Genomic DNA, 72,089 nt, shown 5'->3' with positions numbered 1-72,089 from the left:
TCTCTTGGAGATTGAGAAATGAATATTTTCCTGAGACATCTGTTATCTCTGCCATTTTACTAATGACATCTCATTTAGTAACAACTTCCCTAAAACCGTTACTCCCTATATGAAAATGTTTTAACACTCAAGTTCTGCTTCCTCATTGAAAACAGACATATTGTGTCTTAGTACTTCAGGAAGCCCTTTTTATGCTCTTTTCAAAAAGGGCAGAATTCAAATAAAACTTTCAGACTGCAAAACTGCTTACATAGCCAATATGCATAGATTGATGCTAGAAATGCTAATGTGGGATTTATTTTCATTTTATAAACGTATGTAAAAATTAATGTATACAGATGGATTTAAATGGATTCCTCGGCCCCCAGAGTAATTTGTTTTCTACCTAACCTATTTCAGATCCAGGAGTGTTCTGTGCTAATTTGAATTCACTGACTAATATAAAGGAAGAAGGAACCTGGAGTATGATCGTCTCATGAATTCGGTATTAATGCAAGAAAAAGACCTGGATGTCAGAGGTATGGGGAAAAGGAATCTTTTACTGATCCATCATTTGCTGTTGCCTGACTGCTGCAGGAACATCTACAACCCCAGGACTAGGGTGCACCCACTGAAACAATAATAATAATAATAATAATAGTGGTATTTGTTAAGCACTTACTATGTGCCAAGCACTGTTCTAAGTGCTGGGGTAGATACAAGCTAATCAGATTGGACACGTTCCCTGTCCCACATGGGGCTCACAGTCTTAATCCCCATTTTGCAGATGAGAGGATTGAGGCCCAGAGAAGTTAAGTGATTTACCCAAGGTCACCCCGCAGACAAGTGGCGGAGCTGAGATTGGAACCCAGGTCCTTCTGACTCCCAGGGCTGTCCTCTATGCACTAGGCCATGCTGCTTGAAGATAACACTTCAAAACAAACAGAAGCATATATTACTTCAATCTGTGAGGGGGTAAAACTATGGAATTGGTTACTGCAGTTTACAGGCAGAAAATAGCCATAGATTCAAGAAGGGCTTGGATAATTTCATGGTTGAGAGGGCCATAACAGGTAATAATAATACAGTTACTTGTTAAACACTTACCATGTGGCAAGCACTTTGCTAAGCGCTGGAATAGATACAAATTCATCAGATTGGACACAGTCCCTGTCTCACATGGGGCTCATGGTCTTAATCCCCATTTTACAGATGAAGCAACTGAGGCACCGAGAAGTGAAGTGACCTTCCCAAGGTCACACAGCAGACAAGTGGCGGAGCCGGGATTGAAACCCAGGTTCTTCTGACTCCCAGGCCCGTGCTCTATCCATTAGGCCAAACAGGTCAATGGAGAATGTTGTAGAAGGCTTTAATATGAGTTCAATCGATTCACAGACTCTATATGTCTGGAGTGGGTTATTAGTGGGAGAAATCAGTGAGATGCTAGAAGATACAGGCTTAGCCTTGCAGCTGGATTTCAAGGAGGGCAACCATCACATTGCTATTCCCAGCATCCTTTGCTCCCACTACCAGAAACAGAATGAATAGACCATTGGCCTGACTCAATATTGACATTTCTTGTGCTCTTCTCCTAGAAGTCATCCGCTATCTTGATATGGTGAGATGGGGAACAGCTCTGGGTTCATCGATCAATCGATCAATCAATCAATCCATGGAATTTATTGAGTGCTTGTTATATGCAGAGCACTGTACTAAGCGTTTGAGAGAGTATATCAGAGCCAAATGATGCTGCAGTACCTTAGCCCCAGTGCCCCACTAGAATCTTTGCAGATAGAGGCCGGTTTCTCCAGATCTCAATCGCTAGGACCATCCACTCTGTCCTGAATCTTGTCCAATGGCAAGAATACCTTCATCCCCATCGTGTCCAACTAAGTTCATAAAATCTTGAGCTGTTGGCTTAAATTTACTTTGGCTATATGTGAATTTAGTCTGGATTACTGGGCCACCAATACCTATAAGGGCATTCCAACGGACTCTGGGATGCTGATCATTAGGGAAATACACGCATATAGCTCAGTTCCCATCATTTTTTGATAATTAGCAATAATGGCAACAATAATAATTGTGGCATTTATTAAGTACTTAGTTTGTGCCGAGCACACAGAACAATCACTCAGTCAATAGAATTTATTGAGCCCTTACTTTTTGCAGAGAAGCAGCATGGCCTAGTGAACAATAATAATAATAATAATAATAATAATTATGGTACTTGTTAAGCACTTACTATGTGCAAAGCACTGTTCTAAGTACTGGGGTTGATACAAGGTAATCAGGTTGTCCCACGTGGGGCTCACAATTCTAATCCCCATTTTACAGATGAGATAACTGAGGCACAGAAAAGTTAAGTGAATTGCCCAAAGTAACATAGCTGATACGTGGTGGAGCCGGGATTAGAACCCACGACCTCTGACTCCCAAGCCCGGGCTCTTTCCACTAAGCCATTCTGAATAGAGCAGCCTAGTGAATAGAGCACAGGCCTGGGAGTCAGAAGGACCTGGGTTCTAGTCTTGGGTCTGCCACTTGTCTGCTGTGTGACCTTGGGCAAATCACTTCACTTTTCTGGGCCTCTGTTACCTCAACTTTAAAATGGGGCTTAAATACTGGTACAGTACAAGGTACTGTGTCCAATCTGATTATCCTGTATCTACCCCAACATTTAAAACAGTGCCCGACACAAAGTAAGTGCTTAACAAATACCACAATTAATAATAATAATAATAATAATAATAATAATAATAATAATGGTATTTGTTAAGCACTTAACTATGTGCCAGGCACTGCACTAAGCACTGGGGTGGATACAAGCTGATCAGGTTGGACTCAGTCCCTGTCCCTCATAGGGCTCACAGTCGCAGTCCCCATTTTACAGTTGAGGTAATTGAGGCCCAGAGAAGTGAAGTGACTTGCCCAATGTCACACAGAAGACAAGTGGTGGAGCCAGGATTAGTCACTTCACTTCTCTGGAATGCCCTCCCTCCCAACATCCACCAAGCTAGCTCTCTTCCTCCCTTCAAGGCCCTACTGAGAGCTCACCTCCTCCAGGAGGCCTTCCCAGACTGAGCCCCCTCCTTCCTCTCCCCCTCCTTCCTCTCCCCCTCCTCCCCCTCTATTTATTTATTTTACTTGTACATATCTATTCTATTTATTTTATTTTGTTAATATGTTTGGTTTTGTTCTCTGTCTCCCCCTTCTAGACTTTGAGCCCACTGTTGGGTAGGGACCATCTCTATATGTTGCCAACTTGTACTTCCCAAGCGCTTAGTACAGTGCTCTGCACACAGTAAGCGCTCAATAAATACGATTGATTCTCTGGGCCTCAGTTACCTCATTTGTAAAATGGGGATTGAGACTGTGAACCCTGGGTGGGATAGGGACAGTCTCCAATCTGATTAAACTACCCCAGTGTTTAGAACAGTGCTTGGCACATAGAAAGCACTTAACAAGTACCATAATTATTATCATTATTATTATTATTACAGTGCTTTGCACACAGTAACCGCCCAATAAATTTGATTGATCGATTGATTTAATCAGATGAGGAAAGTGAGGCACAAGAATTTGAATGGTTTGCTTAGGCCCACACAGCAGGCAAAGTGTGGCAAACTCAGGCTTCCTGACACTCAGGCCTATGCTCTCTCCATTTGGCCACACTGCTTCTCTATGTATTTTCTATTTACCTATTACCTATATATTTATGATATTTATTAAGCTCTTATTAGGTGCCCAAGGTTTATGATGAATGATGAGGTAAGTACAAGATAATCGTTTAGGACACAGTCCTGTCCCACCCAAGATTCACAATCTAAGAGGTAGGGAGAGAAGCAAGTATAATAATAATAATAATTAATAATATGATGGTATGTGTTAAGCACTTACTATGTGCCTGGCACTGTACTAAGTGCTGGGATGGATACAAGCAAATCATGTTGGATACAGTCCCTTGTCCCACGTGGGGCTCACAGTCTCAATCCCCATTTTACAGATGAGGCAACTGAGGCCCAGAGAAGTGAAGTGACTTGCCCAAGGTCACACAGCAGACAAATGGCAGAGCCGGAATTAGAACCCATGACCTTCTGGCTCCCAGCCCCTTTCCACTACACCATGCCGCTTATCTCCAAATGTGTTGTGTAGGCATTTGCTCAGACTATGACTTGCACCTGGAAATGACGCTTTCTGTTGTAAATCAGGAGACAGGTCAGGAAGAGGTGGCAAGTCATCATCATCATCATCATCAATCGTATTTATTGAGCACTTACTATGTGCAGAGCACTGTACTAAGCGCTTGGGAAGTACAAATTGGCAACACATAGAGACAGTCCCTACCCAACAGTGGGCTCACAGTCTAAAATGGGGAGACAGAGAACAAAACCAAACATACTAACAAGATAAAATAAATAGAATAGATATGTACAAGTAAAATAAATAAATAAATAAATAGAGTGATAAATATGTACAAACATATATACATATATACAGGTGCTGTGGGGAAGGGAAAGAGGTAAGATGGGGGGATGGAGAGGGGGACGAGGGGGAGAGGAAGGAAGGGGCTCAGTCTGGGAAGGCCTCCTGGAGGAGGTGAGCTCTCAGTAGGGCCTTGAATGGAGGAAGAGAGCTCGCTTGGCGGATGGGCAGAGGGAGGGCATTCCAGGCCCGGGGGGATGACGTGGGCCGGGGGTCGATGGCGGGACAGGCGAGAACGAGGTACGGTGAGGAGATTAGCGGCAGAGGAGCGGAGGGTGTGGGCTGGGCTGTAGAAGGAGAGAAGGGAGGTGAGGTAGGAGGGGGGCGAGGTGATGGAGAGCCTTGAAGCCCAGGGTGAGGAGTTTCTGCCTGATGCGCAGATTGATTGGTAGCCACTGGAGATTTTTGAGGAGGGGAGTAATATGCCCAGAGCGTTTCTGGACAAAGATAATCCGGGCAGCAGCATGAAGTATGGATTGAAGTGGAGAGAGACACGAGGATGGGAGATCAGAGAGAAGGCAAGTGCATCCCAGAACTTCATGCACTCAGCCACAAGAGACCAGGGTTTGTCTTGTTACTGCCTCTTCTACCACCCCCATCTGGGCTGAATCAACATGTGGGAACCAACTTCTTCTTCTACTTTTTACTGACAAGGTACTTCAGGTGGGAACCAGACTGCTTTTTCTGCACCCCAGACCAACCAGGAGAAGCAGCATGGCCTAGCAGAAAGAGCATGGGCCTGGGAGTCAGAAGGACCTGGGTTCTAATCCTGGATCTGCTGCTTCCCTGCTGTGTGACCTAGGGCAAGTCACTTCACTTCTCTGTGCTTCAGTTGCTTCATCTGTAAAATGAGGATTAAGACTGTAAGCCACATGTGGGACAGGGACTGTGTCCATCCTGATTAACTTGTAAATACTCCAGTGCATAATACAGTGCCTGGAGAATAGAAGGGCTCAACAAATACCATAAAAAAACCCCAAAACCCAATTGGGTTATTTGAGCATGTCTTAATTCCTGTATTGGAATTAAATAAATAAAATAAATCCTCTGGCCAAAGGCCAGTATCAGCTCAAGCATTCCTGTTCTCGGTGTATTGGAAGTTTCTAGCCTGAACTGTATTTCTTATTAATATATGTTAAGTAAACCAAAAAGAGAAACAGAAAACCTTTGTTTTCCCATTGAGAATCTGAGATCACTACCCCTGAGCTAGGACTTTCAAATGAATACAACAATATAATGATTATCTATGACAGAAATGAATAAATGCTAAAGGCAATTATAATTTCAGCAGTACTCTCTTTCAAAAATGCTTTGTATTTAAAGAATAACTTGTACTTCGTGTTATACCTGAATGCTTGGATCATTTGTGTTCCACCCTTAATCTGCCTCTTCCTCTGACACCTAGGTCTTTTGATACCCAAGCCTGTATTTCTTCTGTAACCTCCTTCTCTATACTGTAAGTTCCTTGCTGGCAGGGAACATGTCTACCAACCCTTTGTATTTTTCCAAAGTACTTACTATAGTGCTCTGCTCCTAGTACATGCTCAATTAATACCACTGGTTGATTGATAGCCGTGATGCCTGTCATATTCTTTATTACTATTATTATCTCCTCCAAGAAGCCTTCCCTAAATAAACCCTCCTTTCCTCTTCTCCCACTCCCTGCTGTGTCTCCCTGACCTGCTCCCTTCATTTATTCCCCATCCCAGCCCCATGACACGTATATATCATTAATTAATTAATTATCTTATGTATATTAATGTCTGCCTCCCCATCTAGACTGTGAGCTCGTTTGTGGGCAGGGAATGTGTCTATTCATTGTTATAGTGAACTCTCCCGAGCACTTAGTACGGTTTTTTTTGCACACAGACAGCTCAATAAATACGATTGAATGAATGAATGAATGAATATTACCATTCATCTGTACCTGCATTTCAATAAAACAGAAAACCCCAGTATACACAGTATGTACATAGACAGACAAGCCTCAATAACATTGCTTCTGGAAAATTGATTTTTCCTTCAGTCATCAAACATCTAGTATTCTGGAGCAGTCATTTTCCTTGGCCTGCTGAATGCAGTAACGGTGGTCAGAAATGGCGGTTTGTCTACCCTTTTGAAGTTTTAAACCCAACATTGGTCCATTCATTTGCACATAAATATTTGTCTTGGAATTCATCACAGAATAGCCTAGTTCAGCTCTGAACTCCGCTCTGTTCCTAAAGGCAAATACCATCCAGGATTCCCAGACACCCCTGCTCCGCTCAATAACGCCATTCCTGAGTCACTTCCTGTCTGGCTCAGCCTCGGCAGTCTTCCCTTCAGCCACTAGCTGGAGCTAAAATGTAAACAAAATATTCAAGGACATTTTGGTCTCTTGAAATTCCTGAGTCCAGGGTACAAAAATTTTGATCAGAGTGTGTTGGCCGAGTTCATCTCATTTACGAGTTAGCTTGCATGAAAAATATTTGTATTTTCTTGGAAAGTGAAATATTTCTTTGATGTTGCACTTTTCTAATGATCTTTCCTCCTTCCAATCACTGTTTTCCCGCCATTCATATCTGCACTGTCCTTCTAATGATCCCAGTAAAAGAACTCTGCCTCTCTGCAGCTGGATTGGGAAGACCACGTAGGCAGACAGACATGCACATCCCGAATCCCTCCATACATATGCTGTTCCTGGCTGGGCACCGATCAGTATGCTAAAAAAACAAAAAACAAAAAAACTTCGAGGGAAAGTTTCCCCTTCCCTGGTGCTCTGTACCCATTAAGGGCTCAATAAATAGGATCGATCGATTGATCGATCGCAATCTCCTGTTAGCTGAGATGTGTGCAAGACCTCAGCCATTTTATTTTTTTACTGGATACCCCAAAATACGTCTCCTATAGTTCCTATTATTGCCAGTCATAAGGATGGGTGAAGTTATCATAAGGATGGGTGAAATTACGAGCTGCCAAAGGCACTGAAGGTAAGGAGTCAAATTGATTTTACCATATGGGGGCACCTCTGATCTCCCTTTTATCTTCAGCATGATCACTATTGGTCCTGTCCCCCGTCAGGGGATGAATGAAGTGATTCCTGCTGAGAAAAGCACTGTGGCAACCACCGCTTTCTCTCCCATCATAGAGGGTCCCCGCTCCATGCTCCAGGTGCACCAGGCCAGGGATTAAAGCCACTCCCCCGGGCTCTCCAACTCCTCCAGTGCCACCAAAAAAAGCACTATAGTAACGGCCTCCTTCCTTCCCACCAGCAAGACTCCCGGCTCCTGGCTTGCTCCCACACGCTCATGGACTCCTCCATTCCCGACCGAGACTTTTGAGCCTAGTGGGTGTATCTATCTGGGTTGTATTTTAATGTTTCATCACTCCTGATGCATCTGTCTCCAATCCCTTCTCCCCACTTAAAACTCTTAGCTTGCGATCCCCCGAGAGACAGGGACCATGGCTAATTCTGAACTGTGTATTCTCTCTCAGTGTTTAGGGCAGTGCCCTGCCCAGAGTAAGCACTTGATAGATACTATTACTACGGCTACTTCAGTAATACCAGAAACACTTAGGCACACCAGCCTCTCTTCCTGGTTTTCCCATCAAGCTAGCTCTCTTCTTCCCTTCAAAGCCCTACTGAGAGCTCACCTCCTCCAAGAGGCCTTCCCTGACTGAGCCCCCTTTTTCCTCTCCTCCTCCCCATCCCCCCCGTCCTACCTCCTTCCGCTCCCCACAGCACCTGTATATATGTTTGTACAGATTTATTACTCTATTTATTTTACTTGTACATATTTACTATTTTATTTATTTTGTTAATGATGTGCATTTAGCTTTAATTCTATTTGTTCTGATGACTTGACACCTGTCCACATGTTTCGTTTTGTTGTCTGTCTCCCCCTTCTAGACTGTGAGCCCGTTGTTGAGTAGGGACCATCTCTATATGCTGTCAAGTTGTACTTCCCAAGCGCTTAGTACAGTTCTCTGCACACAGTAAGAGCTCAATAAATACGATTGAATGAATGAATGAATGAATCCGGCATCTGACAGGAGGTGAAGACGAAGGAGGAGGAGGAGAGGTGGCAAGGAAGAGTCTCAGAGCTTCCCCAAGTACCCCCTTCATTCTCTCAGCCATTTGTCCTCCTCGAGGCCCTCCCCTTTCCTCAGCCACCACCACCTGCTCTCCCACAGCTTACTTCAGAGCTCAGCAGAACAATATAAGGACACTCTTTAAGCACAACCTCAGGCACTGTAGTGGCTTACTGGAGAGAGCATGGGCCTGGGAGTCAGAAGGTCCTGGGTTCTAATCCCAGCTCCACCACATAACTGCTATGTGACCTTGGGTAAATCACTTAACTTCTCAGTGCCTCAGCAACTTCATTTGTAAAATGGGGATTAAGAGTGTGAGTCCCAGTGTGGGATAGGGACTGTGTTCATTCATTCAATTGTATCTATTGAGCACTTACTGTGCACAGAGCACCATACTAAGCACTTGGAAAGTACAATACAGCAATAAAGAGAGATAATCCCTTCCCACAATGGACTCACAGTCTAGAGGGGGAGAGACAGACATCAATACAAGTAAACAGGCATCAATATAAATAAATAGAATTATAGATAAATACATACATACATAGATCCATAAGTGCTGTGGGGTGGGGAGAGGGGGGAAGAGCAAAGGGAGCGAGTCGAGGGAAAGCGGAGCTTATTCTGGGAAGGCTCTCGGAGGAGGAACGCCTTCAGTAGGGCTTTGAAGAGGGGAAGAGTGATTTCCTGGAGGATTTGAGGAGGAAGGGCGTTCCAGGCCAGAGGTAGAATGTGGGCTAGGGGTCGGTCATGAGCCTTAGGCGAGATCGAGGCACGTTGAGAAGGTTAGCACCAGAGGAGCGGAGTGTGTGGGCTGGGCTGTAGAAGGAGAGAAGGGAGGTGGAAGGTAGGAAGGCTGTAGAAGGTAGGAAGGCTGTAGAAGGTAGGAAGGAGCAAGGCGAGGAGAGCTTTAAAGCCAATAGTGAGGAGTTTTTCTTTGATACGGAGGTTGATGGGCAATCACTGGAGATTTTGGAGGAGGAGGGTGAGATGCCCTGAATGTTTCTGTATAAAGATAATCTGGGCAGCAGAGTGAAGTATGGACTGGAGAGGGGAGAGGCAGGAGATTGGGAGGTCAGAAACGAGGCTGATGTAGTAATCCAGTCGTGTTAGGATGAGTGATTGTACTAATTCATTCATTCAATCGTATTTATTGAGAGCTTAATGTGTGCAGAGCAATGTACTAAGCGCTTGAAAAGTACAATTTGGCAACAGATAGAGACAGTCCCTACCCAACAATGGGCTCACAGTCTAGAAGGGGGAGACAGACAACAAAATAAAACAAGTAGACAGGTGTCAATACCATCAAAATAAATGGAATTATAGATATATACACATCATTAATAAAATAGAGTGATAAATATATACAAATATACACAAGTGCTGTGGGGAGGGGAGGGGGGGAAGGGCAGAGGGAGGGAGTTGGGGGTGGGGAGGGAAGGAGAAGCAGAGGAAAAGGGGAAGCCTCAGTCTGGGGAGGCCTCCTGGAGGAGGTGAGCTCTCAATAGGGCTTTGACGGGAGGAAGTGTGCTAGTTTGGTGGATGTAGGGAGGGAGGGCATTCCAGGCCAGAGGTAGGATGTGGGCAAGGGGTCGATGGCGGGACAGGCAAGAACAAGGCTCAGTGAGGAGGTTAGCGCCAGAGGAGCAGAGTGTGCAGGCTGGGCTGTAGAAGGAGAGAAGGGAGGTGAGGTAGGAAGGGGCAAGGTGATGGAGAGTTTTGAAGCCAATAGTGAGGAGTTTTTGCTTCATGTGAAGCTTGATAGGCAACCATTGGAGATTTTTGAGGAGGGGAGTGACATGCCCAGAGCGTTTCTGTAGGAAGATAATCCAGGCAGCAGAGTGAAGTATAGACTGAAGGGGGGAGAGACAGGAGGATGGGAGATAAGAAAGGAGGCTCATGCAGTAATCCAGTCGGGATAGGATGAGAGATTGAACCAACAAAGTGGCAGTTTGGATGGTGAGGAAAGGGCGGATCTTGGCAATGTTGTGAAGGTGAGAATGGCAGGTTTTGGTGACGGATTGGATGTGTGGGGTGAATGAGAGACTGGAGTTAAGGATGACACTAAGGTTGCAGTCTTGTGAGACACGAAGGATGTTAGTGCTATCCACAGTGACGGGAAAGTAGGGGTTTCTCAAGGGTCAGTTCTCGGTCCCCTTCTCTTCTCCATCTATATTCACTCCCTTGGTGAACTCATTCACTCCCACGGCTTCAACTATCATCTCTACGCAGATGACACCTAAATCTACATCTCCTCCCCTGTTCTCTCTCCCTCCCTCCAAGCTCGTATCTCCTCCTGCCTTCAGGACATCTCCACCTGGATGTCCACCTGCCACCTAAAACTCATGTCCAAGACTGAGCTCCTTATCTTCCCTCCCAAACCCTGTCCTCTCCCTGACTTTCCTGTCACTGTAGATACTAATGTGGTAGTGGTTTGGATGGAGAAGAAAGGTGGATCTTGGCGATGTTGTGAAGGTGAGACCGGCAGGATTTGGTGATGAATTGGATATGTGGGTTGAATGAGAGTGCGGAGTCAAGGATGACACCAAGGTTATGGGCTTGTGAGACAGGGAGGATGGTTGTGCCATCTATACTGTTGGGAAAGTTCGGGAGAGGACAGGGTTTGGGAGGAAATATAAGGAGCTCTGTCTTGGACATGTTGAGTTTGAGATGGCGGGAGGACATCCAAGTAGAGGTGTCCTGAAGACAGGAGGAGATGCGAGTCTGGAGGGAGGGAAAGAGAACAGAGATGAGATGTAGATTTGGGTGTCATCTGCGTAGAGAAGCAGTGTGGCTCAGTGGAAAGAGCACGGGCTTTGTAGTCAGAGGCCAAGTGTTCAAATCCTGGCTTCGCCATTGTCAGCTGTGTGACTTTGGGCAAGTCACTTAACTTCTCTGTGCCTCAGTTACCTCATCTGTAAAATGGGGATGAAGACTGTGAGCCCCCCTTGGGACAACCTGATCACCTTGTAACCTCCCAAGCTCTTTGAACAGTGCTTTGCACATAGTAAGCACTTAAATGCCATCACCATCATCACCGAGATGATAGTCGAAGCCGTGGGAGCGAATGAGTTCTCCAAGGGAGTGAATTTAGGTGGAGGATAGAAGGGTATCGAGAACTGAACCTTGAGGGACCCCTACAGTTATGGGATGGGAGGGGAAGGAGGAGCCCGTGAAGGAGACTGAGAATGAACAGCCAGAGAGGTAAGAGGAGAGCCAGGAGAGGACGGAGTAAGTGAAGCCAAGGTTGGATAATGTATCGAGGTGAAGGGGATGGTCCACAGTGTCAAAGGCAACTGAGAGGTCGAGGAGGATTAGGATGGAGTAGGAGCCATTGGATTTGGCAAGAAGGAGGTCATTGGTGACCTTTGAGAGGGTCCTTTGACTGTCAAACCTGAATAACCTGCATCCACCCCAAAGTTTAAAACAAAGCTTGGTACACAGTGAGCGCTTAGAAAGTACCTTAATTATTACTAAATTGAAAGAAAACTGCAGAATAGCTCAACCTAGTCCACTTAAATCACAAATCATTTTTTCTAACTGGAGCTTTGAAAGAATCGTGAGACTAAGAGGTTAAAGTGAAAATAGTGTGAGGGGCTGCAAACAATTAATGCAACAATGCAAGAGACAATATTTGAGAAGCAGTATGGTCAAGTAGGAAGAGTTTGGGCTTGGGAGCCAGAGGACCTGGGTTCTAATCCCAGCTCTGCCACTTGTGTGCGGTGTGGCCTTGGTCGAGTCACTTAATTTCTCCGTGCCACACTTTCCTCATCTGTAAAATGGGGATTCAATTACTGTTCTCCTTCCTAGTTAATGGTAATAATAATGATGGTATTTGTTAAGCACTTACTATGTGCAAAACACTGTTCTACGTGCTGGGGGATATACAATCAATCAATCAATCAATCGTATTTATTGAGCGCTTACTGTGTGCAGAGCACTGTACTAAGCACTTGGGAAGTACAAGTTGGCAACATATAGAGATGGTCCCTACCCAACAGTGGGCTCACAGTCTAGAAGGGGGAGACAGAGAACAAAACAAAACATATTAACAAAATAAAATAAAATAAAATAGCAGATAAGTGGTGGAGCGTAATTAGAACCCAGGTCCTTCTGACTCCCAGGCCCATGCTCTATCCACTGGGCCATGCTGCTTCTCAACCTATAGTAACTCTATCTAGTGGTCCTTAATATTCTAAGATGATTCCACTGATGGTGAAATTTGCCTATAAGTTTTAGTGGGACTGAAAGGCTAATGAGGTACTGACAGTCCCAAGCACCGTGCCCCACCGCGCCAAAGAAATGGATTTTTTAAGCACTTACAACGTGTCAAGGACTGTTTTAAGTGCTGGGGTAGATACAAAATAATCAGGTTGAAAACTGTCCCTGTCCCACACAGGGCTCTCATTATTAATCTTCTAGACTGTGAGCCCGTTGTTGGGTAGGGACCGTCTCTATATGTTGCCGACTTGTACTTCCCAAGCGCTTAGTACAGTGCTCTGCACACAGTAAGCGCTCAATAAATATGATTGAATGAATGCTCTGCACACAGTAAGTGCTCAATAAATACGATTGAATGAATGAATTATAAGAAGCAGCATGGCTCAGTGGAAAGAGCCCAGGCTTGGGAGTCAGAGGTCATGGGTTCTAATCCTGGCTCCACCACTTGTCTGCTGTGTGACTTTGGGCAAGTCACTTAACTTCTCTGGGCCTCAGTTACCTCATCTGTAAAATGGGGATTAAGACTGTGAGCCCTACATGGGACAACCTGATTCAAGGCTCTCCATCACCTCGCCCCCTCCTACCTCACCTCCCTTCTCTCCTTCTACAGCCCACCCCGTACCCTCCGCTCCTCTGCCGCTAATCTCCTCACCGTGCCTCGTTCTCGCCTGTCCCTCCATCGACCCCCGGCCCACGTCCTCCCCCGGGCCTGGAATGCCCTCCCTCTGCCCATCCGCGAAGTTAGCTCTCTTCCTCCCTTCAAGGCCCTACTGAGAGCTCACCTCCTCCAGGAGGCCTTCCCAGACTGAGCCCCTTCCTTCCTCTCCCCCTCATCCCCCTCTCCACCCCCCTCATCTTACCTCCTTCCCTTCCCCACAGCACCTGTATATATGTATATATGTTTGTACATATTTATTACTCTATTTATTTATTTATTTTACTTGTACATATCTATTCTATTTTATTTTGTTAGTATGTTTGGTTTTGTTCTCTGTCTCCCCCTTTTAGACCGTGAGCCCACTGTTGGGTAGGTACTGTCTCTATATGTTGCCAACCTGTACTTCCCAAGCGCTTAGTACAGTGCTCTGCACACAGTAAGCGCTCAATAAATACGATTGATTGATTGATTGACTGATTGACCCGAACCGTCACGCGAAGGAAGCCAGAGGCCGCCAGCCCCGTCGGGCTGGGCCCGATGGAAACGACTTCAGGGCGCAGGCGCAGAGCCTCGGCGGACGGCCTGGCTGTCCCAGCAGGGGGCGCTGCAGGAGGCGTGGCCGGCAGGGCCGGACCAGCCCGGGGCACTCTTGTCATAGGAGAAGCGGAGGAGGCGACCGAGTCATATGAGCGTGTTGCTGGCTTCCTCGCTCTGGCCGCCGCCGCAGTTGCCGTCGTCTGTGTGCTACCGGGGGCTGGGAGGAGCCTTTGGGGTCTCCATCGCTCCCGCTCGTGCGAAGAAGGAGCCGCCGCCGCCCGCTCGCCGCCGCCATGCTGGCGCTTATCTCCCGGCTCCTGGACTGGTTCCGCTCGCTCTTCTGGAAGGAGGAGATGGAGCTGACCCTGGTGGGGCTGCAGTACTCGGGCAAGACCACCTTCGTCAATGTCATCGCGGTGAGGCTCCCCTACTCGGCCCAAACTCAGACTCGGAGGAGGGGGCAGCCCCGGCCTTCCCACCCGGGCCCCGCCAAGGGGGTCGACGAAGGGACTTTTCCTCCCCCGGACACTCACGGATCCGGGGCGCGGTGGCGTTGCCCTTCCCTCCGCTCTCCCCCTTTAGGGATGGGGGTCGTCTGCCCCCCACCCCGTCCCCCTTTAACAGCTTTCACACACACGCTCCCCCCCACATTGTGGGGGGACTCGGTGTATTGCTGCCGGGGCCGGCGGACTGAGTTTCATCGATCGGTGATGTTTTCTTGAGCGCCGACTATGTACCTAGTACTGGACTAAGCGCTTGGGAGGGTATCCGACAACAGTGTTGGCAGACACGTTCCTTGATTGGAATTGTACCCTCCCAAGCGCTTAGTCCAGTGCTTTGCGCACAGTAAGCGCTCAATAAATACGATCGAATTGAACTGGATTGCCCAGAACGAGTGCACAGTCTAGAGGGGGAGACAGGGACGTTAACCGTCTACTAATCTCTCCCACCCCCAGTGCCCTTTTTGGGGGGAGCCCGAGGAACAGTAGGGAAGGAGGGGAAGGAACCTTCTGGCCAGGAAGTGAGTTTGGCTCTGCCACTCGTCACGCTGAGAATTTGAGTAGTGTGGGCGAGTAGCCAGCAAAGCCAGGCCTTATCCCAGGGCTCGGAGGGGAATATTTGGGGGTGAAACTGCTCCAGGGAACAAGGCAAGCGTCTTCAGCAGAGGTTCTTCCTTTCCGTCCTGCATCATTGTGAGCTTTATTTTCTGAAGGAAGGGAGAAGAGAATGGGGTGAATGATTTCGGCCTTTTTTTTCCTCCCCTTCCTTATGGTTTTTGGTTTAGCTAGGGGAGTTGCTGTGATTAGATGTTAGCTGCTTGGCATTAAGGAGCTCTCGGCAAGCTCTTAAAGGGAAGCAGACGGTTGACACCATTTAAATTGCGGTACACATCCATTTGACTGAACATCAGCCGCCCAACTGGTTTGGCTACAATGATTCAGTTGTTTGCTATAGTGATTCAGTCACCCTGTCTCCAAGTTGGAACTTGTGACTCTTATGGATAACATATGACCCCTTGCGATATCCTAGCACGATCCTCTAGCAGTGGGGCTTTTTGAAGGAGATAATCCTGCCCCCAAATAAGGGGGTGTTCTGGTATCTTCAGATTCCCACCTGAAATTCCTGCCAAACCTTTCGGCCTGGAAAAATAGTTAACTCTAGAAATTTTCTAGGGGACTTTTGTTGCAATTATAAATGGTTTGCTTTCTTATTTGTTTTATAAATGTGTTTCTCTCCCTCCCATCCCCCTTTATTTGGAATGCTTTTGCTCTTGCTGATTCAGCTTCATGTGTACCTCTAATTCCATTCAAATTACTAGGGGTAAATACTCAATCCATTTAGGAAAGCCACTTTATATAGAAGTTCCCCAAAGGTAAATTCTTTTTATTAGCTATAACCATTGGGAATGTAAAGGTGGTTATTTAGTGAAATAAAACCATCCGGTCTTTGGATTGCCCACTTTTAATGGGGAGGGAGGGAGACTGGGCCATTTTTCCATCAGATAAGGGAGTTCACCTCCATGTCTTCTGTCTCTCTCTACTCCAGTCCATACTTCACGCTGCCATTTTTCTACCAAAACGTTCAGGCCACGTTTCCCCACTCCTCAAGAACCTGCAGTTGTTGTCCATCCACCTCCACTTCCAACAGAAACGCCTTACCATCGGCTGTAATAATAATAATGATGATGATAATGGTATTTATTAAGCACTTACTATGTGCAAAGCACTGTTCTAAGCGCTGGGGAGGTTACAAGGTGATCAGATTGTCCCACAGGGGGCTCACAGTCTTAATCCCCATTTTACAGATGAGGGAACTGAGGCCCAGAGAAGTGAAGTGACTTGCCTAAAGTCACACAGCTGACAGTTGGCAGAGCCGGGATTTGAACCTGTGACCTCTGACTCCAAAGCCCGGGCTCTTTCCACAGAGCCATGCTACTTATCTCACCTTGCCCCCTCCCACCTTACCTCCCTGAATTCCTAGTACAGCCCAGCATGCGCACTTCACTCCTCCATTGCCATCCTATCTTACCCCCCACCCCTCTCCCACATCCTGCCTCTATCCTGGAACTCTCGTCCACTCTGCCCCACCTTCAAAGGTGTGTTAAAAACGCATCTCCTCCAAGAGGCCTTCCCCAACTACACCCTCATTTCCTCTTCTCCCACACCCTTCTGCACCACCCTTGCACTCTGATTTGCACCCTTTATTCACCCCTCCCTCAGCCCAGCCTGCACACTCTGCTGTTCTAGCACTAGATTACTCACTGTGCCCCAATCTCATATATCTCGCCGCTGACACCTTTCCCACTGGAACTCCCTCCCACTCTACATACGCCAGACCACCACTCTCCCCACCTTCAAAGAATTAATAAGGTCACATCTCCTCTAAGAGGCCTTCCCTGTTTATGCCCTCTTTTCCCTGGCTCCCTCGCCCTTCTGTATCAATCAATCAATCGTATTTATTGAGCGCTTACTGTGTGCAGAGCACTGTACTAAGTGCTTGGGAAGTACAAGTTGGCAACATATAGAGACGGTCCCTACCCAACAGTGGGCTCACAGTCTAGAAGGGGGAGACAGAGAACAAAACCAAACATATTAACAAAATAAAATAAATAGAATAGATATGTACAAGTAAAATAAATAAAAAGAGTAATAAATATGTACAATCATATATACATATATACAGGTCATTTATACATATATATATATATATATATGTCGTATATACACTTAGATCTGTGACCTCTGGGCATTTGATATTCTCCCCATCCTCAACCCCACAGCACTTCTGTATATACCTTTAAATTTTATTTAAAACGAGAGTTCCAGGATAGAGGCAGGATGTGGGCGAGGGGTGGGGGGTAAGATAGGATGGCAGTGGAGGAGTGAAGTGCGCATGCTGGGTTGACACTTTTTATTACTGTATTTAACATTTGATTACTAATGATGTACAAAATCTGAGCATAGCATACCAATTAAAACTTGAGTTAAGATGGAGCAGATATTTATGACTTTAAAATGCTAGGAAACCATGTAGCTTGACAAATGATTAAATTTATTAAACTATCTTAACATTTTTGGAACATTCTTTAAAACTACCAAAGAAATTTATCCTGTAGTCAGTCAATCACATTTATTGAGCTCTTATTGTGTGCAGAGCACTGTACTAAGTGTTTGGAAGAGTACAATTTCACAATAAACAAACACATTCCCTGTCCACAGTTACATGTACCCATCAACTTAAATCAGGACTTTCAGACTGATAAAATGCAATTTGTTTTAATTCTACCTGACTTTTTTTAAACAATGTTAGCTCCTGAAAATAATTTTATTTTTGTGCATAAAATCAAACTCAGCAATATAGATTTATGCTTGAGCTTAGTGTGCTAGTTTTTTAACCTTGAAAGATTGGTAAGTCTTCCTTCCCTGGCCAGTAATAGGTTTTAAAAACTTTAAGGTGAAGCCAGTTTTTAACAGCTTTCAAATGAATGCAAATTTAATTATGCCCCACCCTTGACCTTGAAGAGACATTGAGTAAGAATTGTTCACTTTAAAAATGAAGAGTTGAGCCCACTTATGAAAGCCAACCTAGCTCAGTCAGTGCTGATTTAGACTTAGAAATGTCATTTTGGTATTATTATTGTATCCGTCAAGCACTTGCTCTGGGTCAAGCACTGTTCTAAGCACTGGGGTAGAACCAACTTAATCGGCCTGGACAACATTTTTCTCTAGAATAGTTTCTCAGTTGTCAGTTTGATTTTCCCTTTATGAAGATCTGCCTTCTTTTGTGCTTTGCTCTGATTGTCTGTCTAGTACAAATGAATGCAATTTGTGAAGACTTTAACTGGTCTTAATTGCCTTGAGAAAGTATAAATGAAACAAACACTCAAATTTTAAGAGGCAGCTAGTCTTGCTCTGTTCTGGTGGTTATTGCTTAATAAGTCATGTGCCTAGAATGTAACATATATTGAGTAATTTTTCTTTTTAACTGGAGTACTTGAGACATGTTGTGGCTTAGGCCCCTGTGCAGTGCTGAGAAATTCACCGACTTGGAATGTACATGCTGACATTTACTATATAATGCCTGTGCATTTGGAACACAACAGACTAGTCTGTGGAAAAGTCAACTGCTAAGGGGATGGGAATCGGAGCCGTGAAATTCTGTAACCCTGAAGCACGAAAATTTCTCTACCATCCTTGGGCTACCTTTTCCGACAGTTTGAATCTGTCCATTAATTTGGGATTGTGACCTCCTAGCAGTTTCTTGCCTCTTACAGGTGTGCTGCTTTAGCTCAAAAGCAGTACAAAATACATAGGCATTCTGTAAACAGAGAGCCTCATCTGCATACTTTATGCTTTTTGAACTGTTCCATGTATAAATGTACCACTCGGTAGAAGCTATGTGGCAACTCGAGCAACTCAGACCCATCTGCTGTAATAGTGACTGGGAATATCATGGCCCTGGCCCAGTTTACATTTCTTAGGAAAAGGACTGGTTGAGGGTATGGTACATGGGATTCACCCAAGCCCGGTTTTATTATTATGGTTTTTAAGTGTCACTGAATCAAAAACAAGTCTCTAGATTTGATAGTGATCTTGAAGTGGTACAGAATACGTTATTAAGTAAAATCTGGTGTAAATAGCCTTCCAGGGTCAAGATAGTATTTCAGCTGATTCGCACGAAGCATTACCACCACATTTCAGCAGATAGAAGTCTGTGTTCTTCCTTCTGTGTTCCTTCATTGTCCTTTCCACATTTCTGTCCCTTATTACTGATATTAGTTTTACTGCCCTCTCTGTTCCTTTCTTCTCTCCTCCTTTGAGACTCACTGTCTCATTTTGCTTCTCTTTATCTTCCCTCATTTTCCATTCTGCTTGTTCTTTTTTTCTGCTCCACTGACCATTTTCTTCCCATCCACCTCCTGGGTCCTTTCCCCCTTGTTCCTGGTGGCCCGTGCATTCCCCCCCGCCACTGCATCCCCACCCCTGTTCTCCTAGTTCCCTTCCCGCTGGTCATTCAAACCCCTTTCCTCCAGGTTTCCACTCCTGGGCCTCCCTCGCTCTTCTGGCCTTCTTCCTTTTAGTCCGTCACCTCCATCCTCTTCCTCTGAATCACTCTCCCTGTGGCCACTAGGCTACTTTGCTCTACAACCACCTCATGCAATTCAGCTCTCTCCCTCTTACTTATCCTCACTCCTCTTCCACTACAACCCAGCCCACATACTTTGCTCCTATAGTGCCAACCTACCCACTGTCCTTTATTCTTGCTTTACCTGCCATAGACCCCTTGTTCATGCCCTCCCTCCTGCCAAGAACTCCCTCCCTCCCTTCCTCCACATATTTGGCAGACCAGCACTCTCCCCATCCTCAGAGGCCTAATAATAATGGCATTTATTAAGCACTTACTATGTGCAAAGCACTGTTCTAAGCGCTGGGGAGGTTACAAGGTGATCAGGTTGTCCCAAGGGGGGCTCTCAGTCTTCATCCCCATTTTACAGATGAGGTAACTAAGGCACAGAGAAGTTGACTTGCCCAAAGTCACACAGCTGACAATTGGCGGAGCCAGGATTTGAACCCATGACCTCTGATTCCAAAGCCCACGCTCTTTCCACTGAGCCATGCTGCTTCTCTATTAAATAAAATCATAGCTCCTCCAGAAAGCCTTCCCTGACTAATCTCTCCTCTTTCCACCCTATTCCCCCCTCCTTCTGCATCGTCTGTGCACTTGGTTCTCCACCCCCTAAGCACTTTGATACTTACCCCACCCCCATCACACTTATGTACATATCCTTATACTTCAGTTCCTTCCCTAACTTCAAATTTATTTTAATGTCTGTCTCCCCCTCCGTTAGACTGTAAGCTCCTGGAGGGCGGGGTTCTGATCTACCAACTGTGCTGTCTGCTCCCAGATGCTCTCAATAATGCCATTGGTAAGTGCTTAGTACAGTGCTCTGCATACAGTAAGCTCTCAATAAATACAATTGAATGATTGATTTTTCCTTCAGCCCCTCCCATGTTTCAGCAAGGTGGCTGCAGGGTCTGCCATATGCTACTTGTGCATTGCATTATGCCTAGCTCCCTTCCACAACAGTGCTATCTCTGCATCATCCAAGCTGCTTTTCTTCTGCCTCTAATGTGCTCTACTCCGTTGGCTGGATTTGCAGGACCATCCTGCCCTCTTTCACAATGGAGCCGGGGGCAGGGAGGGGACTGTTTCTCCCTACACCCAACCTGCCTCCCTAATGTCTCCACGATTCTCTCACCACCAACCCACTCTCTCTTATTCTCCCCGATCTAGTCTGACCTCTTACCCCCAGACTGACCTGGACCCATATGTTCAGGCTGAAGCACCTGAACACATTGATACAGCATATTTATAAATGTAGCCCTGAGACTGAGCTCTGAGAACAGTGCAGTCAGTGGGAAAGGTATCCATGTTCTCTAGGCCTTTCACTTGGGACCAGCACTCTCCTTCCGTGCAGGCAAGACAGCCCTAATTGTCTGGGCAATCCCCTGTAGAAATGTAAAATTCCATGTAGATTACTTCATCCAAACTGCCACCACACTGATCCAAGCATTTGTTTGCCACCTTGACTACTGCATCTGCCTCTTCGTTGGCCTCCCTGCTTCCTGTCTTTCCCCACTCCAGTCCTTGCTTCACTCTGCTGTCCAGATCAAACCGTTCAGTCCGTGTCTTCCCCCACTCCTCAAGAACCTCTACTGGTTGTCCGTCCAGCTCTGCATCAAACAGGAACACCTTACCAGCAGCTTTAAGAAACTCAATCAGCTTTCTCCCTCCTACTTTACCTCACAGATTTCCTATAACAGTCCAATCCATACACTCTGCTCCTCTAACACTAAGCTATTTTCTGTATCACGATCTTGTCTGTCCTGCCCCCGACCCCTTGCCCACGTCCTCCCTTGGGCCTGGAACTCCCTTCCCCATCATATTCTGCAGTCCACCACTCCTCCCACCTTTAAAACCCTCCTAAAATCACATCTCCAAGAGGGCTTCTCTGACTAAGCCCTTATGTCCCATATCCGTCCTCCCCTCTGCAACAGGTGTCCAGTTGGCTGTGTACCCCTTAGGCATTTTGATACTCACCCCAGCCCCACAACACTTATGTACATAACCTTATACTCTCCTATTTCCTGTAGCTGTAATTTATTTGAATATCTCTCTCCCCCTTTGGACTGTAAGCTCCTCGTGGGCAGGAATCGCATCTCCCAACTTGGATTGTACTTTCCCGAGCACTTCATACAGTGCTCTTCATACACTAGGTGCTCAGCAAGTACAGCCGATTATAAAGCTAGACATACCCAATTGTAGAAGGAAAATAAAGCAACAATATGGTGAACTTTGTAAAACTGTCTTTGGTATAACTCACTTTTTTCAAAAAAATGGTATTTGTTAAGCACTTACTGTGTGTCAGGCACTGTTCTTAGCACTGGGGTAGATACAAGCTAAATCAGCCTGGACACAGTCCCTGTCCCACATGGGGCTCCCAGTCTTAATCCCCATTTTATGGTTGAGGCAACTGAGACACAGAGAAGTTAAGTGACTTGGCCAACGTCACACAGCAGAAAAGTAGCAGAGCCGGGATTAGGTCCTTTTGACTTCCAGGCCCGTTCTCTATCCACTAGACCACACTGCTTCTCTTTCTAGTTTTTTTAAGGTGCTAAGGCTTTGAAATTCACTAGTTCTTTAGTTATTGATTAGACTAAGGTTTAAAAAAAATCATAATTTATTTTCAATTGTCTTATGTGTATCAGGAAACCTGGCAAGCAATCCACAGAGCCACTTACTTGTGTGGCACAGTGGAGAAAGCACAGTCCTGGGAATTAGGGGTCTTGGGTTCTAATCCCAGCTCTACCACTTGCCTACTATATAACTTCTCAGTGCCTCAGTTTTCTCTTCTGTAAAGTTGGGGGTTAAATACCTCTTCTCTGTGAGCCCCGTGTGAGACAGGGACTTTGTCTGATCTGATTGGATTGTGTAGACCCCAGCCCTTAATTCTAGTGCTTGGTACACAGAAAGCCCGTAACAAGTACCATAGTTGTTATCATCATCCCCATTATTATTACTATTATTATTATCATTTGTTTCATCCATAGTGGTAGTTGAACAGTAATTGGCTTTAAACTTATTAGTGAGATGCATTCGAAATGGAAGTGTGCCTTTTGCAGCCCTTTGTGGTTCCTGACCTTATGCAGTCATAGTTGTCCTAACTAGTTTAATTTTCTTTTACTTATTTTGGTAAATTTGAGCTGCTCCCAATATCTACCAGGAGTGTCTTCTCTCATAATTCCAAGAATTTGTGCTAAGCAGATTAATTTCTTAGGTTATACCAGTTGAATTTGTCTTGGCCATTTCTTAGTTAACCTGAGCCGTTTGTTCCATGCTTTATAACTTGAACATTGCAGGTATCTATGTAAATGATTTACCACAGTTAATGCACTTGGCCTGAGAACGTTTGAGTGCACTGAGTGTGACTGCCTTCTGATAAGAAAATAACATTGACCTAAATTTAAAAAATTACTCAAAGTGAAGCGACAAGTGGTAAGATATACCTTTTTTATCTCCAAAGTGAATTTAGCAATAAACAAATTGAAATCTCAAGTTAGGTTGCTTTGGGTTAAACTACGCCTCGGTGTTTCTAAGAGTCAAAACACACATGCTACATTCTGTTCTGATATTAAGGTTACATGGTTGCCTAAATTAGATACTAACTCTTTGTATATGGATCTGATTTCAGAGTTTGACTGCTCTTAATCACTAGGCTAAGCCAGCATTTACTTTCCACATCATGAAAGGATTTTTTTTAAGTTAGAAAATAAAGAGCTCTTGTGCTGTTTCTTTTTTAATGACGATTTTTGTCCCAGAAAAATGTTATTGCTTCCCTTAGGTACTTGATCCTTCTGGTTCCATTTTCTTAAGGTAAATCAATTGGAAGAAGCTTTTGATGTCAGTTCTGAAACTAACAGATTTCAAAGTAGGAATAATATTGAAGTACTTACTGTGTGCAGAGCACTGTTTTAAAGCTTGGGAAGGAATACACAGTTGGGAACATTATTGATATTATATAATATAGATATAATAGTGATATTAAGTGCTTTTATGTACCAAGCATTGTACTTAGCATTGGACTAGATACAAGGTAGTCAAATTGGACACAGGCCCTTTTCCAAGTAGGGCTCAATCTATCAGTAGTATACATTGAGCACTTATTTTGTGCAGAGCACTGTATTCAACACTTGGGAGAGTACAGTACATCAGAGTTGGTAGATATGTCTCCTGCCCACGAGGAGCTTGCAGTCTAATAATAATAATGGTGGCATTTGTTAAAGGCATACTGTGTGCCAAGCACTGTTCTAAGCACTGGGGTAGATACAAGATAATCAGGTTGTCCCACGTGGGGCTGACAGTCTTAATCCCCATTTTACAGATGAAGTAACTGAGGCACAGAGAAGTTAAGTGACTTGCCCAAAGTCACACAACTGACAAATGGCAGAGGTGGGATTCGTTCATTCATTCATTCAATCGTATTTATTGAGCACTTACTGTGTGCAGAGCACTATACTAAGCACTTGGAAAGTGCAAGTTGGTAACATATAGAGACAGTCCCTACCCAATAGTGGGCTCACAGTCTAGTCATGGGATTAGAACCGGACTCCCAAGCCCAGGCTCTTTCCACTAAGCCATGTTGCTTCTCCTAGCTCATGGTCTAAGGGAAAGGGAGAAAAGGAATTTAATTCCCCACTTTACAGATGAGGAAACTGAGGCACAGATAAAATAAGTGACTTGCCCAAGGTCATGCAGCAGGCAGGTGGTGGAACCAGGGTTAGAACTCAGGTCCCCCGACTCCCAGGCCCGTGCTTTTCCCATTAAGCTACACTGCTTCTCTTACTGTCCTGGGCTTCCTAAAACTGGATGGGATACATGACGCTACAGACTAGCTAGAATATGGTTTCAGGTTTTGCATTCACTTGCTTAGTAGTTATTCCATGCCCATTACTTTGAAAACAGTGTTATGATAAGGATATTTTAGTCATGGTCAGCAGGGAACATGCCTGCCAACTCTGTTACATGGTACTCTGTTTCCAACTTTGTTACAAGGGGAAGCAGCATGGCTCAGTGGAAAGAGCCTGGCTGGGGAGCCAGAGGTCATGGGTTCTAATACCAGCTCTGCTGCTTGTCAGCTGAGTGACTTTGGGCATGTTACTTAATTTCTCTGTGCCTCAGTAATCTCATCTGTAAAATGGGGATTAAGACTGTGAGCCCCACATGGGACAACCTGATTACCTTGCATCCTCCCCAGCGCTTAGAACAGTGCTTTGCACATAGTAAGTGCTTAACAAATGCTATTATTATTATTATTATTATTACTCGCCCAAGTGCTTATACAGTGCTCCGCACACAGTGAATGCTCAGTAAATAGGATTGATTGGTAAACTTTGGTCTCATGAATCTAGGGAGAGGGAGACTACTTGGTTAGTTTTGCCAATTTAAGTGTCTGTTAGTGAAGCTACCTCAGAATAAAAATGTAAAAAAAAGCATGCTCCTAAATGAGCTAATGTTGCTTTGATGGCTTCCTTTTGAATTTTATGAACCCTTAACACAGTAATCCCATTCAGCAGATGCTATTATCAGCTCTTGCATCAAGGTGATTACTTGAGAGCTAAATTAGGAAATGAGCAGTCATTCCTTAGGTATGGTTGTTTGAAGATGCGAAGAAGGGTTTTTTGTTGTTGTTTTTTTATAAATGGTTCCAAAATTTCGGAAAAGGCGCTTTTTTAAAAATTCTGTTGGAAAGCGATCAGAGCTTGAGTATTTGAAAGGAATACTAGGAGAGATGAGATGGCAATCAGTGCCACGCAGAAACATCATGACACTGTCATCATTCAGTTGAAAGGTAAAGCAGGAACTTGGGTGCTGTGTTAAAGGGGAACTGTCTAGATTCAAATGATGTGTTTAAGGAAGAAGAATGGTGAAGTGGGTGGGGTGGGGTTTTGTTTTTTTTTTTACAAAAATTAAAACGGTTGCTTGGTCTGATTTGATGTGCACGCAGTGTGTTGAATGAAACATTTCTTTAAAAATACAGTCACTAAAAATCCCAAGTAGAGCAAATTTCTAACATTTGGTATCAGGAGTAGCATGAGGGAGTAAATGAGCAAATCAAGGAAATTTGGGCTAGAAACATTTGCACCTTTATTTAGCGGCTGCACTTATGTGAGGTGAGAGAACAGCTCATTTCAAATAAAAATCCTGACCATGTGTTTCTTAATGATGCAGCCATTTCCAGCTCTCCATTCACTCAAACCAAAAAGGAATTAGAAATGGAAAATGGTATTAATATTTCAGGATTGGCTGAAAGGCCAGTCCTTGTGTCAGCCTAGACAGACTAGTTGATTTGTTTTTGGCTGATGTCAGGTTCAAAACAAAAGGAAAGGCTTCTTCACACAGTGGGTGGTAACCTAGCTAGTTTGTTACCATAGGAAGTTTTGCAGGTTTAAGGTTTAAGACAAGTTTGGATAAATTTGTATTGGAGGGACAGTTAGGGATATAGAGGAAATATTTAGAGATGTCGGATGGCCCATCCCTAAGATTAGGGTGGGTCACAGGATGGCAAATGCCACCTGGCTCTTTTTTTGGTTTTCTTTTTTTCTTTTTTTTTTTAAATCATATTTGTTAAGCTCTTACTATGTGCCAGGCACCATATTAAGTGCTGGGGTAGATACAAGCTAATCAGGTTGGACCCAGGCCGTGTCCCACATAGGGCTCACTGCCTTCCTCCCCATTCTAAGGATGAGGTAACGGAGACACAGAGAAATGAAGTGACTTGTCCACAGTCACGCAGTAGACAAGTGGCAGAGCCGGAATTAGAATCCAGGTCCTCTGTCTCCTGGACCCCTGCTCTTTCCACTAGGCCATGCTAGTTCCTCCTATAATCCTGTTACCATTATCAGAGGCAGAATACGGGGCTGGATGGATCTAACCCAACACTGGCATTGCTTATGTTTTTCTGCCCTCTGCTGTGTACCCTCCAGATTGCCAGCCGGTGGCTCTTAAGCCTTCTGCAATGGCTGGGGGGGAGGTGGAAAGTTCTCAGATGCGCTCTGTCAGGTGGGCATGCTGGGATGGCGGTTCCTAGAACAGGCAGGCTTCGGAGCTGGTCTAGTGGTCTTCAGCATCTTCTAGAACAATAAGTAGGGTAAACCACCTTGTTTGTGACCTCTCCCTTTTTAGCTTATTGTACAACAGTTGCCAACATGTAGCTTCACTTGTGCTGCCTAACCTGTTATCCATCCTGGTGAACTGAGAACTGTGTGGCATTTGTTGTAAGTGTGACTCAGAGAGGTCTCATTGCCAACCCAATTTTTGAATCAGTTTCATTCTTTTAGGAGGCCCCGATTTCAGGGTCATAGGTCAGGTTAAACAGTTTGGACTTAGCCCCATCGATGTTCTGACTTCTTAGATCTGTTTTTCTGCTTATTATCACCCGTTGTTTTCTTGATAGTGTCTCCTCAAAAAGAATTTGATGATTGCTCTAACTTGGATTGAATTGGTGATTGGGCAAGGTTTCCTGGCTTCGCCAAATGATTTGCTTGTTAATAATGATGGGCTGATGCAGCAAGGACATCCGTAATCTACTAGAGTAAAACCTCATTAATTTGGACTCTAGTAATTCAGAATTCATGGCCATCCTAATCTCTCACTGCCTTCCCTACTCCTGCCAAAGGAAGGCGGACTTCGATCTAAAGAAGGAAGTGTTTGATAAAAAATTGTGATGACAAAGGCTCAAGCTGAAAATGATGAGGTATTCAGAGGTGGTAGAGAGCCTGTGGGAAAGAAATTCTAGCTGCCCTAAGCACATACAAGCACCCAGAGAACGAGGCAGAAGACACCAGGAAAAAAGTGTAACTAATACAGGCCCCGACTCGGACTGTTGTATTGAAGTGGTATTTTATAAACCCTGGCAATTCTGAATGGCCACTACTTTGAATTGGCTCTCTCCTTCTCTTCCTCCCCTCACCCCTGGCTCCTTAGTTGTGAAATTTTACTATAGATGCCTTGGGTATGCAGAGCCATTCATACAGCAGTCACAGAATGACCTGCTCAAGGACTTCAGGTGTTCACAACTTGAGGGACATTTTCTCATTCGAGACAGTGGCCCAATTCTAGCTTTTATATTTGCTGTTGTAGCATTAAACAGGGCTGCCCACCATAAATAAATAAAAACGTAGACTGCTGTGCATTTCTGCTTCTTACCACTGGTTGTAGTAAATCGATCAGAAAAGGTTCACCAACTCTTAACTTGACCTACCATAGAAGTGCTTCATGCCATGCCCTGTGCACAGTAAGCGCTTGATAATGACCATTGGTTGATTGGATTTTTTTTTTACCCCTGGGCATCCAAATCTACTTACTAAGATACAGTGTTATAATTTGTCCACCACATCATTATTATCAGTGCTGTTCCTTGAGCTCTTACTATGTGCAGAACACTGTATTAAGCTCTTGGGAGAGTATGATATAGCAAGAAGGAAACAGTGCTGTAGGACCAGTTTCTTCTCTCCTCCCTCCATCTCTCCATCAAAGTGTGCTATTCACACTCACTCACGTCCTAATAACTAATAGGGAACCTCATATGCTACCACGTTAACCCAAGCACTCATCCTATCCTGCATTGATTACTGTATCAGCCTTCTTGCTGACTTCCCTGTCTCCTGTCTCTCCTCACTCCAGTCCACACTTTACTGTGCTGCCTGGATCATTTTTCTACAAAAACGTTCAGGCCATGTTTCCCCACTCCTCAAGAACCTCCAGTGGTTGCCCATCCACCTCCACATCAAGTAGAAACTCCTTACCATTGATTTTAAAGCACTCAAGCATCTTCCCCCACTTCCTACCTCACTTTGGTACTCTTCTGCTACAACCCAGCTCACACACTTTGCTCCTCTAATGCCAACCTTCTCACTGTGCCTCGATCTCGTCTGTCTCGCCACTGACCTCTCACCCATGTCCAGCCTCTGGCCTGGAACGCCCTCCCTCCTCATATTCGACAGACAATTACTGCCCCATTTCCCTCTTCAAAACCTTATTGAAGGCACATCTCCTAAGCCCTCCTTTCTTTCCTCTTCTCCCACTCCCTTCTGCACCACCTTGACTTGCTCCCTTTTATTCATCCCCCTCCCAGCCCTATAGCGCTTATGTACCTATTGGTAATTGTATTTATTTATATTAATGTCTTTCTCCCCCTCCAGACCGTAAGCTTCTTGTGGGCAGGGAATGTATCTGTTGTATTTTACTCTCCTAAAAGCTTAGTACAGTGCTCTGCACACAGTAAGTACTCAATAAGTATGATTTGACTGACTGTTGAGACACCTGGCCTTAGTTAGGGTTTCAGATGTGACAGTCAACAGAGAGATGAAAGGCCCCCTACAACAAATGGCCAAAGGCACTATAAGCCCATACGTGTCTACCGACTCTGGTATATTGTACTCTCCCAGGCACTTAGCACAGTGCTCCACATTCAGTTAATACCATTGATTGATTGATCGACATCATGTACCTGTTCGGCACCTCTTCTGTGCAAAAGCCAAATCAGACCTTGGGAAATTGCTTTAACTGTGGACTTAATTCCTCTACTGACAGTACGTCAAAACCAGACTCTAAAAAAAACTTAGAACCGTTTTTGCTATCTGTCTTTCAGGGAGTTATTTTTGGTTCTTCAGGAAGTTACTTAAATATCTTCATAATTTAAGGGGAAAAAAGTAATTTGGTGAAAGTAGATAATTTTCACTTGGATCTTTCAGCATTATTTGAGGAGAGGTAATTGTTGCCGAGTTCAGTCATTTCAACTATTAAAGAGAATTTAGATTGTTTAGGCTATCATATGACAATTGTACAGCAGCTGTAATTCTTTCCATAACATCTTAATGCATTTTCTTCAATCTGTGGCTCTAGATTTTCATACTAGGCTCATAATGCTAAGAGATAAATTCTTGCAAGATATTGCAGAAGATTAGGAATCTTATTAATGTGGTCCCGTAGTTAGTATAGTTCTGCGGTCTTACCCTTCTGATTTTCCTCTAGATGTAAGCTCTCTCTTTTTTTTTAATGGTAGTTGTTAAGCCCTTACTATGTGCCAGGCACTGTACTAAGCGCTGGGGTAGATACAAAGTAATCAGGTTGGACAACAGTATGTGTTCAACATGGAGCTCAGTCTTAATCCCCATTCTACATATGGAATAACTGAGAAGAGTTAAGTGACTTGCCTAAGGTCACCCAGCAGACATGGGGCGGAGTCACAATTAGAACCCAAGTCCTGACTCCCAGGCTTATGCTCTTTCCACTAGGATATGCTGCCTTATGGGCAGGGAATGTATCTACCAACTGTGTTGTTCACTCACAGGTGCTTAATATGCTGCTCTGCACACATTAAGTAGTCAATAAATACCATTGATTGTTTGATTTTTCTGGTTTGTGGTTGCTTAGAGAAAGAATAATGAAACATCCCACTTTCCCCATGAGTGATGTTGATGATGGCAACATATAATTATAGACAGCTCCAGGATGTGAGGTGGTGTTTTGACAACACTGATTTTAGAACCTCAACAGTGTGCTTTGACTTTGACTGCCTTCATGATTTCATATCAGTCATGCTGGGATATTGGGGTGAACAATAACAAAAAGATAGTGGGGTGGATGGGGCATCAGCCTCCTCACAGAGTTCCCTGCCTCCAGTCTGTCTCCTCTCCAGTCTAAACCTCACTCTGCTGCCCAAATCTTTTCCTGAAACATTATGTGCCCATTTACCTGCTCCTCAAAATCTTCCAATGGTTGCCCATTCTTCTCCATATCAAGCAGAGGCAGTTAATCAGCTCTCCCCCTCTTAGTTGTCCAACACTTGGCTCTCCAGCCACTGTACTAATTGTTCCCCAGTCTTATCTCTCTCACTGCCGACCTCTTGCTGCTCACTAACCCCCTACCAAGCACACACCCCAACCTCTTGCCTGAAACTCCTTTCCCCTTTGCTTCCATCAGACCACCACTCTCCCTATCATCAAAACCCTTCTGTAGTCACATCTTTTCTGGGATATTGATGAGGGATGGCCTCATTAATCTCACCCTATCTCTTCCCCTAGTACCCCTTCAGCACATCCATGTCACCTGAGCACTTGGGTACTTACTCAACTCCCACCCAATCCCCGGTAGCACTTATGTATTTTCTTTAAAATCTGTTGCTCCCCATTCCCCGTCATTTTAGTGTCTGCCTCCCCTGTTAAACTGTGAGGTCTTTGAGGGTAGAGATCGTGTCAACTAACTAGCATGCTCTCCCATACACGGGGTATAGGACTCTGCACAGAATAAACCCCCAATAAATACGATTGGTTTGACTGGGGCAGTTGTCCCAAGTGTAGACCAGAAGGGGCCAAGCAGAACCATGTGACTGGAAGGGAAAGAAAGCTGTTTGGCCCTGGGAGGGTGCCAAGTCCTCCTTCTCTAAGCTCCCCCCCCCCCCCCCCCCCCCCCGCGCGCCTCCGTGTCCATCCAGCTGAGCAAAGGCTTTAGTGAAAGTGCTTTGGAGAAGCAGCTGAGGAATGTAGTTGTGCTGCAGGTACAGCAAAGTGGGGCAGAGTTCATGAAACCTGTCCCAGGCACAGTAACTATCTATTCATGCCACTTGGTTTGACAGTGGATGCTCTGATTTCACTGGCTGACAAAATGGCTTTTCAGGCTGTGGTCCTCTCCTTTCGTACTTCTTCAGAATCAAAGAAAGGAAAGCAGAAGGCAGGTATTTGCAGGATGTGAACCCAGAAATTTCTTTGGACAACTAAACTGATATTTTGCTTTTTTAATACTGTATCCCAACTGTGATAAAATGGTGGGGTATACTGTGAATTCAACAGGGTTCTTGAAAGGTTTTTCAGTGGGGGAAAAAAAACCCCAAAGATTCCTTTTGAAACAGAGGAGAGAAGTTGTCTTGAATGCCCAAAACTGATTACAGGCTCCAGTGGAGCAGAGAGACCCAGGAAGTTGTGAACAAGGTACTAGTAATTGTGAGATGCTAAAAGGGTTGAAGATAGTTTAAGAAGAAAGCATATTATCATACTCACAGCCCAGCGGCAGCCACGATTCTCTTCCTCCAAATGGCCTCTCGATGCCCTGAATACAATTTTGGAAGTGTGGATATCTATGCCCAGTTTTAAGGAAAGGGATTTGCCATTTGGAGACTGAGTGTATAGGGACTGCACTGTCTTAGCCCCTCTCCTACTTCACCTCACTACTCTCCTACTACAACCCAGCCCATATGCTTCGCTCCTCTAGTGCTAACCTTCTCATTGTACCTCACCGCCCACCCCTCGCCCATGTCCTCTGCCTCTGGCCTGGAATGCCCTTCCCCGTCAAATCCTACAGACAATTACTCTCCCCACCTTCAAAGCCTTATTGAAAGCACATGTACTCCAACAGGCCTTCCCTGACTAAGCCTTTCCCTTTCCTCTTCTCCCACTCCTTTCTGTGTCACCCTGACTTGCTCCCTTCATTCATTTCCCGCCTCCCAGCCCCACAGCATTTATGTACATATTGGTAATTTATTTATATTAATGTCTGTCTCCCCCTTTAGGCTGTAAGCTCATTGCAGGCAGGGAATGTGTCTGTTTATTGTTGTATTGTACTCTTCCAAGCGCTTAGTACAGTGCTCTGCACACAGGAAGCGCTCAATAAGTACGATTGAATGAATGAATTAAATCACAGTTGTGGCAGGTAAGGAAGGAAGGGTGACATTATTATCTCTTCTCCCCTTCCCCGCCCCCCAACCTTAGGCTGCTGAGGGTACACTTTTGGTGGTCACCCTGGAAAGTTATAGTTAAGGAGCTGTCTCGGTCTGTTCCGTAAAAACAAAACCCCAACCCTTCAATAAAGCATTAGTACTGGAGGCTGAGTAGATGTTGGTATCCAGTCCCAGGCAAGTTAAAGATATGCAAAGTGTTGGTGGTAGCTAATGTATGACTGGGAGACCTAAATCTGAAATTCAGCTTTGAGGTGGTTTCCTTGGTGATGTCGATGGCATTCTTAACTTAGAAACTTGGGTTTCAGGTGTAGGAATCCAAGCTAACTATGATCAGTGTAACATAGATTTGCTAGGCTGGATATGCAGTTAGCCCCCTCCCCCAAAGTCCAACCCACATATCACCACAGTGGCGAGGTGACAGAGCTAGAAATAGGACTGTGCCTGATGGGGACACATTCTGGTTGAAGAACCACCTTTAAGGGCATCTCACTTGGTGAACAGGCTCAGCGGGAATCCTGAAAATAGCTAGCTCACGTGGGTGGTGAAGATGGCGGCGGTTACCATGGTAGCTACCCTAGCAACGGTATGCCGGCCTGGGGTGCTACAGAACTACACCGATACTATACTGCATTCGCCTTGGCTGTCCGTGGGTTTTGTTTGTCAAGTTCTTATGCGACCTTCACAGCGTGCTCTACCTCTCCCTGCCCGCTTGCTTACTGCATCCCCTGCCCCAGTAGGCTCTTGGGCCCCAGACTGTGTTTGGACCAAGGCTGTATCTGACGTTTACGATAGGAGGCTTCATTGGCAGTATGATAGGCACAGAAAGCTAGTTTGCAGGCAAATTTCAGCCTCACTCTGGGAAATGTAATCATTGTTTCCTCAGGTATTGCCAAAGAAAAAAGGGGAGATAAGATGGGATTAAGACCCGGAATGGGAGGAAACTGAGTGACAAGAAGAAGGGTAATTGAAACAACAGCCCATACAGTCTAAACATGCTTAGAGGGAAGTCTTCATTCTGAGGACCTGCAATCCAGACCACTCTGCATTCTGGGTGCTGTGCAGAGTGGGAATAAAGCACTTTGTCTGAACCTGGCTGTTTATCTGAGTGCTGATTAACGGGGACCGGCTGATGTTAGACACTGGGATGGGTAATGTTATAAAGCTCATTTCTGAAGTGTCGGGGGGAAGGGTGTGGGGGCGGGGGGGTGGTATGTTTCTGCATCATTACGCCTGTGAATTGCAGAGAATTGAAGTCTCGGGAGACAACCACACGTGGTTCTAGTAAGCCTTAGACCATTTATTGTTTTGGAAAGCTTATCTGCTGTCACTCCGATGTAGGTGACTCAGTCATATTTACTGAGCATTTACTGTGTGCAGAGCACCGTACTAAGTCCTCGGGTGAGTACAACAATAAACAGACACATTCCATTGCCCACACTGAGCTTACAGTCTAGACTCCTAGGTAAATTTAGGACTGTGTCCAATCCAACTGTCTTGTATCTACCCCTGTGCTTAGTACAGTGCCTGGCACGTTGTAAGTGCTTAAGTATCACAATTATTATTATTATTGTTACTATTAACCATCTTTGTTATAAGTGACAAGTGATCATCTTTGTGCAGAAACACTATGGGCATGTTACTCCCCTCCTCAAAAATCTCCAGTGGCTGCCTGTCAACCAAAAACTGTCATCAAGCAAAAACTCCTCACTCTCGGCTTCAAGGCTCCCCATCACCTCCTACCACACCTCCCTTCTCTCCTTCTACAGCCCAGCCCGCACCCTCCACTCCGCTGCCACTAACCTCCTCACTCTACCTCGTTCTCTCCTGTCCCACTGTCGACCCCTGGCCCAGGTCCTCCCCCTGGCCTGGAATGCCCTCCCTCCACACATCTGCCAAGCTAGCGCTCTTCCTCCCTTCAAAGCCCTATTGAGAGCTCACCTCCTTCAAGAGGCCTTCCCAGACTGAGCCCCCTTTTTCCTTTCCTTCTCCCCATCATTCATTCATTCATTCAATCGTATTTATTGAGCACTTGCTGTGTGCGGAGCACTGTACTAAGCACTTGGGAAGTACAAGTTGGCAACATATAGAGATGGTCCCTACCCAACAACGGGCTCACCATCCCCCCTGCCCTACCTCCTTCCCCTCCCCACAGCACCTGTATATATGTTTGTACAGATTTATTACTCTCTATATTTTACTTGTACATATTTACTATTCTATTTATTTTCATAATGGTGTGCATATAGCTTTAATTCTATTTGTTCTGACGACTTGACACCTGTCCACATGTTTTGTTTTGTTGTCTGTCTCCCCCTTCTAGACTGTGAGCCTGTTGTTGGGTAGGGACTGTCTCTATATGTTGCCAACTTGTACTTCCCAAGCGCTTAGTACAGTGCTCTGCACACAGTAAGAGCTCAATAAATACGATTGAATGAATGAATGAATTAACCAGCCCTGGCCTCTCATGTGCCTTGAAATCTCTCCTTTCCTTCTTGTTTCAGACATCTCAGCATGGATGACCAGATGGTTTCTTAAACTCAAAATAGCAAAAAACAAACCCATTATAATCTCCCCCACCCAACCAAACCTACTGGTTCTCCAAGCATTCCCATCTCAGTTGACACCACCATTCTCCCTATCTGAGAAGTTCCTGATCTTGGTGTTGTCTTTGACTTCTCTCTTTCGCTTCTCATGTTAAGTCTGTATTTTAATCCTATGGGTTTGTTCTCCACAATATTTCCCAACTCTCCTTCTTCCTGTCTACCCTGATGGGCACCACTCTGATGCGAGTCCCTTGTCTCCTCCCTCCGGATTACTGTGTCAGCCTCCTTGCTGGTCTACCTACCCCTTCAGTCTAGCCTACATAGAGTCACCTGAATCATCTCCCTTCAGTGCTGTTCAGTATACATCACTCCGCTCTTCAAAAACTTCCAATGGCTGTACATTTTTTCGTGCATTAGACAGAAACAAGGCTCTCCACCAGCAGTCCCCATCTTATCTTTGCCTTCTCCTGCTACACTCTTAACTCCTCCTAACTCTGCCTTTCTCTCGACTCTCCAGTTTCTGACTCATGGCGTGCACACTTCCTCCTATGTGGAACTCTCCTCCTCCTCTTCCTCTTCTCTAATCCACCCCAACCATGTTCTGCTGTACCTTTGAAGCCCTCCTATCAACCAACTTCTTCAGTAGGCTTTCCCAACTAATCCACACCTCCCTGATCACATTATCATTCATTCAGTCAGTCGTATTTATTGAGCACTTACTGTGTGCAGAGCACTGTACTAAGCGCTTGGGAAGTACAAGTTGGCAACATATAGAGACGGTCCCTACCCAACAACGGGCTCCTTAGTGTGAATGTGTCAGTTTGTGTATAAGTGAATTCGTTTTTTGACTTTTACTGTTACCAGTTGTATCTTTTTTTCCTTTTTTTTTTTTGTTGACTATATACATATACAGTGGGTTTGCCTGGCTCCCTGAATAGACTGTAAACTCCTTGAGGGCAGGGATTGTATTGTCTACATGTATGCTCCCAAACAATGCAGTGTTCTGTGCACAATGACAGTTCAAGATTTAGATTGGAAAAAAAATATTCTGGCATTAAGTTCTCAGCATGGACCAACCACTGTGATAAACACTGGAGCAGATGTGAGATAGTCAGATCATAGTGTCTGTCTCACACAGTCTAAGTGGAAGAGAGAGCAGATAACTTATCCCCATTTTACAGGTAAAGAAACAGGCACAAAGAGGATAAGTGACTTGCCCAAGGCCACCCAGCAAGCCAGTCATACAGCTGGGACTTGGGATCAGGACACTTGGGTCCTAGTCCTGTGCTCTTTCCATGGGGTGAGTCTGCTTCTCAGAAATGCTCATGATGATGGTGGTAGTGACCCAGCCTGCTTTCAAAATGCAGAGTGCCAGCAGGTTATCTGGAACTCAGCCTGATCTGGCCAAGTAAGGTTCTGTGCCAGCCCCATGTTCTGTGGGAAACAACCCCTAAAATATATGTGTAGGTGTCAAATCAAATACCCCCTCCTCTTAGAGTCTTGCATTTTACCCTTGCCCCAGAAAGGCCAGAATGGAGATCATCCCATTAAGGGGCTCTCCAGCTCTTGCTGCCTATAGAATTCTGGGGCAGACTTGCTCACAGATTGCCTCCCTGGTTAGTCATGCATGGAAAAAGTTGGGGGCAGGGAGGGACCACTGAGCTTCTCAAGAGCAGGGAGCCATCAGATTGAGCCATGGGACTAAATTTGTCTCAGCTCTTGTTTCTGAATCATTTCCAGTTTTCTGCTGTGAGGAGCCAATGAGACAGGATTTTTCTTGGCCAGGTATGAGGCCCCTCCCTTCCAAAGAAGAAATAGACTATTTAATATAGGAGAGAAGGAAAGAGACGAGCCCATTTTGGTCCCATTCTAGAATCTCAGTCTCATGGAAATGGTGTGTGTGTGTGTGTGTGTGTGTGTGTGTGTGTGTGTGTGTGTGTCTTCTAGACTGTGAGCCCACGGTTGGGTAGGGACCATCTCTATATGTTGCCAACTTGTACTTCCCAAGCGCTTAGTACAGTGCTCTGCACGCAGTAAGCGCTCAATAAATATGAGTGAATGAATGTCTGTGTTTCACGGAGTGGCCAGGGTGAGACTCCAGTTAAAGAGAGGGGGTCACCTAAAACACAGGAGAGCTTCCTATCTCCCCGACCTCTTCAAAGGTTTAGGAAAGATCTGGCAAAAGGCTGATCCCGTGATTGATGATCTGGCTTTTAGCGCCTTAGCAGAACCAGCTAGCTTTGTAGTTTATAAACACCATCAGCTGTCACTGCAACCCTTTCTACTCTACCAAACTCAATCCCTGGGTATGCAGCTCCCTCAATCTAGTAGCTTGACCAGAATGTCTGGTAGTTTTTGGTGACTTAATGACTGTAATTTTTGAGTCTGGTAAGAATAGCTAGCATCAGGATATGGAACCAGTTGCTGTGAAGGTGGAGTAGAGGAACCTCAGGCAAGGTGAAACTTTTCCAAAGGATTATGTTTTATAACTCTCCATAGTAAATGTAAATGAACACTGAAGCAGTATGGCCAGCACACCAATTGTTGGGAAGTGAGGTGAGGAAACAGTGCGGATGATGTGGAAACTCAAAATATACCGGCTCAGTTCACACAAAAGCACTGTGCACTCTGTGAGGCCAAGAAGTAAGTGCCTTTAATAACAGGTCCTGCATACAGTAGCCCAAACTATTACTAGCACCATTGTACCACTCCTAGGTACATGGGATTTTTAGCAGTCAGTTTCTCTTGTGGAAGAGGTGCTGGGGGAGTGGAAGGGGCTCCTGGGGTAATTGTTGATGCTTAGACCTCCCAGTGACATCCCACGGTAGCCTGAAGATCCAGCGTTCCCTTAAAGGAACAGAGGCTATCAAAAGCCCCACGTCTGTCCATCCCCCCCCCCCCCCCCCAAAGAAAAAACCCACACCTTGCACCTCACCTATCCTCATTCCTTTCCACAACACCATTCCCCTGTAACCTGTGGAAACATTGATGCATTGTGGGACAATTCACTTTGATCCTTGAGCTGCTCCTAGCCTACTCTCTTGAGGACTATCTCCCCTGGTGGGTGGGTGGGTGTGTGTGTGTGTGTGTGTGTGTGTGTGTGTGTGTGTACACTCATATATATATATATTTGGAGAGAGATAATATATATACTCTCTCTCTCTCTCTCTTCCCCCCCACTCCCCATCTCACAGGGAAAGGATTCAGCCAGCTCCTCACCCCGCCCACCCAGTGTAGTTGGCACTCTGTTTTGCTCCCTCCTCTTCTCCTCCTTTGAATTCTGTAGCGACCATCTTTGCCATCCTCCACGGCTACTAACTGCCATTTTCTACTGCCCTCCTGGCCCCATCTCTGCGTTTCTGGCCGATTTTGATGTCTCTCTCTCTCTCTCCCTTCTCCTATTCTGATCCTTGGGGATTTCGGCCTCCATGTTGATGATCCCTCTGACTTCCCAGCCATCCAGTGCTGACTGTAGTTGAGCCAAGATGGCAGGATGGGGGCCTAGAAAATGTCACTTTGCTTCTTTCTCCAGCAGCAACTCACCAGAACCCTAAAAGCAACACAGGAGATAACGGGGCTCCACTGGAGAGAAAAAGAGAGAGGAAAAACTGAAGGGTATTGAGAAGATATTTTTATAAGTTTACTTGCATTGGATAAGCAAAATAAAAATGCAAAAGCCATACCCTAAGAACAGATATTGACCATGGATTGGCATAACCTCCAAAATGGTTAAAGATGAATCTCCTGAATTAATAACTAGAAAAGGCAACTGAGTGTTTTTAACTTACAGGATTTTGGAAATTCCTTCATATCTCTTTCGATTTTAATGGGGGGGGGGGGAATCAAACAACTGTAAGTTATTTATTAAGTTCCTAAAATAACATTTTTAATAACTTGAGAGTGACATAAAATGTCAAGTATTTTTCCCTTCAGATTCCAGATTGGTAAAGAATAAATGGAAATCAAATGTACATTTTGTGTAAAACACTTCCTTGCCTGTTCCCTTTTCTTCAGCAGTTTAACACAAACACCTCAGTAAGTGGCAACTAAAATTGTTTCCTTTTGCAGGATGATGCTACTAGTAGAGTGTATCTTGCCACTTCTGCCCAATTTTGACACACTTCAGACATAAATTTCTACTCCGTTACACTCTCTACTTTTTAACCTTTTATCTTTGACTTTGTGAATCATGATCTGGCTTCACCAACCCTGAACTAGCCCTCTCCAATGATAATCTTCCAACCTGCCATTCAACCCACATTCCCCTCACCTCCCAAGCCATCCATCCTCTGTTCCCAGAGAACCTTCCAGGCTGTAGCCCTTCCCCACCTGTCCAAAGTTATTACACTCCTCCTAGGTTCCCTACCAACCCTCCTCTCCTGTAGTACACAGGTCCACCCCCCCAACTAGACCCCCTCAACTGCACTCAGTCCCCTCATCGGCCCTGTCTCCCAGCTCTGGATCCCCACCATAGTCCATTTCCTCCATTCCTGTAGTCTTGCAGGCAGGTGCTATTGGTGGAAATCCAGAAACCAGACTGACTTCTGGGATTTCAGATTTATCTTTACTTGCTATAGCCGTCCTTTCTTCTGCTCAGCCACTCTACATTACTCTGACTTCCACGGCCACAGTTCCCACACCTATTTCAGACCTGGAACTCCCTCCTGAGGTCACCATGGTCCCCACTTCATTGCTGATGACCTCATTAACTACTTTGTTGGCAAAATGTCAACCCTCTTCTCCTCAACACTCTCCTATCCCTATGTGCAGTTTCTCCTTCTTCCCAGCTCCCATGAGAGGAGGTAATAATAATAATAATAATAATAATAATGGCATTTATTAAGCGCTTACTATGTGCAAAGCACTATTCTAAACACTGGGGAGGTTACAAGGTGATCAGGTTGTCCCATGGGGGGCTCACAGTCTTAATCCCCCTTTTACAGATGAGGTAACTGAGGCATAGAGAAGTGAAGTGACTTGCCCAGTCACACAGCTGACAATTGGTGGAGCCAGAATTTGAACCCATGACCTCTGACTCCAAAGCCCATTCTTTCCACTGAGCCACGCTGCTTCTCTAAGAGCAGGTGTCAATCCTGCTCTTAAAATCTACATATATTGTGGACTCCATCAACTCTTTAAGGAAAAAAACAAAACACTTCCCCTCTTCAACCTCTCACCCCTCACTGGATTCTTTCCCTCTGCCTTCGAACATGCTCAAGTTCCTCCTATACTAAAAAAGCTTTCCTTGGATCCCACAGCTCTCTCTCTCTCAAGTTGTCCTTTATATTAGAAGAGGATACCACTGATGGCAAAATTCACTCATGAGTGCATGTGTGGCTGAAGAGGCCAATGCAGAACCCACAGCCTGGTCCCATTGTTAGCACAAAAATCCTGTTGCTGTTGTGTTGTTATGGTTAATGTCTGATGCTGTTTTCTCTTGCTTCCTTGTCTCTCCTTTTAGTCTATCCTCTGCCTTCCTTAGTTTATTTCCCTATTTCAGCTCTCCAAACAGTAGTTGTTTGTATATTCTGCTGTCACTCATTTTCTTCACGTGTTCCACCCAGAAGAGCTGTAGTACGGTGAGCTTGGCTTCAGTGCTAGGAGACTGACTACATTCCAGAAATTCAAACCATCTACTGTAGAAGCTACAGCTTGTAAACAAACTTAAAAACATCCTTTTTCTGAGCTCAACAATGGATCTATTCAGAAATTATTATCATGATTTCATGATAGAAGGAACCATAGCCTAGTTGTAAGAACATTGGTCTGGGAGTTAGAGGATTTGGGTCCTAATCCCTGCTCTCCCACTTGTCTTCTATGTGTCCTTAGGCAAATTACTTCACACCTCTTTGATACTGAGACTGGCCTGTAAATGCTGCTGGTGGAACTACTCTAGGAGCTGCATGTGGTGCCTTTTAGGGTCCAAGTCACACAGCCAGAGTGACTCAATCAGTCGTATTTATTGAGCGCTTACTGGGTGCAGAACACTACTAAGCATTTGGGAGAGGACACTATAACAGAGTTGGTAGACACATTCCCTGCCCACATCGAGCTTACAATCTAAAGAAGCTTAGATAACACTACAGCTCTGCTTAGTCTGATCAGTAGTCTGATAACAGACTGATGCCACACTCTGTTTAGCCATCTCCCAAATAATGTGCTGACCTTAATTCAGTTTTCTACCTCCTCCTCTGTCATTGTGTCGTTGGTCGGTGTGCTTCCCAGGTACCAGAATTCTGTGACAGCTTTTAGCTCTCTGTTGCCAATATAAGTCTTTGGTTGTGTGTATGGCTTCCGTGCTTTTCTTTAGATTTATTGCCTGAATCATTACATTGTTCACAATCATTTGTGACTCTTGTTGGGTATGGGTGTCTAGAGTGCAGTCATCTGTGTACAATCCTGAGAATAAGTTGAAGACCTAAGTGTGAGTACTGTACTAGCAACATATAGAAGAGCTCTTTCCTTGAGGAGCTTCAGTCTAATAGGGGAAGGCCAGTGGACATGAACTGCCAGATATAAGGTAGATAAGATGGTGAGTAAATCTAAATAATAAACCTAAGCTTCTACTGTGTCCTCCCTCTCCCCTCTAGACTGTAAGCTCCTTGCAGTCAGGGAACATGCCTATTAACTCTGTTATATTGTACTCTCCTGAGCCCTTGGTACTGTGCTCTCCACAAAGTAAGCGCTCAGTATATATGATTGATTACTCAGTGGTCATGCTGCCAGCTGAGATAGAGACTACCAAGCATGTCTAATCTGTTTGCAGCATACCTTTTTTTAAAAAAGAGCACGGGCTTTGGAGTCAGAGGTCATGGGTTCAAATTCCGACTCCACCAATTGTCAGCTGTGTGACTTTGGGCAAGTCACTTCTTCTCTGTGCCTCAGTTACCTCATCTGTAAAATGGGGATTAAGACTGAGCCCCCTGTGGGACAACCTAATCACTTTGTATCCCCCCACCCCCCGAACTTAGAACAGTGCTTTGCACATAGTAAGCGCTTAATAAATGCCATTATTATTATTATTATTGTTATAAAAATGATATTCCTCTGAATCCTTATTTATGTGGTAAATTGTGTTTCGATGTGTTTGGCTCAGAGCCATTTGGAAAGTTAACAAGTAGCCACTTGGGCATATTTGTACATGAGCGTTCCTCTATACAATATTAAAGACTTAAGGCAAATCTATATTACAGTATGGTGATAGGATCTCCAGTGAACTTTGGGAAATAAAGCATTGGAACCTCTCAGTTCTGCCAGTATATAATCTAAGCATGTGCAAAATAATTCAATAGTTCTATAGTTTTCAAAGAAAATCATTTGCATTCAATACCAGTTACTAACTACTGAGAACTGATGAAATATTGACTCTTTAAAACAAATCTGCTTAAGTGTTACTGTGGAGAGGTAAATAACAAATGGCTATTCTTGAGAATCATTAATGAGTTTTATTTCTGAACAAAAGATTAATACAGAAGCGTCATTTCTCCCTTGCCTACCCCCCACCCTTTTATCTAGAATCTGCTCTGTTGAGGTTAGGCATTTCACTAGCAGCTCACAAATTTCCAGGCATTATTGGTTAGTCGGGTGATGGAGAAAAATCATGGGTCATCTCATGACCCTGTAAAATGTCATAAGGAAACTGTGATTCTTACATGATCACAATATGCTCATATTTTGTGACCCAGGTTTTCCTCAATATCTGAATCTTGGCAATTCCAGACAATTTGTACTTGGCAACTCCTTAATCACCATAGCAGTAGCAGCCAAAGCTAATTGAGGAAAACTTCCAAGAAGAGGTAGACCTTAAAGGAGGGAGAGGATGGGGTAAGGCAGATGGGGGAAGGATGTCCCCTCCTTCCTCTCCCCCCCCCCCCCCGCCTTACCTCCTTCTCCTCCCCACAGCACCTGTATGTATGTATATATGTTTGTATGTATTTATTACTCTATTTTATTTGTACATATTTATTCTATTTATTTCGTTAATATGTCTTGTTTTGTTCTCTGTCTCCCCCTTCTAGACTGTGAGCCCACTGTTGGGTAGGGACCGTCTCTATATGTTGCCAACTTGTACTTCCCAAGCGCCTAGTATAGTGCTCTGCACACAGTAAACGCTCAATAAATACGATTGAGTGAATGAATGAATGTTTTGCGCATATCCGACCAATTTGGGCCAAGACTCAGGGGGAGAGATAAGTGGTGGGTCGGAGCTACTTTGATCGGGAAGCAGTGCGGCTTAGTGGAACGAACATGGGCCTGGAAGTAGGAGGACCTGGGTTCTAATCCAGGATCCTCCAAGTGTCTGCTTTGTGACCACAGACAAGCCACTTCACTTCTCAATGCCTCCATTTTCTCATCTGTAAAATGGGCACTCCTTTGCCTTTAGACTGTGAGCCCCATGTGAGACAGGGTCTGTTTTTGATATATTTCTATTGTCTCCCCCAGTGCTTAGTACAGTGTTTTGCACATAGTGAGAACTTAACAAACATTATCACAACGAATACTGATTACTACGCTACCCTGCTCGTTCAATTGCTCATCCTATCCCGACTGGATTACTGCATTAGCCTCCTCTCTGATCTCCCATCCTCCTGTCTCTCCCCACTTCAATCCATACTTCACGCCGCTGCCCGGATCGTCTTTGTGCAGAACTGCTCTGGGCATGTTACTCCCCTCCTCAAAAATCTCCAGTGGCTACCAATCAACCTACGCATCAGGCAAAAACTCCTCACCCTTGGCTTCAAGGCTCTCCATCACCTTGCCCCCTCCTACCTCACCTCCCTTCTTTCCTTCTACAGCCCAGCCCGCACCCTCCGCTCCTCTGCCGCTAATCTCCTCACTGTGCCTCGTTCTCGCCTGTCCCGCCGTCGACCCCCAGCCCACGTCATCCCCCTGGCCTGGAATGCCCTCCCTCGGCACATCCGCCAAGCTAGCCCTCTTCCTTCCTTCAAAGCCCTACTGAGAGCTCACCTCCTCCAGGAGGCCTTCCCAGACTGAGCCCCCTCCTTCCTCTCCCCCTCCTTCCCCTCCCCATCCCCCCACCTTACCACCTTCCTCTCCGCACAGCACCTGTATATATGTATATATGTTTGTACATATTTATTACTCTATTTTATTTGTACATATTTATTCTGTTTTTTTTGTTAATATGTTCTGTTTTGTTGTCTGTCTCCCCCTTCTAGACTCTGAGCCCGCTGTTGGGTAGGGACCATCTCTATATGTTGCCAACGTGTACTTCCCAAGCGCTTAGTACAGTGCTCTGCACACAGTAAGCGCTCAATAAATACAATTGAATGAATGAAAGAATGAATACTCTGATGGTAGAAAGATGCAGGCTGCAAAGGGACAAAATAAGGAAATTTATGGGCAAAGGATGAATAATAATAGTATTTGTTAAGCACACACTATGTGCTAAGGTCTGGGGTAGATGTAATACAAGCAGAACAGACAGTCTCTGTCTCACAGTCTAAGGAAAGGAGAACAGATATTTAATCAATCAATCGTATTTATTGAGCGCTTACTGTGTGCAGAGCACTGTACTAAGCGCTTGGGAAGTACAAGTTGGCAACATATAGAGACAGTCCCTACCCAACAGTGGGCTCACAGTCTAGAAGGGGGAGACAGAGAACAAAACCAAACATATTAACAAAATAAAATAAATAGAATAAATATGTACAAGTAAAATAAATAAATAGAGTAATAAATATGTACAAACATACATGTATACAGGTGCTGTGGGGAAGGGAAGGAGGTAAGGCGGAGGGATGGAGAGGGGGAGGAGGGGGGGGAGGAAGGAGGGGGCTCAGTCTGGGAAGGGCTCCTGGAAGAGGTGAGCTCTCAGTAGGGCCTTGAAGGGAGGGAGAGAGCTAGCTTGGCGGATGTGGGGAGGGAGGGCATTCCAGGCCAGGGGGAGGACGTGGGCCGGGCGTCGACGGCGGGACAGGCGAGAATGAGGCACAGTGAGGAGATTAGTGGCAGAGGAGCGGAGGGTGCGGGCTGGACTGTAGAAGGAGAGAAGGGAGGTGAGGTAGGAGGGGGCGAGGGGATGGACAGCCTTGAAGCCGAGAGTGAGGAGTTTCTGCCTGATGCGTAGGTTGATTGGTAGCCACTGGAGATTTTTGAGGAGGGGAGTAACATGCCCAGAGTGTTTCTGGACAAAGACAATCCGGGCAGCGGCATGAAATACGGATTGAAGCGGGGAGAGACAAGAGGATGGGAGATGGGAGAGGAGGCTGATACAGTAGTCCAGACGGGATAGGATGACGTTGACAGTTGAGGAAACAAGCACACAAAGGTTAAGTGATTGCCCAAGGTCATCCAGCAGACAAGTGATGGAGCCTGCATTATAACCCAGGTGTTCTGACTCCCAGGCCCATGTTCTTTCCAGTAGGCCAGGCGGCTTCTCCATTGTTCACCAAATCCCACAGTGCCAGGAGGAGGGAGGAGCACTCATTGAAGCTTGAAGATTGTAGTAGACCTGTCTTTTAATTCCACAGTGATGATGCTGACAGTGAGACTACCCATGAGTGTGGCATTGAGAGAGAAATTCATCCTCACACTGCCCATGAAAATATAGTAGGGTACTTTTTCCGGCTCATGACTGTTTGGGGTGAGCCTTGTTCAGACACTGAGGACGCTGTCTAATGAGGGGTATGTCTTGAAGGGCATCTCCGGGGATAGTTCTGTAAAATTTGAAATGGGGTCTGTACAGACTAAGAAAAATGAAGGGTCAAGCAATTACTAGGTGGCTTTGCAGCAGGAAATCAGCCCAAATGGATCATTTAGGCCCCAAAGTGGAATTTTTTTCTTGCCTGGAATTATCCATTTGGACTCTTCTCTTTAAACAAATTCACTCGACTGTTACTTCGCTTGTGCTGCTGTATGGATCCAGCTTGGGGGGGGCGGGGGTGTGTGGGTGGGGTGTGTGTGTGTGTGCTTTTAAAATAATGGCCATGCTTTGCATTCTCCTAGAAACTTAGGTTTTGCTGCTGGAGACCTTCAGTCAGACGTGATGGCTTTACTTCGACTGCAACATTATTGCAGGATGGGGTTTTTGGCTTAAGTACACCCCTTTATAAATGAAGGTTTGTCTAACGTGGTTTTTCCTTTTTATTCAGTCAGGTCAATTCAGTGAAGATATGATCCCTACAGTGGGCTTCAACATGAGGAAAGTAACTAAAGGTAACGTTACAATAAAGGTACGTCAACATACCTGCTAAGCTCTATTCGTGTTAAGTGTTTAATGTAGTTTGAATGTACTAAAGATTTCCTCTTTTGACCCCAGAGTAGTAGATAGAGACCTTTCAATTCTTCTCATCACCCCACACAATGCATGCTCACTAAAGAAGCAAGTGTAACTTGGAAATATTGTCAGGCAACAACTGCCATCTTCAACAGAGGTGGCAATTAGTGTTAATGTGTGATTGGAATGTAAGATGCAATAGAATGGTCCCCACAAAGTTGAATGCTGTGCTATTCTCCTGTTTCCCTTAGGTAGGACTTATACTAGTTTTAATACCCCATGAGACCTTAAATGAGCATAAGCTCAGTATTTCGCCTCTTTGGGAGACATGTTGTTTGTGGCTTCATGGTTTATGTGTTTAGCCTACTTGTGATGACCTGTGACCAGCAATTGTTAGGGCCCCACTGGGGCCACTTAATGAGACTCTAACCACAGTAGTGGTGAGGAGACCTGACCCTGGCAGTCCTCTGTTTGAACTGTTGGGCTCAATATCCTGCCATCCTGGGTTTGGTCTGGGAGCAGAACTCCCACAAATGGCAAAGTGTTAATGTACTATTTTTCTCCATGTAGTACTTTTTTTTTGGTGGTGGGCAGTGTTGAGGGGTTCTGGCTAAAATGGAGGTTGAGTGGTTGTTTGGGAAGAGGAAAATATGAATGCATTTTAAGCTGTGGTCCTCCAAAGTGGGTAAAAGGACTCGCCAGGTGATCACTCTGGCATTTGCTCCCTGCAAACCTCAAAGCGCTGCCTGCTAGGATTTCAGGACACGCATCCCAAATGGAATCAGGCTCCACCTGTCCCCAGGGATCCTAACCAGGGCATCCCCCCTTCCCTTCCAGTTTCCTGGAAGCTTTGTTGGGGATGCACGAACTTATGTAACGACAAGCAACGTAGGATAGAAGAATCGGAAGTGGAGGTGTCTGAAAACTCCCCAGAAAGCCCACCACCTCCCCAGCCACCACGCCAAACTGACCTCTAGCCAGGAACAGGGCTTTGGCCCTTTCTGAGACAAGGAAGCCCTTTGCCCAGCAGATGAAGGAGCTGATGAGCTGGCAGGCAGAAGCATCGGGTTCTTTGCTGACCACACGGAACACCTGACTTCACCACCCCTGTGTGCTCAGAGCCACAGAACAGCTGGCTGTTCTTATAGGGAACCTCTGCCATCAGAGTTGCTCAGTGAAGGACTGCAGGTTTTGAAGAGGAGCGCAAACAGGCTGAGTATGCCCTGTGCCTCTCTGGAATCCTCCACCATTTTGGATTGAGTCTACAGGATGGAGTAGGTTGGGCCATCTGAACCTAACCTGAGGGTCTAGAGGAGAAACCCCAGCCTTCCCACCCCCTGGAAACTAGTAGTTGTCCACTAGCCAAGGCAGTGGAACTTGGCAAGGCAATGTGCAGTGGAAACCTGCACATTGGAGAATCCACTCTCCTGCAGACCCCCTTTGCCTTCAGTACCTCACTTCCCTTCTGGGGCAAAACCTAATGACCCAGGGTTTTCTCTTGACAGCTAACCAGAACTAATAGACATATGGATCCTCAGACTGCTGCCCCACTGCTAGACTTCATGTCCAAACTCAGACAGCTGACAGCAAACTCTTCCTCGCGCTGAACTAAATAAGGGCCAGGACTTACCTGGAGTATGCGATCAAATGTCAACGGTGACCACTGTACGTCACGGGAGGCCAGATGTGAGACTTCCTATATCTTCATGAAGCTGTGTGTGGAATGATGGAGAATGTGGGAGAACGCAGGTCACGGTGAAGTCTTGGCCCTGTGGATGGACGGCGAAAGCGGTAGCTAACGCCTCGACTACAGACCCGGTTAGCCAGGGCTGTCAAACCTTCCTCATCTACCTCAATCAAGCGTCAAGAACGTTGGCTTCGACAGCAGAGAGCTTTTTGGGGAAGTCATCAGCCAGATTCTGTGCCCCAGACTAACAGGTGGAAGACAGTATCTGCAGTTCTCTATGTACCTCGCTTTCTCTAATGATGCAAAGGCCACAAAGGAATAGTTACAACTGGGGTCAGGGCTCTTTCCCTTCATCTAAGTCAGCCTTCAAGGAATAGTATTTCTGGGCAGGGTGAAACTGGGGAGGTAAGGGCAACAAGTCCACAGAGAAACAGTAGAACTCCCAACAGAAGCTGAACCAGCAGTGTGAGGCAAGCCCACATGCAAAAATATACCCCTGGCAGGGTCAGGTGGCTGAGTTTTGCTAATGTTAAGAAGAAATCACCACCAACTCCTGGAACCTGAATATTCGTCTTCACGGAGTATACCACACAAAATTCATGAGCACAAGTCACATTGTGTATCCCCTTGACAAACCCCACAGTGGCACTGAAGGGTCATAGAGTTGTCGCTGATGTCGACACCACATTGGCGAGAGAGATTTTACCCTTTCTCCAAGTCGCCAGAAGATTAAGGGGCCCGCGACCGACTTCTAATTTTTTTAGGCCCGAGGAATCGAAACCAGTGGGTTGCGAGAGTGAGAATCAAGGTGCTGGCGTGGAGGAAGCCATTCCCTCTGATCGCACCAGAAGACAGTTTGTGCCCTGGACTCAGTTGCAGTGACCTGCACCTCTACACTTTAGCCGACCTGGTCCGTTGGTGCCTGCAGCAGAGGTGTGGGTCTGATCATTAATGTCAGGTGCGGGTAAGGTCAGCTGAGTTGAATGAATGAATGAAAGAGCAGCTGCCGCCATCGGGATACCTGGGGTAAGTTGTGGCTGGGACTGCCCTCTGGCCTGTCCCTAGGCCACCTTGCCCCTCCCTGCCCCTTTATCCCCCTTACTCCTTCCCAATCCTGGCCCTGTCCTGGTCTGCTTCCCTATTTTACTTCCAGGGGAAAATGATAGGGTGGCTACTTAGGTGCCAGTGGAAGGAATGGGTGGTGGGATCATAGGTGGCCAGCCCCCTGGTAGAGGCCTGCAATACCTGTAGTTTATCAACCTGTGGGTAACTGTAGTAAACCTGTGGGGTGGGTAAGTAGATTTTTTTTTAGGGGGGCAAGGAATACAGGGTGGGTATGGGTGGGTGACCTGTGGGGGTAGGGCAGCTGTGGATACCAAATATAGTACCCATGCAGGTTTCTACTTGGAGGATGCCTATCTCTGTATCCCCATATGTGCAAACTACCTCAGATTCCTTTAACTCAGGATTGGCAGATTGCATTTTCAATTTCTATTTCCAGAGGTGTGAACGTTTCATTTGGGACATGGGCAAGTTTGGGGTAGAGCATTGAGAGGCTAGGGCATTGGGGATGGGATTTTGAGTATGCAGGGAACAGAAGGATAGGAAGAATTTACATCATTTGTATTTAGCACCTTCCACGTGCAGAGCACTGTACCAGATACTTGGGAGAATGCAAAGAGTGATAGGCCTGCAGTATAATGGGGGATATTCAGTAAGAGCAGGAAGAAGACTACAGATCCAGCTGGTAGCAGCAAGACCATGGAGCATCCCCTAACCCAGGGTGGGAGGGGAGGCAGGCAACTCAACCTCATTGGGCTTTGGGGCTGAGAGTACGAAGAGCTTTGGGCCTGACCCTATGGTATTTATTGAGTGTCCCCAGTGCATCGTCTAGTAAGATGCTCAGGAAGTAGAGAGTAAAAAAGTGACACATTTCCTGCCCACAAGTATCTTACACTGCGGGAGACAAGTATTTACAGGAATATATAAAATAAATAAGTACATGTACAATTGGAGAAGCAGCATGGCCTAGTGGGAAGAGCCCAGGCCCGGGAGTCAGAAGACCTGGGCTCTAATCCTGCCCTGCCAATTGCTGGCTGTGTGACGCTGGGCAAATCACTTAACATCTTTGTGCCTCAGTGTCCTCAACTGTAAAATGGGGATTAAATACCTGTTTTCCTGTATAGACAAACTGAGCCCCATGTGGGACAGGGACTGTTTCCGATGAGATTAACTTGTATCTACCTTAGTGCTTAGAACACATAGTAAATGCTTAACAAGTATCATAATAATAATATTTAAATTCATCCTGAGCACTTTTTCTGTAAGGGCATGAATGTTGGAGATTGCTGGTGGGCTTGTTTGACTTGAGGTGTTGGGAATTAGTCAGGGAAGACTTGTTAGAGGTGAGATTTTAGGAGGGCATTGAATGTCCTACTCTATCCTAATCCACCTCGACCTTTCAGCTGCCTTTGACACTGTGGACCACCCCCTTCTCAACACGCTATCCAACCTTGGCTTCACAGACTCTGTCCTCTCCTGGTTCTCCTCTTATCTCTCCGGCCATTCATTCTCAGTCTCTTTTGCGGGCTCCTCCTCCCCCTCCCATCCCCTTACTGTAGGGGTTCCTCAAGGGTCAGTTCTTGGTCCTCTTCTGTCTCTACACTCACTCCCTTGGTGAACTCATTCGCTCCCATGGCTTCAACTATCATCTCTACGCTGATGACACCCAAATCTACATCTCTGCCCCTGCTCTCTCTCCCCCTCCCTTCAGGCTCATGTCTCCTCCTGCCTTCAAGACATCTCCATCTGGATGTCTGCCTGCCATCTAAAACTCAATATGTCCAAGACTGGACTCCTTATCTTCCCTCCCAAACCCTGCCCTCTCCCTGACTGTCCCATCACCGTTGACGGCACTACCATCCTTCCTGTCTCACGAGCCTGCAACCTTGGTGTCATCCTCGACTCTGCTCTCTCATTCACCCCTCACATCCAAGCAGTCACCAGAACCTGCTGGTCTCACCTCTGCAACATCGCCAAGATCCGCCCTTTCCTCTCCATCCAAACTGCTACCCCGCTGGTTCAATCTCTCATCCTATCCTGACTGGATTACTGCATCAGCCTCCTCTCTGATCTCCCATCCTCCTGTCTCTCCCCACTTCAATCTATACTTCACACTGCTGCCCGGATCATCTTTGTGCAGAAACGCTCTGGGCATGTTATTCCCCTCCTCAAAAATCTCCAGTGGCTACCAGTCAACCTATGCATTAGGCAAAAACTCCTCACTTTCAGCTTCAAGGCTGTCCATCACCTTGCCCCCTCCTACCTCACCTCCCTACTTTCCTTCTACAGCCCAGCCCGCACCCTCCGCTCCTCTGCCGCTAACCTCCTCATTGTGCCTCATACTCGCCTGTCCCGCCATCGACCCCCGGCCCATGTCCTCCCCCGGCTTGAAATGCCCTCCCTCCACACATCCGCCAAGCTAGCTCTCTTCCTCCCTTCAAAGCCCTACTGAGAGCTCACCTCCTCCAGGAGGCCTTCCCAGACTGAGCCCCCTCCTTCCTTTCCCCCTGTTCCCCTCCCCTTCCCCCCCACTTACCTCCTTCCCCTCCCCACAGCACCTATGTGTATGTTTGTACATATTTATTACTCTATTTTACTTGTACATATTTACTATTCTATTTATTTTATTTTGTTAATATGTTTTGTTGTCTGTCTCCCCCTTCTAGACTGTGAGCCTGCTGTTGGGTAGGGACTGTCTCTATATGTTGCCAACTTGTACTTCCCAAGTGCATAGTACAGTGCTGTGCACACAGTAATTGCTCAATAAATACGATTGAATGAATGAATGTGGGGAGTGAAGATGTTCTCTTGAGGGGGGAGGGCTGGGTGAGTGTGTGTGTGTGTGTGTGTGTGTGTGTGTGTGAGAGAGAGAGAGAGAGAGAGAGAGAGAGAGAGAGAGAGAGAGAGAGAGAGAGAGAAGGGAGAGACTAGAGTAAGGGAGACCAGCAAGGAGACTGATGCGATAGTCTAGCTGCAGTATAACTAGAGCTTGGCCCACGGCAGTAGCTGTTTTGGTAGCAAGATAGGGGCAGGTCTGGGAGATGTTTTGTAGGAAAAATTGGAAGTTTAATCCAATGTGAGAATTCAGAGACAGCAAGGAGTCCAGGATGATACTGAGGTTGTGGGCTTCTTTGATGGGGAGGATGGTGATGTGATTGGTACATATGGGGAAGATGAGTAGATACATTTTAGACACATTGCTTGAGTTTGAGATGCTGGCAATCAGTTGGATTTATTGAGCGCTTAGTGTGTGCAGAACACTGTACTAAGTGCTTGGGAGAATACACTATGAGTCAGTAGACATGTTCCCTGCCCACAACAACAGCACTTTGAACAGTGCTTTGCACATAGTAAGCGCTTAATAAATGCCATAAAAAAACAAGCTTACATCCTAGAAGGGGAGGCAGACATTACTATAAATTGTGGCTATGTACATACATACTGTTGGGGTGATTAGAGGGTACAAGTCCAAGTGCACGGGTGATGCCGAAGGGTGGACATATCGATGCTAGAGGCAGGTGGAGATGTAGGATTTTAGGTTGGATGGAGGGTGAGTTGGAGGTGCAGTCTGTCAGTCAGGGCCAAAATAGAGCATCGACATCTTGGCCCCACTTCCAGCCCTTTTCCAACTCCGAGTGTCAGGATGGGCTAGTTAAAGCTGCCCACCCATTCAGTGCTAATCCTGTATGACATCATTGGAGCAGTAATGTTTATCAGGTGCCCCTGGGGGACAATACACCCTACTAATCTCTTGGGAAATTCAAAACAAGGAAGTGGCAGCATCCGTGACCAACCCTCCTTTTACCAAGACTTTCAAGGGCAACATTATCCTTGCCGCATGCAGGCCACCTTTCAAAGATAGCCTTGGATTTGCACGTTATTTAAGAAAGCACCCTCTCCGTCTTCCATAACCCCAGTCTTGGGGGAGGTCAAACCTCCATAAGTTAGGCATGAGAAAGATAGTCCTGTAATACCTAGATTGGTTGTAAGAATGGCCTGAGGGATCAGGACACCGATCCTCTCTGTGTACTTAAGAACTAGGTCTAATCCCATCCTAACTTAATCGGCTAATTCAGTGCATGCGATCTTGCTCTGAGGGACAGGACTAAGATTTTAGGGTTGATGCGGTGTAACTGGTAGGCTTCCATCTTCACGTCCCTCAGAAGCATTTCTAGAGGGGAAATCTATCCAGCACTACACTTAGCTTCAGTAACTACTCACGGTCTGAACCCAGCCTCCAGCCAGAAGGCTCATTTCACGAGGCCTAGGCCCTTCGGCTCCTTTTCTGATGGTTTTGCTCCCTCCTGAGCCAAACTGTGGCATCTACCAGAGTGATCATCTGGTGTGTGTCTGTAACCGCCTTTGGAGAAACAAGGGTTGCGTGCCTGCCACCTGAATTCTCCAGAGGTGTGGATTCAAGCCAGATGATCGCCTTCCCCTGCCCACTCCTGGTGACAGTGCATTCTTCTACAATAATTCTCTGGTTTGTGTTGGCAGGGCTTTGGCTCTGTCAGAAATTGGAAGGGAAGGGGACTGCTCAGGCTAAGACCCTTGGGAGGGATGGAGCCTGAGCCCACCCTGGGACGGGCTTTCTGTACATCCTAGCAAGCAGCCCTTTGAGCTTTGCAGGGACGAGTCCCGAGGGCATGTGGAAACAGACCCCAGAGTGATCATCAACTTCGGCCAACTCAGGCTATGGTAAGTAATGCTTGTTTCTGGTTTGAGTTTCTTCCAAGCAGTAGGCAAAAATAATTCATTGGCTACATATAAATGAAGACACTCAGCGGGACCTTCCACTCTAATTGCACACCTGTACATCGGAAATTAGGGGTTTCTGTTGTGTGTTTCTGTATAATTGTGTTGTCTGCCCTATTAGGTTTTTGGACTGCTTGTAGCAGGTTCCTTATCTTCTCATTCCTCTAATGCTCCACAGAGCCTAAGTACAGTATGTTGCCCATCTGGCACATGATATACACAGTTGTTGAATTGAAATAGACACCTGTCTGTAAGCTGTAAGGTCATTCCTTTCTGCATTTTTAACATTGCCTCGCCCTAAGGGTTTTTTTGTTTTGTTTTTGGCCTTGAGCCAAGGTTTTGTGCTGTTTCATGGTTCTTTCAAATCCAGGCCATTTTCTTGTCCTGGAATCCTGTTGACCAAATATTAAATCACTGATGCAGGAGCCAAAAACCACCCAGGATAACATGTGACGACTGGCCATAACATGCTGAGACACAAAATGTGTCTTTTTATTGATGGTTTTGCTTAATGCTGGCCTCTGAATTGGGAAGGACTGCCCTATAGAGTGTAATTTTGTTGACACTCTGTGTCTAGAGATCTCTGATGATGCTTATCTCTCTTGACTTATGGCCCTTCTGCTGTTTCAGGGTGTACCCAAGGTGGGGGAAAACCCTTTATAGTTGATATCTCTCATCTCTCTGGGTGCCCTTCTGCCCACTCTGTCGTCATCTTCAAAAGTGTTAATATCATCATGATAAAAAGTGGCCGCTCAAATCTATTCTGTATGGAAGAGGAGTTGTTGCCACACCCCATTTATAACGATAGCTGTTACAAAAACTAATTATAATACTACCTCGGTTTTTATAATTCTACCTTGTTTCTTAAGCACTCAAAGTGCTCACATCTATTATCTCATTTTAATCTCACAATATCCCTGAGAGGCGGTGGCGGAAGGGGTGTTTATCCCCATTTTACAGACTGGGGAGCTGAGGCACAGAGGTTGTGGCTTGTCCAAGTTCAGTCAGTGGCATTGCCAGATTTAGAAGTCATCTCTCCTAACTCTCAGCCCAGTGCTCTTTGCTCCAGTGTACAGAGTTTCCCAGAGGTCTAAGAAGATTTATTTAGCCTCCTTTCTGAAACACTTCCTTACCAAGAAAAATATTCATCATCAGTGGTATTTGAGAGCTTGCTGTGCACAGAGCACTGTACTAAGCATTTGGGAGAGAACAATACAACAGAATTGGTAGACGTGTTCTTTGCCCACAGTGAGCTTACAATCTCATTCTGACATTCCCATCGTAACCCAACCATCTTGATTTGAATATTAGTGACTACTAGAAATACCTATTTGAGTCCTAGTCAGATATAGTGTTCTTCTTTCTCTCTGTCCCTTTCCCCTTTCTTTTCTTCCTTGGGTTTTTATGTGTGTATGCACACATGTGGTATGTTCTTCCTGCTGCTCCCTCTCTTGTCCCTTGACTAATCTGTTCTCCTCTCTCCTTTTACTCATCTCTTTACTATGTGTCTCTGTTCTTTACTTTCTCTGTACTTTTCCCGCTTCTGATAACTCCTCATTCCTCGCCTTTTCCTCCTCCTACTCGTTCTTCCCCTCTTTTCCCTGACCCTTTCATTATCACTTATTTCTTTGCCTCATCTGCTCGTCCTCTCTTTTTTTAGGCCTCTCACTCTCATTCCCCACAACAGGCTGCCTAGAAGTTTTGGATAGGGAGGGAGGGGTCTACCCCTTTTACCTGAGAGCACAGTTACTTCGTGTGTGCACAGGAGACTGGAGGCAGTGAACCAGGCCCCACCATTTTAGCTGGAGATTATTGGCAGTTGAATATGCTCAGTGTTCTCGGAACTGTATCGCATTTACAAATTGCTCTGTTTTGGTTTAAAGATCTGGGATATAGGTGGGCAGCCCCGATTCCGAAGCATGTGGGAACGATACTGCCGTGGAGTTAATGCTATTGTGTAAGTATTTGCATGGAAAACTTCAGCTTTGGGTTCTTAAGGTTGGCTTAACCAAGATGAGAGCACAAACTATTTGTTTTATGTAAAAACCTTTACATAAAACTTTTGATGATTCAAAGTCCAGGAATATTTCCTTGTATGTAAATTTTGTCAGTTCCCTCCTAGGAAAGAAAAGGTTGCAGGGCATAATGAAATATTAATCATAAATATTGACTATTGAACCTGTAACTGCATATTAGTTTACCTACTGTAAGATATCTTTGTTATTCAGAGCTAAATTTGTAAAAGTTGGACTGTTCTTAGCACGTGATCTACTGGATTTCTTTCAGAGATCAGTCTGAGGTTGTTACAGTAATATATTAAGTGATCATATTAAGCAAATGAAAAAGCAAGAACTCAGATACGGTCAGAAAGGCATATTGACATCACTTTTTTAAAAAGTTACATGATAGATGCTGCCGACCGTGAAAAAATAGAAGCCTCTCGAAATGAACTGCACAATCTTCTAGACAAACCACAGTTACAAGGAATTCCTGTAAGTATGGTGTATTTATTTGCCTCTTAATGTTATAATGGACAAGTAGAAGTGTTTTTTCCCATTGTAGGTATGAGCTGTATGAAGAGAAGCAGCATGGGTCAATGGAAAGAGCACGGGCTTGGGAGTCAGAGGTCATGAGTTCAAATCCCAGCTCCACCAGTGGTCAACTGTGTGACCTTGAGCAAGTCATTTAACTTCTCTGTGCCTCAGTTACCTCATTTGTAAAATGGGGATTAAGACTGTGAGCCCCACGTGGGACAACCTGATCACCTTGTATCCCCCTCCAGCGCTTAGAACAGTGCTTTGAACATAGTAAGCGCTTAACAAATGCCATCATTATCATTATTATTATTATGAATGCCTGGTTTTAAACTAGAACATAAATCCAGCAAGCAACAAATGTTATTATAATTTAGCTATTTCACTGTGAATGTGCCACTTGTTTCCTAATTGCAGGAGGAGTGTAAGAAATTAGGAAAAATCGTAACTTTACACTGTCTGCATTGTAACACTGAGGGGCATATAATACTGGTCTAAACTAGAATTTAGTGGTAATGCTCATGAAAGTATTCCTTCCTTGTGAAATATAACTTTTTTGGCTAGGTTAGTTTAATTTTATACCAAAATTTCATGCCCATTTACATTCATTTAAAGACTAGTTGTAAGCAGTTTTGATTCTAATTAAATCGTGATATTTTGGACAATTTTTTGTGAGTTGAGCATTTCCATATTTGAGTCTCAGAAATTATGTGCACTGCTTTTCTTGCCACACTTTTGACAAAACAGAATAGGTTCCCAACTCTGGAGACCTATAAAGATATCTATATGTAGATATATAAGAAGATATATATTTTTTTTTCCACGAATTTTCGACCACATAGGAATCACAAGGGAGGTGTGACCATGTTTATATAGTAAGAAGAATATATTTATTGTAGCCTTATGTATTGCACAAGTGTAAGCTAAATCAAAAGTTGAAGTGTCTAGGAATTGAACCTGAACTTCCTGCATAGGACTGACCTAGTGTTTCCAAGGGTAGGAATGTTGTTCCAGGTTCCTGGTTCACCTGCACTTCAATCAATCAATCAATCAATGGGCTTACTGTGTACAGAGCACTGTACTAAGCGCTTGGGAGAGTACAGTGTCACAGAGTTGGTAGATATGTTCCCTGTCCACAACGAGCACTTGTAGGAGAACCCTTTCGCCCCAACACTCATCCCCCTTTTAGAGTAATGAGATGCCTGAGTTTAGACGTCCGGTTATCTAGAAAGGTTTTGACAGTGAGGAAGTGGGCACCAAGCTGACTTGTATGCACTGGGACCCACTGGCCCCTAGAATACCGCCAAGTGTACATTTATCATTTTGGAGTTTTGAACATGCATTTCCTTAAGGGTTCAACGATTTACCATTTTTTTTTTTTGCTACTTTTTTTTAAGGTGCTAGTACTTGGAAACAAGAGAGATCTTCCTAATGCCCTGGATGAGAAACAGCTAATTGAAAAAATGTATGTATGTCAACCCATGTGAATCATCTGTTACTTTCCTTAATTAGTAAATTAGATTCAATCAGTAGTATATGAGTGCTTATTCTGTACAGAGCACTGTACTGTAAGCACTTGGAAAAGTAAAGGTAACTGCCATGATCCCTGACCTCAAGGAGTTTACCAGTCTAGCGGCAGAGTAACAGGCTAAAGTAAAGGCAGGGGAAGCAATAGAGTATAGATATGTGTCCATAAATGCCAAGAGAGAAGAGGCTAAACCCAAGTGCTCATTCATTCAATCATATTTATTGAGTGCTTACTGAGTGCAAAGCACTGTAGTAAGTGCTTGGGAGAATACAATATAACAATAAAAAGACATGTTCCCTGCCCAGAATGAGCTTACAGTCTAGAGGGGGATACAGACAATAATATGAATAAATAACTAAATAAATTACAAATATGTAAGTGCTGTGGGGCTGGGAAGGGGGGGATGAATAAAGGGAGCAAGTCAAGGTGATGCAGAAGGGAGCAGGAGAAGAGGAAAGGGGGGCTTAGTCAGGGAAGGCCTCGTGGAGGATATAAGCCTTCAAAAAGGCTTTGAAGAGGGGAGAGAGTAATTGTCACTCGGATGTGTGGAGGGAGGGCATTTTAGGCCAGAGTCAGTACATGGGCGAGAGAGATGAAACTGAGGTACAGTGAGAAGGTTAGCATTAGAGGAGTGAAGTGTGAGGGCTGGGTTGTAGTAGGAGAGGGGTGAGGTAGGAGGGGACAAGGTGATGTAGTGCTTTAAAGCCAATGGTGAAGAGTTTTTGTTTGATGAGGAGGTGGCTGGACAACCACTGGAGTTTCATGAGGAGTGGGGAAATATGGTGTGCACATTTTTGTAGGAAAATGGGCAGCAGAGTGAAGTATGAACTGGAGGGGGGAGAGTCAGGATGCAGGGAGGTCAGCAAGGAGGCTGATATGGTATTCAAGGCGGGATAGGATAAGTGCTTGGATTAACGTAGTAGCATTTTGGATGCAGAGGAAAGGGTGGACTTTAGTGGTGTAGTGAAGGTGGAACCTTAGGGCGTACAGAAGTGCTGAAATGGTACTATGGGGAAAAATCGTGTGGGGAAACTGAGAATTAATCAGGGAAGGACTCCTGGTGGAGATGTGATTTCAGAAGGGCCGTGAAAGATTGGGAGAGCAGTGGTTTCCTGGATGTGGAGGAGGCACGAGTTCTGGGCAGAAAGGAGGGAGTGGACAAGTTGTTGGTGTCAGGGGAACTGACAACAAGCCACAGTGAGTAGCCTAGCTAGCATAGAAATGGTGGTATTAAGCACTTTCTATGTGCAGAGCCCGATACTTAGCATTGGGAAAGAATACATAGGTGGAAATTAAACACAGTCATTAACCTTCGGGGGACTGAATCCAAAAATAAAAGGGGAAGAGGGGACACATACATGGAAAGATGAAGCAAAACACTAAGACAACATAAAGACAAAGAACAAAGCTCAATAAGGTACTGGGGCTAGAGGAGCAGAATTTCAGGCTCCTCGTGATTCCGAGCTGTGGCTTCAGCAATGGCTCCAGCAGCAGCCACCCCAGTTTTCCCGAGGTTTTGTGGAGGTGGCACCAGACTGTGGCTGTTTTCCTCTGTCCGCCAGGGTGGCATAGGGCAGGTTGGGGTGGAGGCTCCTCGGTGAAGTGGAGGAGAGCCACTGCAGGATCCTGGGAAGGCAGGGTGACGGACTGGTTGAGGAGGACACCGAAGATACCTGGAAGTCATGATAGTGGGGTGTCAGGTACACAGAGGAATTGTGCACCTGTCGTGTAGAGTCCCCTTGAGTAGGCATCCAAGCAGCAGCAAGCAGAGAGATTGGAAAAAAAAGAGGAGCCAAGTGTGCAAGCTGGCATGCAATGGGAGAGGAGGGAGCTTAAGTTTTGGGGAGGGAGCTGTTTGGGAGCCAATGGTCAGGAGTTTCTGCCTGATGTGGTGGGGAATGTACAACTCTTGCAGGTTTTTGAGGAGTGGGAAAATCAAGCAGTGGCACCTGTGTGCGTGGAGCACTGTACTAAGCTCTTGGAAGAGTGTAATTCTACAGAGTTGATAGACACATTCCCTTCCCACAGTGAGCTCACAAATGTGTACAAAGTGATGTTTTTGAAAAAATTATCTGTGCATCAGAGTGATGAATGGGTTGGAACAGGGAGTTAACTGGAGGCAGGGAGGTGAGCAAGGAATATGGCAGTACTTGTCAGGATAGAAGTGCTTGAACCAGTGTGATGGCTCTTTGGATGGAGAGGAGGGGGCAGATTCCGGAAGTGGTGTGAAGGCGGAACAGACTTTGATGACACATTGTATTCAAGAGTTGAAAGAGAGAGGGGAGACAGATATTGCCATGGTTGTGGGAATGAGAGATGGGAAAGTTAAGTGGAGGAGATAATTTGGGAGGGAAGGATGATTCTTCTGAATGCGGTGATAATTGTTTTGGTCTGTAAACTAATTTGGTGTTAATAGTTTTGGTAACTGCTGGTTTACTCTTAAGCAGTTCTTAGTGAACTAATCTATGTTCATATCCTTAGTCTGTAGGCAAAGGTCCCTAAAGTAAAATAGAGAGTGATCTGTAAGGCTTTTGCCTGGAAAACATAGATTTTTGTCATCTGTCTCTTACAGGAATCTGTCTGCTATTCAGGACAGAGAAATTTGCTGCTATTCAATTTCTTGCAAAGAAAAGGATAATATAGGTAAGTAATAGCTAATGGTTCTTGTGGGAATGTCTCCTTTCCTTGGAATAGACGAATACCATTCCTTACGCTGTACACATCTCCATCACAGGTTAGTGGTACAGGTTCTCTGCCTCATTAAGAAGTGTAAATTCTAAATTATTTGACATTTAACTCTTCATTCCTGATTGTTGGAGGGATGGTCAGTCAAGCCTAGCAGTTAGGTGTTTCACAATATTAATTTTTTGTAGTAATTCCCTGAGGGCTGGAGTCCTGCTGTGTTCAATATTTAGAATGGCTCATCTGAAGTAGAATCATATAAAGTTGGACTTGAGGCCCTGTAAACATTTTCATTCACTAGAACTGAGTTTATTGCTGTAATTTAAGATTCTTAGAAGGTGAAAGCCAAAAATACCCATTAGCCATAATGTGCCTTGAGAATAATCATTCATGCCTGTAACTTTAGGGTCTTTATGGTTTATCTGATGAGATCACTTTGTAAACGATAGTGTAAAAGGTAGAGTGTAGGACCTCAGACCTTTTCTTATAATGGCACGTTTGAGTACTCTGTTTTGCCTGTAGTCTTCAGAAAGAAATTAAGGCTTGAATTGTTCTTACCCCTATTCACCTCGCTTTCTTCAGTGTAGATCATTTTACTTTTTATTCTGTTCCGTGTTACTATCTCTCACATCCTGTAATATCAGTTGCACCTCCATCTCATTTATCGAGCAATTCCCTAATGCTTTGGACAGTGCTTTGCAGGAGTTCTTTCTATCTGTGATGATGCTCACTTTCCACAAGTACCATCTGATGTCTCCTAGTATTTGAAGGACTTTTTTATTTTGTTTTTATTACTATGACAACTTCTATGTCCTGGGGAAATTATTGCTCTCAAGCGATGGTTAACTGGTCCTGCCATGGTACATGACACGTGTTGAAAATTTGGGGGATAAGTCTAGTTTTGGGAGAGGTGGCAAAACATTTCTCATTTTACGGTTTACATATTTGGTTTACCTTTCTAGTCTTACGCTCTATTGATCATGCCGTTTTTCCTTTTTTTTCTTCCAATAGATATCACACTTCAGTGGCTTATTCAACATTCTAAATCTAGAAGAAGCTGAAGTCTTTCCTGGAGTCTCCCAGACCTTGTTGGCCATAAACCCAGAATTATTGTCCATTCCTTTGATGAAGTACTTCCCAGAATACTGTCCATCATGTATCCGAGAACTTGCCTTTTTCTGAGTTAATTTCTCATATGCACTGCTGAAGACATGTAACCCTAATCCTTCAAAAAGAATTAACTAGAGTTGTCATAAGTGTCAGCGCAAAAAAAAAAAAGGCTTATTACACAGAGTTGCCTGAACCGTGTGTAGAGCTTTTCTAAAACAACTTTCAACCATCTCAAATCATGAAAAATGCCTATTTCAGTTCTGGTCTTTTTGGTCCAGATTTTTATATTGATTTTGAGCAACTGTCGATGGTATTTAATCATAGAATTATGTAGCTTGATACTGATGTGTAACAGCATGAAGATTCTAGTGCCACATACAGTATTTAGAAAAACCTTTAAACCCGACTTGTGGGATATCGGCCTATTGTTTCACTGTCTTATCTCACAGATGCATGTGAAATGTATATTTTAAGGCTTAGCAATGGAAACTGTCTGCAAAGGGGGAGCACAAGGCACAAGATCAACGTCACCATTTATCATCTACACTAGCGAGGCCATACCGAGTGATTTTCTTTTAAAATTTTTATTTTTTTAGAATATACCACTTTCTGGTGAACCATTACAGCCAATGGTGGTTGGGATGTGGGAGGAATGAAGACATGCTGTCTTGTATTTATCCAAATCATTGCTTATATCCTTTTTGGTTTTACACTTTCATTAAGGGGGTAGGATCAATGACTTTCTCAAAAGCTTTCAAGGATTTTGAGCATTCCAATCAGTGTAATAACATTTGCTAAAACTGTCAGACTTTGTTCAACACCTGCACATCTTTTCTACCTTCAGTCATTTGTCAGTGCTGCTGCATGACACTTGAACTATTGAATTTTGATACCCAATCATGAATCATGTGGAATTTCCACACAAAAGCTACTTCTAAAACTGTTCTTTTTTTGTGTCTCTTATGTAAGATTTGGTGCCCTTTTGCAAGGTGCCACCAGACATCTTGGTTATTGTGACAACTCTAGACCGGCCAGCTTTTCTCAACGTGTTCTTCATGTGTGAAGTCTACCGATTGTACGAAAAGCTGAAGGTGTCGAAAGAAAAAGAGCCAGTTGATCCTATTATTGATTAATTTCTGTAGTTTAGAGAAATGGGGAAATTCAGGTGAACTTCTCTCTAGCTTTATTTGGTTACTCTGTGTATCTAAAGGGACATGCTTGTCATGCTGGTTCATTCATAAAATGAAATTGATGTAAATCACTGTAGTAGATAAAACTCTATGGTTCAACTGCTTATGTGTTGCCTCACACTGTGTGTGACTTTTTTTTAAAGCAGCACGCAATGTAGACAGTGCATTTTCCAGACTTGTTGATCACGCCAAGTGGAGTTGCTGATGAATTATTTTAATGACTGCCATTTTAATTTCTAGGTTGTTACGGCCTTAAGAATTACTGCACTGTGGTGCACAGACACTATTTGTTTTTTTCCAGTTACATTTTTAAAAGAGGGAAAAAATGGGGCTTTTAAGATTGTTCTCTTCCTTTAAAGCATGTTGCATACTTCCTATACTATGTTGGTGCTGTAGGTAAAGTTATATTAACCGGCTACTGTAGTTGAACATCTTTAATGTTCACGATGACCTGCTATACTTTATTTAGCAACTTGCTTGTGCCTAAGCTGAGGAAATTAAACTAGAATGTGTGAATCCTAAGAGGGGACCAGGTCGCTGTTTAGTTAAATGACCTCTAGCTGAATCTGATGTGTTTAGTGTTTATCTAATTCACGACTTTCAGCATTTTTAAGGTAGTCAGACACTACTACCAACTGTTTCCCTGTGCATTAACCTCTGCATGTGAAAACGTAGAGTTACCAAACTTTGTAAATAAGTGAATTTTTTTTATTTAGGTGGGTGCATTTCTGTCTGTTCACTGCTTTTCTCAGCTTTATTCAATACGCTTGCGTTTCCAGGGTTGTATTGACAATTTTAACTCGCAGAATTACTCTAGATGTGCATCGTGACGGAAAGTATTGACTTTATTGGAGAAGGAGTGGAGAGACAATTATGGGCCTTCTGACCAGGTGCTTATAGAAGTGAAATTGGGCCTCAAGACTGTGGGCAAGAAAGAATTGAAATAAACGTTTAAAGTACAATCCACTGAATTGATAGTGTCATTCTTCAAGATACCAATTCTCATTTTCAAGAGAGGCAAAATTATTGTGCCCTTGCTCTGTGGAAGGAGAGTTGGGGAAACACTTTAATGGCTGAACAGTTAGAGTAGCTGGTCTACCAATTGTGTTTTGACTGAATAATAAAATTACCCTAAGGAACTATGTCTGCCCGTCACCTAAAACTCAACATGTCCAAGACTGAACTCCTTGTCTTCCCTCCCAAACCCTGCCCTCTCCCTGACTTTCCCATCACTGTTGACGGCACTACCATCCTTCCAGTCTCACAAGCCCGCAACCTTGGTGTCATCCTCGACTCCGCTCTCTCATTCACCCCTCACATCCAAGCCGTCACCAAAATCTGCCGGTCTGAGCTCCGCAACATTGCCAAGATCTGCCCTTTCCTCTCCATCCAAACCGCTACCCTGCTCGTTCAAGCTCTCATCCTATCCCATCTGGACTACTATATCAGCCTCCTCTCTGATCTCCCATCCTCCTGTCTCTCCCCACTTCAATTCATACTTCACGCCGCTGCCCGGATTGTCTTTATCCAGAAACGCTCTGGGCATGTTACTCCCCTCCTCACAAATCTCCAGTGGCTACCAATCAACCTATGCATCAGGCAGAATACTCCTCACCCTCGGCTTCAAGGTTCTCCATCACCTTGCCCCCTCCTACCTCACCTCCCTTCTCTCCTTCTACAGCCCAGCCCACACCCTCCGCTCCTCTGCTGCTAATCTCCTCACCGTGCCTCGTTCTCGCCTGTCCCGCCGTCGACCCCTGGCCCACGTCATCCCCCTGGCCTGGAGTGCCCTCCCTCCCCACATCCGCCAAGCTAGCTCTCTTCCCTTCAAGGCCCTACTGAGAGCTCACCTCCTCCAGGAGGCCTTCCCAGACTGAGCCCCCTCCTTCCTCTCCCCCTCCTCCCCTTCTCCATCCCCCCCGCCTTATCTCCTTCCCTTCCCCACAGCACCTGTATATATGTATATATGTTTGTACATATTTATTCTATTTTATTTTGTTAATATGTTTTGTTCTCTGTCTCCCCCTTCTAGACTGTAAGCCCACTGTTGGGTAGGGACCGTCTCTATATGTTGCCAACTTGTACTTCCCAAGTGCTTAGTACAGTGCTCTGCACACAGTAAGCGATCAATAAAAATGAATGAATGAACTAGCAATAGGATTTTCACTTTGGGGTTGCAGGGTGAAGAGGTGATCTTAAATAGGGAAATTGTTGGCCTAACTTGTTTCCCACCTTCCTGTCAAACCTCCCCTGATTGGTCCCTTTACTTGTTTTAACTCATCTCCTCAAAACACTGTAAACTCTACCAAGTAGCAAAAACCGTCCAAAGCACCCATGTAATGGAAAAGAAATTCCATAGGAAAAACTTATGAAACTTGGCTCATTTTACAGCCAGTGGTTTTGCAAAGTCTAAGTCACTTTGATTTATCATTCTAATTTCACTTTATGAACTCAAATCTCCCAGGCTTATACTTCGGTTGAGTTTCAGACATTTTAGGCAGTGTATTAGCCCTTTCAGGCTGCCAGAGGACTACTTATGGAGCCCAACACACATTCATTCATTGTATTTATTGAGCAATTCATTCTATCATATTTATTGAGTGCTTACGGTGTGCAGAGCACTGTACTAAGTGCTTGGAAAGTACAATTCAGCAATATAGACAATCCCTGCCCACACTGGGCTTACAGTCTAGAGGTGGGGGAGGCATCAAAACAAGTAAATGGGCATCAATATACATAAATAGAATTCTAGATGTATACTTGCATACATAAGTGCAGTGGGGCCGGCGGGGAGAGCAAAAGGGAGCGAGTTGAGGTGATCTGGAAGGGAGGAGAGGTGAGGAAAAATGGGGCTTAGTCCCCTTACACTACTAAAATGCACTAACCAGTCCCCTTCACATCTTCCAACTCCATTGTATTTTACTCTCCTAAGTGCTTAATTCAGTGCTCTGAACACAGTAAGCAATTAATAAATATTATAGATTGAAAGTGAAAAGCAAACTAAATTTGAGTTCCCTCTATATGGAAAGAATAAGCAGAATGCTTGGAAAAATTCAGGGCAATGTTCTCAATGAGCCAACACCTTGAGTCTTCAAATTCCATTTTTTTTCCTTGATTCTAGAGTTGTTGATTCAGTTGATTTCTGATCAGGACCAGGTCAGTAACAGGTGATTCCTATTGATTAGTAATTGTCCACTGTCGATATGGCAACTGCTTAAGAAATGGACTACTACTGATGCTGTGTAGTGAAACTTTTTTTACATCATGAAAATAGCCATTAGTAGTAGCAATGTTATTTAAGCACTTACTATATGCCAGGCACTGTACTAAGCGCTGGGGTAGATACAGGGTAATTAGGTTGTCCCACTTGGGGCTAAGGCTTTTAATCCCCATTTTACAGATGAGATAACTGAGGCACAGAGAAGTTAAGTGGCTTGCCCTAGGTCAGACAGCAGACAAGTGGCAGAGCTGGGACTAGAACTCACGTCCCCTGATTCCTAAGCCCGGGCTCTTCCCAGCTTTTCACCCACCTGCTGAAATAATCTAAGGAAATGGTCACTATTAACTGCTTTCTAATAGAGTCCAGTGTGTGGTCATATTTATAAATTTGGAGCTGAGGTACTAAGAGGTCATCTGGTATAGTTGAACCAGTTAGTCCTACATTTCATGGGATCTCCATACCTCTTGCATCTGCAGGTAAGGGAGAGGAGGTGAAATGCAAATGCTACTTGTTAGCAGTTCTTGCAAAGGTTTAAGAGTGAGTTTGGGGTTATTTCTAGTTTTATTTGTACAGTACGTTTTATCTTCCCTCCCACCTTTCCCTAGATAATTGAGAGCAGGGCGGGAAAAGTAAAGACTTAAATTGTGCATCCTGTATCCTGTGCCTTCGTTGTAAGTAGGATGCAGGTAAAACTTCTGCTCTGAATGGAAGGAAATTGATTTCTGTCTTCTGTCATAGTTTGAGATAATAATAATGGCATTTATTAAGTGCTTACTATGTGCAAAGCACTGTTCTAAGCACTGGGGAGGTTACAAGGTGGTCAGGTTGTCCCACGGGGGGCTCACAGTCTTAATCCCCATTTTACAGATGAGGTAACTGAGGCACAGAGAAGTTAAGTAACTTGCCCAAAGTCACACAGCTGACAATTGGCAGAGCCAGGATTTGAGCTTGTGACCTCTGACTCCAAAGCCCGTGCTCTTTCCACTGAGCCATGTTTTAGAGTTCCCAATGCTCTTCCTTATTTCATTGACCGAGTCTGCAAAGGTGGAAGGGTGGTCTTTTTTTTTTTTAAAGACTTTTATTTTCCAGTGGAAAAAATCTGGTTTTAATCTGAATGTGCAGAGTTTCTCTAACCTTTGGTGCCCTTTCAACTTCAGCAGGGATATCTTCTTGCAGACAAAGTAGTTGTAGCCATGTACCACTAGTGACAAGAACCTTTTCAGAGTCCACTCCCAGAACCCTGACAGTTGCACACCTGGCTGCATTTCAGGCCTTTCCCATCCTGTCCCTTCATCCCGGTAGCCTAGAAAAACTGGGTAGTCCTTGGAAACAGGCCACCTGGCCAGTGAGTTCCGCTGAGGGAAAGAATGTAAAAGATAAAACCCTGGGCTGGGACTAGCTGTTTTAGCCACTCCCATGGCATCCCTTTCCCTTAATAGTAAACTGGATTACAAAACAAGGCAGCCTCAAGTGCTTCCCCTAAATCTAGATCGCAAATTCTTAGCAAGTCAGCGTTTAAGTTCAACAGCTGTTAATCAGGCAGACTTCTAGGCCACGCCCAAGGACACCATCCCCTAGGAATAAAGTCAACTGTATGACCTCAACCAAACCATTTTAGACTTTCCTTGCTAACTTGCAAAACAAACAGAAAGCACAAATCCCCCATACCCCTTTCTTCAGTTGAAAATGAGGCTGCAAAAGGAGGTGAATTCTGCAATATCTTTGGGCCTGGGAGTCAGAGGACCTGGGTTCTAATCTCGGCTCTGCCTGCTGTGTGACCTTGGGCAGGTCACTTAACCTCTTGGGGGCTCAGGCGTCCTCATCTGCAAAACAGAAATTCAATACTTGATCTCTCTCCTACTCAGACTCTTAGTCCCATGTGGGACAGGGATCGTTTCTGACCAGATTGTATTGTATCCACCCCAGCACTTAGCACAGTGTTTCCCCTCTGGCCTGTGAGCTCCTTGGGGGCAGGGAATGTGCCTGTTTGTTGTTGTATTGTACTTTCCCAAGCACTTAGTGCAGTGCTCTGCACACAGTAAGCGCTCAGTAAATAAAATTGAATGAATGTTTGGCACATAGTAAGCACTTAAATACAGTCGTTATTGTTACTATTCAGATTCAACTAATGTGCATAGCTTTAACATATAGAGAGCACTAGCAGAGAACAATGACTATTTTTACAGTGGTAAGGAGCTTTACTGGGTAGAAGATCTACTTACTAATTCAAATCTGTCGGCTCCTTGAGGGCAAGGATCTTGTGTCATAACTCTATTGTTCTCTCCCAAGTGCTTAGTATTCATTCATTCAATGGTATTTATTGAGTGCTTACTGTGTGCAGAGCACTGTACTAAGTGCTTGGGAAGTACAAGTCGGCAACATATAGAGACGGTCCCTACCCAACAACGGGCTCACAGTCTAGAAGGGGGAGACAGACAACAAAACAAAACACGTAGACAGGTGTCAAAACCATCAAAATACACAGAATTACAGCTATATGCACAGCATTAACAAAATAGAGTAGTAAATATGTACAAGTAAAAGAAATAGAGTAATCTGTGCAAATATATACAGTGCTGGGGAGGGGAAGGAGGTAGGGCGGGGGGATGGGGAGGAGGAGAGGAAAAGAGGGGCTCAGTCTGGGAAGGCCTCCTGGAGGAGGTGAGCTCTCAGTAGGGCATTGAAGGGAGGAAGAGAGCTAGTTTGGCAGATGTGTGGAGGGAGGGCATTCCAGGCCAGGGGTAGGACGTGGGCCAGGGGTTGATGGTGGGACAGGCGAGAATGAGGCACAGTGAGGAGGTTAGCAGCAGAGGAGCGGAGGATGCAGGCTGGGCTGTAGAGGGAGAGAAGGGAGGTAAGGTAGGAAGGGGTGAAGTGATGGAGATCCTTGAAGTTGAGAGTGAGGAGTTTTTGCTTGATTCATAGGTTCACAGGCAACCACTGGAGATTCTCGAGGAGGGGAGTGATATGCCCAGAGCGTTTCCGTATAAAGATTATCCGGGCAGCAGAATGAAGTATAGACTGAAGCAGGGAGAGACAGGAGGAAGGGAGATCAGAGAGGAGGCAGTGTCCTGCACAGAATAAATGCTCAGCTAGAATTGATCCACTGCCAAAACAGCTCTCATCTTCAAAACTAACCTTCTCCAGGAGGTTTTCCCCAATTAAGTTTTCTTCATTCCAAGTTACATCTTCCCAACTGCTACTTTAGTACTTATATGCCACCTCCACACAAATCAGTCTGTTGATGGTATTTATTGAGTGCTTATTATGTACAGAGCACTGTACTAAGCAAGAGAGTACAATGCAACAGAATTAGCAGACATGTTCCCAGCCCAGAACGAGCTTATGGTCTAGACTATGGGTGTAACTCTCCATCATAAAGCTCTTGCTTCAAAATGGAGATATATATATATATATATATATATATATATATATATTAAGTTTTAGGATGACATTGAAGCCCAATAACTTAAGCAAGATTGCCTTGATATTATGTGTGCCAAAGGTAAGTATGATGCTGGCTGTTGACATATTTGCATCATCTTGCAAGAACCAGAAAGGAATAGTGTATCGAAGAAATGCTTGTCTTGTGAATGTTGTGTGTGAGTTAAAAATAAAATTCAACCTCAAATAATAATAATTATAACAATAACTGTAGTATTTAAGTACCTACTGTATGTCCCACACTGTACTAAATTCTGAGATAGACAAGATAATCAGATCAGATTTGCCCCTGTCCCAAGTAGGATGGAGAATAGATATTGAATCCCCATTTTGCAGATGAGGAAACTGAGGCCCAGAGAAGTTAAGTGAGTCACCTAAAGGTCAAACAGTAGGCAAGTGGCAGAACTGGGTTTAGGTCCCAGATCCTTTACTCCCAGGCCCATGCTCTTTCCACTAGGCCACAGTGCTTCCCTATTTTAACCTGATGGTTACCTCAATTTAAAAAAATGTGATTACCCCCCTTCCCAAATTTTAACCCCTCTCCCCACCAGATCCATCCCCAATCTATTACCTAGGTAGCTAGTAGAGTTGTGTGACTTGCAGGCATTTACTCTCCCCTTCTGGGCCAAACACAGGCTACAAGGCAGGTGAAGAGAAGACAAGCAGGGGCTGAAGTAGCTGCAAGGAGCAGCAGTTTTAGCAAGTAAGGGGATAGCTTGACTTGCCCTAGTGTTTTTCCTTTTGGGCAGGAAATGTGTCAAGCAACCTTTGTTAGAGGTCCCAAGGGAATTGACCCTCCCCAGAAAGTGGAAGTGACATTTTGTCAGTTGCTTCAATGTAAGGGCATCAGCATTGCCTTTTCCCCCACTCAGTAAGGAAGCAGCATCACCTAGTAGATGGAGCACGGGCCTGGGCATGAGTAGGAGCCTGGGAATGAGTAGGACCTGGATTCTAATCCCGGCTCCACCACTTGTCTGCTGTGTGACCTAGGACAAGTCATTTCACTTCTCTCTGCTTCAGGTACCTCATTTGTAAAATGGGGATTAAGACTCCCCCATGTGGGAGAGGGACTGTGTCCAACCTGATTAGCTTGTATCTACCCCAGTGCTTAGTACAGTGCTTGGCACATAGTAAGCCCTTAACAAATACCATAAAAAAGACATTATTTTATAGAGTTCAATCATGTTACCCCTCAGCCTGTGCCTTTCCAAACTGGGAGTCCTAACCCTTTCTCTTCAGCTTCACAAATCAGTGGTATTTATTGATCGCTTACTGTGTGCTTAGCACTGTACTAATTGCTTGGGAGAGAACAATACACCAATACACATTCTCTTAAACTTCTCCACTGCCCTGGTCATCTTGGTTCTGTAGTCTGTATCTTCTCCATTCTTATTTTCTTCCTGTGCTGAGCAGCACTGCTTGAGCACACTATTCTTTTCCTAGAGTGGCAAAATTATACCTTTAGTTTTCTTTCTTGGCCCCTTCCTGATGATATCCATCATTTGATTGGCCTGTAGGGCAGCTGCCATGGATTAGACTCATAATTTGAGAAGAACTGTCAATGATGCCACTCATTGCTCTTTCCTGCATCCTCACTGACAGCTCGGGGCCCATCATCAGGTAGTTGAGATTTGAATTATTTTTCCTTTGGTGTATTACTTAGCACTTGCTCCCACCCCAATTCTGCCATTTTTCATCCCATTCGGTCCTTCCTGCAGTTTATCCCCAACCATATGGCATCACCCATCTTAAATGTCAATAATAGATATTTATTGAGCGTATACTGTAGGTAGAGCACAGTCCTAAGTTCTCGAGAGAGTACAATGCGACAGAATTGCTAGTCATGATCCCCTGCCCTCAAGGAGCTTACAGTGTAGTGGGATCTGTAAACTTGGCGATGCGTTGCACACTCTGTCTTCCAGATCACACATGGGAAGAAGTTACAACTGGCCCCAGTGGAGCCTCACTACATTTTTCCATTCTGGAAAGTGGCCCTTTATCCCTAGACTTTTGTTCCTTTAATTTAGCTGCTTTTTTTACCCATGGCAGAATTTACTTCCAATGCCATGATTGCTCAGTTTATTAAAAAAAAGCTTTCAAAGGCCCTTTTTATGGTGTATGTTAAGCACTTACTATGTACCAGGCACTGTACTATGCGGTGGGGTAGATGCAAAATAATCAGGTTGGACAGAATCCATGTCCCACATGGGACTCAGGGTCTTAATCCCCATTTTGCAGATGAGGTAACTGAGGCCCAGAGAAGTTGTGACTTGCTCAAGGTCACACAGCACACAAGTGGTGGAGCTGGGATTAGAACTCAAGTCTTTCTGACTTCCAGGCTTGTGCCCTATCGAATAGGCCACACTGCTTCTCATTCTTCTGAATCCTGTGTATTGTCTCAACCAGTGATTGGGAAAGGGCTGGTTGGAGGTGGGAAGGTTGTGCCAGCACAGGCGTTGGATAGTACAGTGCTCTGCACACAGTAAGCACTCAATAAATACGACTGAATGAATGAATGAAAGGAGAGACTGGGCCATAAAAATGGGAAGAAGGAAAACTTTAGCAATACTGTCCAATCTTTGGAGTTCAAATCTCTGAAGAAAAAGAGAAGGGAGCAGGTTTCTTTCAGTAGTTACCAGTAATCAATCAATCAAATCAATCGTATTTATTGAGCGCTTACTATGTGCAGAGCACTGTACTAAGTGCTTGGGAAACACAAATTGGCAACATATAGAGACAGTCCCTATCCAACAGTGGGCTCACAGTCTAAAAGGGGGAGACAGAGAACAAAACCAAACATACTAACAAAATAAAATAAATAGAATAGATATGTACAAATAAATAAATAAATAAAT

General features: G+C 44.9%; 1 protein-coding gene across 2 annotated transcripts; it reads left to right on the top strand.

Moving 5' to 3' along the window:
- Positions 1 to 14,086: 14,086 nt before the first annotated feature.
- On the top strand, positions 14,087 to 63,532 carry ARL8B (ADP ribosylation factor like GTPase 8B). Of its 2 annotated transcripts, XM_038771641.1 has the most exons (8): positions 45,964 to 45,978; positions 48,474 to 48,735; positions 53,401 to 53,469; positions 55,410 to 55,483; positions 55,925 to 56,018; positions 57,458 to 57,525; positions 60,161 to 60,231; positions 61,282 to 63,532. In XM_038771641.1, the coding sequence occupies exons 2-8, from the start codon at positions 48,697 to 48,699 to the stop codon at positions 61,329 to 61,331; spliced, it is 465 nt and encodes a 154-aa protein (XP_038627569.1). In that variant the 5' UTR covers positions 45,964 to 45,978; positions 48,474 to 48,696; the 3' UTR covers positions 61,332 to 63,532. The 2 variants fall into 2 exon arrangements, with proteins under 2 accessions (XP_038627568.1, XP_038627569.1); XM_038771640.1 differs by lacking the exons at positions 48,474 to 48,735; positions 53,401 to 53,469 and adding an exon at positions 14,087 to 14,361 and having other exon boundaries at positions 45,898 to 45,978.
- Positions 63,533 to 72,089: the final 8,557 nt, after the last annotated feature.

Source organism: Tachyglossus aculeatus, chromosome X1, assembly GCF_015852505.1.
Source record: "Tachyglossus aculeatus isolate mTacAcu1 chromosome X1, mTacAcu1.pri, whole genome shotgun sequence".
NCBI lineage: Eukaryota > Metazoa > Chordata > Mammalia > Monotremata > Tachyglossidae > Tachyglossus > Tachyglossus aculeatus.
Note: the sequence above shows the minus strand (reverse complement) of the source record. Positions and strands in the feature narration are given on the sequence as shown.

Bases quoted from the DNA above. Each gene is read 5' to 3' on its own strand.
- ARL8B (XM_038771640.1), top strand. From the start codon at position 14,239: ATGCTGGCGCTTATCTCCCGGCTCCTGGACTGGTTCCGCTCGCTCTTC. The intron at 55,484-55,924 runs GTAAGTATTTGC...TTTTTTAAAAAG, and splicing joins CGTGGAGTTAATGCTATTGT to TTACATGATAGATGCTGCCG. The intron at 56,019-57,457 runs GTAAGTATGGTG...CTTTTTTTTAAG, and splicing joins CACAGTTACAAGGAATTCCT to GTGCTAGTACTTGGAAACAA.